This window comes from Schistocerca serialis, unplaced genomic scaffold (assembly GCF_023864345.2).
Source record: "Schistocerca serialis cubense isolate TAMUIC-IGC-003099 unplaced genomic scaffold, iqSchSeri2.2 HiC_scaffold_1370, whole genome shotgun sequence".
Taxonomy (NCBI): Eukaryota; Metazoa; Arthropoda; class Insecta; order Orthoptera; family Acrididae; genus Schistocerca; species Schistocerca serialis.
In genome coordinates, this window is record NW_026047592.1 from 14,139,741 (window position 1) to 14,211,829 (window position 72,089).

Below are 72,089 nucleotides of genomic sequence, written 5' to 3' on the forward strand. Positions count from 1 at the left end.
ACAATGTCGGCACTAGTACAGTGTATATCCACCTTTCGCAGCAATTCAGGCTGCTATTCTCAAATGGAGATGATCGTAGAGATGCTGGATGTAGTCCTGTGGAACGGCTTGCCATGCCATTTCCACCTGGCGCCTCAGTTGGACCAGCGTTCGTGCTGGACGTGCAGACCGCGTGAGACGACGCTTCATCCAGTCCCAAACATGCTCAATGGGGGACAGATCCGGAGATCCTGCTGGCCAGGGTAGTTGACTTACACCTTCTAGAGCACGTTGGGTGGCACCGGATACATGCGGACGTGCATTGTCCTGTTGGAACAGCAAGTTCCCTTGCCGGTCTAGGAATGGTAGAACGATGGGTTCGATGACGGTTTGGATGTACCGTGCACTATTCAGTGTCCCCTCGACGATCACCAGTGGTGTACGGCCAGTGTAGGAGATCGCTCCCCACACCATGATGCCGGGTGTTGGCCCTGTGTGCCTCGGTCGAATGCAGTCCTGATTATGGCGCTCACCTGCACGGCGCCAAACACGCATACGACCATCATTGGCACCGAGGCAGAAGCGACTCTCATCGCTGAAGACGACACTTCTCCATTCGTCCCTCCATTCACGCCTGTCGCGACACCACTGGAGGCGGGCTGCACGATGTTGGGGCGTGAGCGGACGACGGCCTAACGGTGTGCGGGACCGTAGCCCAGCTTCATGGAGACGGTTGCATGGTCCTCGCCGATACCCCAGGAGCCACAGTGTCCCTAATTTGCTGGGAAGTGGCGGTGCGGTCCCCTACGGCACTGCGTACGATCCTACGGTCTTGGCGTGCATCCGTGCGTCGCTGCGGTCCGGTCCCAGGTCGACGGGCACGTGCACCTTCCGCCGACCACTGGCGACAACATCGATGTACTGTGGAGACCTCACGCCCCACGTGTTGAGCAATCCGGCAGTACGTCCACCCGGCCTCCCGCATGCCCACTATACGCCCTCGCTCAAAGTCCGTCAACTGCACATACGGTTCACGTCCACGCTGTCGCGGCATGCTACCAGTGTTAAAGACTGCGATGGAGCTCCGTATGCCACGGCAAACTGGCTGACACTGACGGCGGCGGTGCACAAATGCTGCGCAGCTAGCGCCATTCGACGGCCAACACCGCGGTTCCTGGTGTGTCCGCTGTGCCGTGCGTGTGATCATTGCTTGTACAGCCCTCTCGCAGTGTCCGGAGCAAGTATGGTGGGTCTGACACACCGGTGTCAATGTGTTCTTTTTTCCATTTCCAGGAGTGTAGATTCCGATGCTTCACTTCAGGCTTACTGTATCCCCCTGACCGTCTTATTGACGATGAAACACAGAAATTGCATCCGAATTAAATAGAAAAGGCACAATGCCGACTTAAGTACTAGAAGACTGACTCTTCCTGCTGTCTATGTTTTGAACCATTCCTAAGACACTTGTTATAGATTCCATTGCTTCACTTCATTTTTACTGTATCCCTCTGACCTTCTTATTGACGATGAAACACAGAAATTGCATCGGAATTAAATACAAAAGGCACAATGCCGACTTAAGTACATGAAGACTGACTCTCTTACTGTCTATGCTTTTAACCATTCCTGTGACACTAGTTATAGACTCCGATGCTTCGCTCCAGATTTACTGTATCCCTTCGACCTTCTTATTGACGATGAAACACAGAAATTGCATCGGAATTAAATACAAAAGGCACAATGCCGACTTAAGTACATGAAGACTGACTCTTCTTACTGTCTATGCCTTGAACCATCCCTGTGACACTAGTTATAGATTCCGTTGCTTCACTTCAGGTATACTGTATCCCTCTGACCTTCTTATTGACGATGAAACACAGAAATTGCATCGGAATTAAATACAAAAGGCACAATGCCGAATTAAGTACAAGAAGACTGACTCTTCTTACTGTCTATGCTTTTAACCATTCCTGTGACACTAGTTATAGACTCCGATGCTTCAGTCCAGGTTTACTGTATCCCTTCGACCTTCTTATTGACGATGAAACACAGAAATTGCATCGGAATTAAATACAAAAGGCACAATGCCGACTTAAGTACAAGAAGACTGACTCTTCCTACTGTCTATGTTGTGACCCATTTCTGTGACACTAGTTATAGAGTTCGATGCTTCACTTCAGGTTTACTGTATCCCTTGGACCTTCTTATTGACGGTGAAACACAGAAATTGCATTGGAATTAAATACGAAAGGCACAATGCCAACTTAAGTACAAGAAGACTGACTCTTCTTACTGACTATGGTTTGAACCATTCCAGTGACACTAGTTATAGATTCCGATGCTTCACTTCAGGTTTACTGTATCTCGTAAACCTTCTTATTGACGATGAAACGCAGAAATTGCATCGGAATTAAATACAAAAGACACAATGCCGACTTAAGTACAAGAAGACTGACTCTTCCAACTGTCTATGTTTTGAACCATTCCTGTGACGCTAATTATAGATTCGGATGCTTCACTTCAGGTTTACTGTATCCCTCTGACCGTCTTAGTGACGATGAAACACAGAAATTGCATCCGAATTAAATAGAAAAGGCACAATGAAGACTTAAGTACTAGAAGACTGACTCTTCCTACTGTCTATGTTTTGAACCATTCCTAAGACACTTGTTATAGATTCCGATGCTTCACTTCAGGTTTACTGTATCCCTTGGACCTACTTATTGTCGATGAAACTCAGAAATTGCATCGGAATTCAATACAAAAGGCACAAGGCCGACTTAACTACAAGAAGACTGACTCCTCTTACTGACTGTGCTTTGAACCATTCCTGTGATTCTAGTTATAGATTCCGATGCTTAACTTCCGGATTACTGTATCCCTCTGACCCTCTTAGTGACGATGAAACACAGAAATTGCATCGGAATTAAATACAAAAGGCACAATGCCGACTTATGTACAAGAAGAGTGACTCTTCCTACTGTCTATGTTTTGACCGATATCTGTGACACTAGTTATAGAGTCCGATGCTTCACTTCAGGTTTACTGTATCCCTTGGACCTTCTTATTGACGGTGAAACACAGAAATTGCATCGGAATTAAATACGAAAGGCACAATGCCAACTTAAGTACAAGAAGACTGACTCTTCTTACTGACTATGTTTTGAACCATTCCTGTGACACTATTTATAGATTCCGATGCTTCACTTCAGGTTTACTGTATCCCTCTGAACTTCTTATTGACAATGAAACACAGAAATTGCATCGGAATTAAATAGAAAAGGCACAATGCCGACTTAAGTACAAGAAGACTGACTCTTCCTACTGTCTATATTTTGAACCATTCCTGTGACACTAGTTATAGATTCCGATGCTTCAATTTAGGTTTAGTGTATCCCTCTGACCTTATTGCCGATGAAACACAGAAACTGCATCGGAATTAAATACAAAAGGCACAATGCCGACTTAAGGACAAGAAGACTGACCATTCTTACTATCTATGTTTTGAACCAGTCCTGTGACACTAGTTAAAGATTCCGATGCTTCACTTCAGGTTTACTGTTTCCCTTGTACCTTCTTAATGACGATGAAACACAGAAATTGCTTCGGAAGTAAATACAAAAGGCACAATGCCGACTTATGTACAAGAAGACTAACTCTTCCTACTGTCTATGTTTTGAACCATTTCTGTGACACTAGTTATAGAGTCCGTTGCTTCACTTCAGGTTTACTGTATCCCTTAGGCCTTCTTATTGACGGTGAAACACAGAAATTGCATCGGAATTAAATACGAAAGGCACAATTCCAACTTAAGTTCAACAAGACTCACTCTTCTTACTGACTATGTATTGCACCGTTCCTGTGACACTAGTTATAGATTCCGATGCTTCACTTCAGGTTTACTGTATCCTTCTGACCTTCTTATTGACGATGAAACACAGAAAATGCATCGGTATTAAATAGAAAAGGCAGTATGCCAACTTAAGTACAGGAAGACTGACTCTTCTTACTGTCTATGCTTTGAACCATTCCTGTGACACTAGTTATAGATTCCGATGCTTCACTTCAGGTTTACTGTTTCTCTTGGACCTTCTTATTGACGATGAAACACAGAAATTGCATCGGAATTAAATACAAAAGGCATATTGCCGACTTATGTACAAGAAGACTGACTCTTCCTTCTGTCTATGTTTTGAACCATTTCTGTGACACTAGTTATAGAGTCCGATGCTTCACTTTGGGTTTACTGTATCCCTTGGACCTTGTTATTTACGATGAATCACAGAAATTGCATCGGAATTAAATACAAAAGGCACAATGCCGACTTAAGTACAAGAAGACCGACTCTTCTTACTGTCTATAATTTGAACCATTCCAGTGACACTAGTTATAGATTCCGATGCTTCACTTCAGGATTACTGTATCCCTCTGACCTTCTTATTGACGATGAAACACAGAAATTGCATCGGAATTAAATACAAAAAGCACAATGCCGACTTAAGTACAAGAATACTGACTCATCTTAATGTCTCTGAATTGCACAATTCCTGTGACACTAGTTATAGATTCCGATGCTTCACGACAGGTTTAATGTATCCCTTAAACCTTCTTATTGACGATGAAACGCAGAAATTGCATCGGAATTAAATACGAAAGGCACAATTCCAACTTAAGTTCAACAAGACTCACTCTTCTTACTGACTATGTATTGCACCGTTCCTGTGACACTAGTTATAGATTCCGATGCTTCACTTCAGGTTTACTGTATCCTTCTGACCTTCTTATTGACGATGAAACACAGAAAATGCATCGGTATTAAATAGAAAAGGCAGTATGCCAACTTAAGTACAAGAAGACTGACTCTTCTTACTGTCTATGCTTTGAACCATTCCTGTGACACTAGTTATAGATTCCGATGCTTCACTTCAGGTTTACTGTTTCTCTTGGACCTTCTTATTGACGATGAAACACAGAAATTGCATCGGAATTAAATACAAAAGGCATAATGCCGACTTATGTACAAGAAGACTGACTCTTCCTTCTGTCTATGTTTTGAACCATTTCTGTGACACTAGTTATAGAGTCCGTTGCTTCACTTCAGGTTTACTGTATCCCTTGGACCTTCTTATTGACGGTGAAACACAGAAATTGCATTGGAATTAAATACGAAAGGCACAATGCCAACTTAAGTACAAGAAGACTGACTCTTCTTACTGACTATGTTTTGAACCATTCCAGTGACACTAGTTATAGATTCCGATGCTTCACTTCAGGTTTACTGTATCCCTTAAACCTTCTTATTAACGATGAAACGCAGAAATTGCATCGGAATTAAATACAAAAGACACAATGCCGACTTAAGTACAAGAAGACTGACTCTTCCAACTGTCTATGTTTTGAACCATTCCTGTGACGCTAGTTATAGATTCCGATGCTTCACTTCAGGATTACTGTATCCCTCTGACCTTCTTAGTGACGATGAAACACAGAAATTGCATCGGAATTAAATACAAAAAGCACAATGCCGAGTTAAGTACAAGAATACTGACTCATCTTATTGTCTATGAATTGCACAATTACTGTGACACTAGTTATAGATTCCGATGCTTCACGTCAGGTTTAATGTATCCCTTGGACCGTGTTATTTACGATGAATCACAGAAATAGCATTGGAGATAAATACAAAAGGCACAATGCCGACTTAAGTACAAGAAGACTGACTCTTCTTACTGTCTATAATTTGAACCATTCCAGTGACACTAGTTATAGATTCCGATGCTTCACTTCATGTTTCCTGTATCCCTCGGACCCTCTTATTGACGATGAAACACAGAAATTGCATCGGAATTACATACAAAATGCACAATGCCGACTTAAGTACAAGAAGACTGACTCTTCCTACTGTCTATGTTTTGAACCATTACTGTGACACTAGTCATAGATTCCGATGCTTCACTCCAGGTTTACTGTATCCCTTGGACCTTCTTATTGACGGAGAAACACAGAAATTGCATCGGAATTAAATACGAAAGGCACATTGCCAACTTAAGTACAAGAATACTGACTCCTCTTCCTGACTATGTTTTCAACCATTCCTGTGACACTAGTTGTAGATTCCGATGCTTCACTTCAGGTTCACTGTATCCCATGGACCTTCATATTGACGATGAAACACAGAAATAGCATCGGAATTAAATACAAAAGACACAATGCCGACTTAAGTACAAGAAGACTGACTCTTCCAACTGTCTATGTTTGAACCATTCCTGTGACGCTAGTTATAGATTCCGATGCTTCACTTCAGGTTTACTGTATCCCTCTGACCGTCTTTGTGACGATGAAACACAGAAATTGCATCCGAATTAATACAAAAGGCACAATGCCGACTTAAGTACAAGAAGACTGACTCTTCTTACCATCTATGTTTTGAACCGTCCCTGTGACCCTAGTTATAGATTCCGATGTTTCACTCCAGGTTGACTGTATCCCTTGGACCTTCTTATTGACGATGAAACACAGAAATTGCATCGGAATTAAATACAAAATGCACAATGCCGACTTAAGTACAAGAAGACTGACTCTTCTTACTGACTATGTTTTGAACCATTCCTGTGACATTAGTTATAGATTCCGTTGCTTCACTTCAGGTATACTGTATCCCTCTGACCTTCTTATTGACGATGAAACACAGAAATTGCATCGGAATTAAATACAAAAATCACAATGCCGAATTAAGTACAAGAGGACTGACTCTTCTTACTGTCTATGCTTTTAACCATTCCTGTGACACTAGTTATAGACTCCGATGCTTCAGTCCAGGTTTACTGTATCCCTTCGACCTTCTTATTGACGATGAAACACAGAAATTGCATCGGAATTAAATACAAAAGGTACAATGCCGACTTCAGTACATGAAGACGGACTCTTCTTACTGTCTATGCTTTGAACCATCCCTGTGACACTAGTTATAGATTCCGATGCTTCACTGCAGGTTTACTGTGTCCCTTAGACCTTCTTATTGACGATGAAACACAGAAATTACATCGGAATTAAATACAATAGGCACAATGCCGACTTAAGTACAAGAAGACTGACTCTTCTTACTGTCTATAATTTGAACCATTCCAGTGACACTAGTTATAGATTCCGATGCTTTACTTCGTGTTTACTGTATCCCTCGGACCTTCTTATTGACGATGAAACACAGAAATTGCATCGGAATTACATACAAAAGGCACAATGCCGACTTAAGTACAAGAAGACTGACTCTTCCTACTGTCTATGTTTTGAACCATTACTGTGACACTAGTTATAGATTCCGATGCTTCACTCCAGGTTTACTGTATCCCTTGGACCTTCTTATTGACGGAGAAACACAGAAATTGCATCGGAATTAAATACGAAAGGCACATTGCCAACTTAAGTACAAGAAGACTGACTCTTCTTCCTGACTATGTTTTCAACCATTCCTGTGACACTAGTTGTAGATTCCGATGCTTCACTTCAGGTTCACTGTATTCCATGGACCTTCATATTGACGATGAAACACAGAAATAGCATCGGAATTAAATACAAAAGACACAATGCCGACTTAAGTACAAGAAGACTGACTCTTCCAACTGTCTGTGTTTTGAACCATTCCTGAGACACTAGTTATACACTCCTGGAAATTGAAATAAGAACACCGTGAATTCATTGTCCCAGGAAGGGGAAACTTTATTGACACATTGCTGGGGTCAGATACATCACATGATCACACTGACAGAACCACAGGCACATAGACACAGGCAACAGAGCATGCACAATGTCGGCACTAGTACAGTGTATATCCACCTTTCGCAGCAATTCAGGCTGCTATTCTCAAATGGAGATGATCGTAGAGATGCTGGATGTAGTCCTGTGGAACGGCTTGCCATGCCATTTCCACCTGGCGCCTCAGTTGGACCAGCGTTCGTGCTGGACGTGCAGACCGCGTGAGACGACGCTTCATCCAGTCCCAAACATGCTCAATGGGGGACAGATCCGGAGATCCTGCTGGCCAGGGTAGTTGACTTACACCTTCTAGAGCACGTTGGGTGGCACCGGATACATGCGGACGTGCATTGTCCTGTTGGAACAGCAAGTTCCCTTGCCGGTCTAGGAATGGTAGAACGATGGGTTCGATGACGGTTTGGATGTACCGTGCACTATTCAGTGTCCCCTCGACGATCACCAGTGGTGTACGGCCAGTGTAGGAGATCGCTCCCCACACCATGATGCCGGGTGTTGGCCCTGTGTGCCTCGGTCGAATGCAGTCCTGATTATGGCGCTCACCTGCACGGCGCCAAACACGCATACGACCATCATTGGCACCGAGGCAGAAGCGACTCTCATCGCTGAAGACGACACTTCTCCATTCGTCCCTCCATTCACGCCTGTCGCGACACCACTGGAGGCGGGCTGCACGATGTTGGGGCGTGAGCGGACGACGGCCTAACGGTGTGCGGGACCGTAGCCCAGCTTCATGGAGACGGTTGCATGGTCCTCGCCGATACCCCAGGAGCCACAGTGTCCCTAATTTGCTGGGAAGTGGCGGTGCGGTCCCCTACGGCACTGCGTACGATCCTACGGTCTTGGCGTGCATCCGTGCGTCGCTGCGGTCCGGTCCCAGGTCGACGGGCACGTGCACCTTCCGCCGACCACTGGCGACAACATCGATGTACTGTGGAGACCTCACGCCCCACGTGTTGAGCAATCCGGCAGTACGTCCACCCGGCCTCCCGCATGCCCACTATACGCCCTCGCTCAAAGTCCGTCAACTGCACATACGGTTCACGTCCACGCTGTCGCGGCATGCTACCAGTGTTAAAGACTGCGATGGAGCTCCGTATGCCACGGCAAACTGGCTGACACTGACGGCGGCGGTGCACAAATGCTGCGCAGCTAGCGCCATTCGACGGCCAACACCGCGGTTCCTGGTGTGTCCGCTGTGCCGTGCGTGTGATCATTGCTTGTACAGCCCTCTCGCAGTGTCCGGAGCAAGTATGGTGGGTCTGACACACCGGTGTCAATGTGTTCTTTTTTCCATTTCCAGGAGTGTAGATTCCGATGCTTCACTTCAGGCTTACTGTATCCCCCTGACCGTCTTATTGACGATGAAACACAGAAATTGCATCCGAATTAAATAGAAAAGGCACAATGCCGACTTAAGTACTAGAAGACTGACTCTTCCTGCTGTCTATGTTTTGAACCATTCCTAAGACACTTGTTATAGATTCCATTGCTTCACTTCATTTTTACTGTATCCCTCTGACCTTCTTATTGACGATGAAACACAGAAATTGCATCGGAATTAAATACAAAAGGCACAATGCCGACTTAAGTACATGAAGACTGACTCTTCTTACTGTCTATGCTTTTAACCATTCCTGTGACACTAGTTATAGACTCCGATGCTTCGCTCCAGATTTACTGTATCCCTTCGACCTTCTTATTGACGATGAAACACAGAAATTGCATCGGAATTAAATACAAAAGGCACAATGCCGACTTAAGTACATGAAGACTGACTCTTCTTACTGTCTATGCCTTGAACCATCCCTGTGACACTAGTTATAGATTCCGTTGCTTCACTTCAGGTATACTGTATCCCTCTGACCTTCTTATTGACGATGAAACACAGAAATTGCATCGGAATTAAATACAAAAGGCACAATGCCGAATTAAGTACAAGAAGACTGACTCTTCTTACTGTCTATGCTTTTAACCATTCCTGTGACACTAGTTATAGACTCCGATGCTTCAGTCCAGGTTTACTGTATCCCTTCGACCTTCTTATTGACGATGAAACACAGAAATTGCATCGGAATTAAATACAAAAGGCACAATGCCGACTTAAGTACAAGAAGACTGACTCTTCCTACTGTCTATGTTGTGACCCATTTCTGTGACACTAGTTATAGAGTTCGATGCTTCACTTCAGGTTTACTGTATCCCTTGGACCTTCTTATTGACGGTGAAACACAGAAATTGCATTGGAATTAAATACGAAAGGCACAATGCCAACTTAAGTACAAGAAGACTGACTCTTCTTACTGACTATGGTTTGAACCATTCCAGTGACACTAGTTATAGATTCCGATGCTTTACTTCAGGTTTACTGTATCTCGTAAACCTTCTTATTGACGATGAAACGCAGAAATTGCATCGGAATTAAATACAAAAGACACAATGCCGACTTAAGTACAAGAAGACTGACTCTTCCAACTGTCTATGTTTTGAACCATTCCTGTGACGCTAATTATAGATTCGGATGCTTCACTTCAGGTTTACTGTATCCCTCTGACCGTCTTAGTGACGATGAAACACAGAAATTGCATCCGAATTAAATAGAAAAGGCACAATGAAGACTTAAGTACTAGAAGACTGACTCTTCCTACTGTCTATGTTTTGAACCATTCCTAAGACACTTGTTATAGATTCCGATGCTTCACTTCAGGTTTACTGTATCCCTTGGACCTACTTATTGTCGATGAAACTCAGAAATTGCATCGGAATTCAATACAAAAGGCACAAGGCCGACTTAACTACAAGAAGACTGACTCCTCTTACTGACTGTGCTTTGAACCATTCCTGTGATTCTAGTTATAGATTCCGATGCTTAACTTCCGGATTACTGTATCCCTCTGACCTTCTTAGTGACGATGAAACACAGAAATTGCATCGGAATTAAATACAAAAGGCACAATGCCGACTTATGTACAAGAAGAGTGACTCTTCCTACTGTCTATGTTTTGACCGATTTCTGTGACACTAGTTATAGAGTCCGATGCTTCACTTCAGGTTTACTGTATCCCTTGGACCTTCTTATTGACGGTGAAACACAGAAATTGCATCGGAATTAAATACGAAAGGCACAATGCCAACTTAAGTACAAGAAGACTGACTCTTCTTACTGACTATGTTTTGAACCATTCCTGTGACACTATTTATAGATTCCGATGCTTCACTTCAGGTTTACTGTATCCCTCTGACCTTCTTATTGACAATGAAACACAGAAATTGCATCGGAATTAAATAGAAAAGGCACAATGCCGACTTAAGTACAAGAAGACTGACTCTTCCTACTGTCTATATTTTGAACCATTCCTGTGACACTAGTTATAGATTCCGATGCTTCAATTTAGGTTTAGTGTATCCCTCTGACCTTATTGCCGATGAAACACAGAAACTGCATCGGAATTAAATACAAAAGGCACAATGCCGACTTAAGGACAAGAAGACTGACCATTCTTACTATCTATGTTTTGAACCAGTCCTGTGACACTAGTTAAAGATTCCGATGCTTCACTTCAGGTTTACTGTTTCCCTTGTACCTTCTTAATGACGATGAAACACAGAAATTGCTTCGGAAGTAAATACAAAAGGCACAATGCCGACTTATGTACAAGAAGACTAACTCTTCCTACTGTCTATGTTTTGAACCATTTCTGTGACACTAGTTATAGAGTCCGTTGCTTCACTTCAGGTTTACTGTATCCCTTAGGCCTTCTTATTGACGGTGAAACACAGAAATTGCATCGGAATTAAATACGAAAGGCACAATTCCAACTTAAGTTCAACAAGACTCACTCTTCTTACTGACTATGTATTGCACCGTTCCTGTGACATTAGTTATAGATTCCGATGCTTCACTTCAGGTTTACTGTATCCTTCTGACCTTCTTATTGACGATGAAACACAGAAAATGCATCGGTATTAAATAGAAAAGGCAGTATGCCAACTTAAGTACAAGAAGACTGACTCTTCTTACTGTCTATGCTTTGAACCATTCCTGTGACACTAGTTATAGATTCCGATGCTTCACTTCAGGTTTACTGTTTCTCTTGGACCTTCTTATTGACGATGAAACACAGAAATTGCATCGGAATTAAATACAAAAGTCATATAGCCGACTTATGTACAAGAAGACTGACTCTTCCTTCTGTCTATGTTTTGAACCATTTCTGTGACACTAGTTATAGAGTCCGATGCTTCACTTTGGGTTTACTGTATCCCTTGGACCTTGTTATTTACGATGAATCACAGAAATTGCATCGGAATTAAATACAAAAGGCACAATGCCGACTTAAGTACAAGAAGACCGACTCTTCTTACTGTCTATAATTTGAACCATTCCAGTGACACTAGTTATAGATTCCGATGCTTCACTTCAGGATTACTGTATCCCTCTGACCTTCTTATTGACGATGAAACACAGAAATTGCATCGGAATTAAATACAAAAAGCACAATGCCGACTTAAGTACAAGAATACTGACTCATCTTAATGTCTCTGAATTGCACAATTCCTGTGACACTAGTTATAGATTCCGATGCTTCACGACAGGTTTAATGTATCCCTTAAACCTTCTTATTGACGATGAAACGCAGAAATTGCATCGGAATTAAATACGAAAGGCACAATTCCAACTTAAGTTCAACAAGACTCACTCTTCTTACTGACTATATATTGCACCGTTCCTGTGACACTAGTTATAGATTCCGATGCTTCACTTCAGGTTTACTGTATCCTTCTGACCTTCTTATTGACGATGAAACACAGAAAATGCATCGGTATTAAATAGAAAAGGCAGTATGCCAACTTAAGTACAAGAAGACTGACTCTTCTTACTGTCTATGCTTTGAACCATTCCTGTGACACTAGTTATAGATTCCGATGCTTCACTTCAGGTTTACTGTTTCTCTTGGACCTTCTTATTGACGATGAAACACAGAAATTGCATCGGAATTAAATACAAAAGGCATAATGCCGACTTATGTACAAGAAGACTGACTCTTCCTTCTGTCTATGTTTTGAACCATTTCTGTGACACTAGTTATAGAGTCCGATGCTTCACTTCAGGTTTACTGTATCCCTTGGACCTTCTTATTGACGGTGAAACACAGAAATCGCATTGGAATTAAATACGAAAGGCACAATGCCAACTTAAGTACAAGAAGACTGACTCTTCTTACTGACTATGTTTTGAACCATTCCAGTGACACTAGTTATAGATTCCGATGCTTCACTTCAGGTTTACTGTATCCCTTAAACCTTCTTATTAACGATGAAACGCAGAAATTGCATCGGAATTAAATACAAAAGACACAATGCCGACTTAAGTACAAGAAGACTGACTCTTCCAACTGTCTATGTTTTGAACCATTCCTGTGACGCTAGTTATAGATTCCGATGCTTCACTTCAGGATTACTGTATCCCTCTGACCTTCTTAGTGACGATGAAACACAGAAATTGCATCGGAATTAAATACAAAAAGCACAATGCCGAGTTAAGTACAAGAATACTGACTCATCTTATTGTCTATGAATTGCACAATTACTGTGACACTAGTTATAGATTCCGATGCTTCACGTCAGGTTTAATGTATCCCTTGGACCGTGTTATTTACGATGAATCACAGAAATAGCATTGGAGATAAATACAAAAGGCACAATGCCGACTTAAGTACAAGAAGACTGACTCTTCTTACTGTCTATAATTTGAACCATTCCAGTGACACTAGTTATAGATTCCGATGCTTCACTTCATGTTTCCTGTATCCCTCGGACCCTCTTATTGACGATGAAACACAGAAATTGCATCGGAATTACATACAAAATGCACAATGCCGACTTAAGTACAAGAAGACTGACTCTTCCTACTGTCTATGTTTTGAACCATTACTGTGACACTAGTCATAGATTCCGATGCTTCACTCCAGGTTTACTGTATCCCTTGGACCTTCTTATTGACGGAGAAACACAGAAATTGCATCGGAATTAAATACGAAAGGCACATTGCCAACTTAAGTACAAGAATACTGACTCCTCTTCCTGACTATGTTTTCAACCATTCCTGTGACACTAGTTGTAGATTCCGATGCTTCACTTCAGGTTCACTGTATCCCATGGACCTTCATATTGACGATGAAACACAGAAATAGCATCGGAATTAAATACAAAAGACACAATGCCGACTTAAGTACAAGAAGACTGACTCTTCCAACTGTCTATGTTTGAACCATTCCTGTGACGCTAGTTATAGATTCCGATGCTTCACTTCAGGTTTACTGTATCCCTCTGACCGTCTTTGTGACGATGAAACACAGAAATTGCATCCGAATTAATACAAAAGGCACAATGCCGACTTAAGTACAAGAAGACTGACTCTTCTTACCATCTATGTTTTGAACCGTCCCTGTGACCCTAGTTATAGATTCCGATGTTTCACTCCAGGTTGACTGTATCCCTTGGACCTTCTTATTGACGATGAAACACAGAAATTGCATCGGAATTAAATACAAAATGCACAATGCCGACTTAAGTACAAGAAGACTGACTCTTCTTACTGACTATGTTTTGAACCATTCCTGTGACATTAGTTATAGATTCCGTTGCTTCACTTCAGGTATACTGTATCCCTCTGACCTTCTTATTGACGATGAAACACAGAAATTGCATCGGAATTAAATACAAAAATCACAATGCCGAATTAAGTACAAGAGGACTGACTCTTCTTACTGTCTATTCTTTTAACCATTCCTGTGACACTAGTTATAGACTCCGATGCTTCAGTCCAGGTTTACTGTATCCCTTCGACCTTCTTATTGACGATGAAACACAGAAATTGCATCGGAATTAAATACAAAAGGTACAATGCCGACTTAAGTACATGAAGACGGACTCTTCTTACTGTCTATGCTTTGAACCATCCCTGTGACACTAGTTATAGATTCCGATGCTTCACTGCAGGTTTACTGTGTCCCTTAGACCTTCTTATTGACGATGAAACACAGAAATTACATCGGAATTAAATACAATAGGCACAATGCCGACTTAAGTACAAGAAGACTGACTCTTCTTACTCTATAGTTTGAACCATTCCAGTGACACTAGTTATAGATTCCGATGCTTCACTTCATGTTTACTGTATCCCTTGGACCTTCTTATTGACGATGAAACACAGAAATTGCATCGGAATTAAATACAACAGGCACAATGCCGACTTAAGTACAAGAAGACTGCTTCCTACAGTCTATGTTGTGACCCATTTCTGTCACACTAGTTATAGAGTTCGATGCTTCACTTCAGGTTTACTGTATCCCTAGGACCCTCTTATTGACGGTGAAACACAGAAATTGCATTGGAATTAAATACGAAAGGCACAATTCCAACTTAAGTTCAACAAGACTCACTCTTCTTACTGACTATATATTGAACCGTTCCTGTGACACTAGTTATAGATTCCGATGCTTCACTTCAGGTTTACTGTATCCTTCTGACCTTCTTATTGACGATGAAACACAGAAATTGCATCGGAATTAAATAGAAAAGGCAGTATGCCAACTTAAGTACAAGAATACTGACTCTTCTTACTGTATATGCTTTGAACCATTCCTGTGACACTAGTTATAGATTCCGATGCTTCACTTCAGGTTTACTGTATCCCTTGGACCTTGTTATTTACGATGAATCACAGAAATTGCATCGGAATTAAATACAAAAGGCACAATGCCGACTTAAGTACAAGAAGACCGACTCTTCTTACTGTCTATAATTTGAACCATTCCAGTGACACTAGTTATAGATTCTGATGCTTCACTTCAGGATTACTGTATCCCTCTGACCTTCTTAGTGACGATGAAACACAGAAATTGCATAGGAATTAAATACAAAAAGCACAATGCCGACTTAAGTACAAGAATACTGACTCATCTTATTGTCTATGAATTGCACAATTACTGTGACACTAGTTATAGATTCCGATGCTTCACGTCAGGTTTAATGTATCTCTTGGACCGTGTTATTTACGATGAATCACAGAAATTGCATTGGAGATAAATACAAAAGGCACAATGCCGACTTAAGTACAAGAAGACTGACTCTTCTTACTGTCTATAATTTGAACCATTCCAGTGACACTAGTTATAGATTCCGATGCTTTACTTCATGTTTACTGTATCCCTCGGACCTTCTTATTGACGATGAAACACAGAAATTGCATCGGAATTACATACAAAAGGCACAATGCCGACTTAAGTACAAGAAGACTGACTCTTCCTACTGACTATGTTTTGAACCATTACTGTGACACTAGTTATAGATTCCGATGCTTCACTCCAGGTTTACTGTATCCCTTGGACCTTCTTATTGACGGAGAAACACAGAAATTGCATCGGAATTAAATACGAAAGGCACATTGCCAACTTAAGTACAAGAAGACTGACTCTTCTTCCTGACTATGTTTTCAACCATTCCTGTGACACTAGTTGTAGATTCCGATGCTTCACTTCAGGTTCACTGTATTCCATGGACCTTCATATTGACGATGAAACACAGAAATAGCATCGGAATTAAATACAAAAGACACAATGCCGACTTAAGTACAAGAAGACTGACTCTTCCAACTGTCTGTGTTTTGAACCATTCCTGAGACACTAGTTATACACTCCTGGAAATTGAAATAAGAACACCGTGAATTCATTGTCCCAGGAAGGGGAAACTTTATTGACACATTGCTGGGGTCAGATACATCACATGATCACACTGACAGAACCACAGGCACATAGACACAGGCAACAGAGCATGCACAATGTCGGCACTAGTACAGTGTATATCCACCTTTCGCAGCAATTCAGGCTGCTATTCTCAAATGGAGATGATCGTAGAGATGCTGGATGTAGTCCTGTGGAACGGCTTGCCATGCCATTTCCACCTGGCGCCTCAGTTGGACCAGCGTTCGTGCTGGACGTGCAGACCGCGTGAGACGACGCTTCATCCAGTCCCAAACATGCTCAATGGGGGACAGATCCGGAGATCCTGCTGGCCAGGGTAGTTGACTTACACCTTCTAGAGCACGTTGGGTGGCACCGGATACATGCGGACGTGCATTGTCCTGTTGGAACAGCAAGTTCCCTTGCCGGTCTAGGAATGGTAGAACGATGGGTTCGATGACGGTTTGGATGTACCGTGCACTATTCAGTGTCCCCTCGACGATCACCAGTGGTGTACGGCCAGTGTAGGAGATCGCTCCCCACACCATGATGCCGGGTGTTGGCCCTGTGTGCCTCGGTCGAATGCAGTCCTGATTATGGCGCTCACCTGCACGGCGCCAAACACGCATACGACCATCATTGGCACCGAGGCAGAAGCGACTCTCATCGCTGAAGACGACACTTCTCCATTCGTCCCTCCATTCACGCCTGTCGCGACACCACTGGAGGCGGGCTGCACGATGTTGGGGCGTGAGCGGACGACGGCCTAACGGTGTGCGGGACCGTAGCCCAGCTTCATGGAGACGGTTGCATGGTCCTCGCCGATACCCCAGGAGCCACAGTGTCCCTAATTTGCTGGGAAGTGGCGGTGCGGTCCCCTACGGCACTGCGTACGATCCTACGGTCTTGGCGTGCATCCGTGCGTCGCTGCGGTCCGGTCCCAGGTCGACGGGCACGTGCACCTTCCGCCGACCACTGGCGACAACATCGATGTACTGTGGAGACCTCACGCCCCACGTGTTGAGCAATCCGGCAGTACGTCCACCCGGCCTCCCGCATGCCCACTATACGCCCTCGCTCAAAGTCCGTCAACTGCACATACGGTTCACGTCCACGCTGTCGCGGCATGCTACCAGTGTTAAAGACTGCGATGGAGCTCCGTATGCCACGGCAAACTGGCTGACACTGACGGCGGCGGTGCACAAATGCTGCGCAGCTAGCGCCATTCGACGGCCAACACCGCGGTTCCTGGTGTGTCCGCTGTGCCGTGCGTGTGATCATTGCTTGTACAGCCCTCTCGCTGTGTCCGGAGCAAGTATGGTGGGTCTGACACACCGGTGTCAATGTGTTCTTTTTTCCATTTCCAGGAGTGTAGATTCCGATGCTTCACTTCAGGCTTACTGTATCCCCCTGACCGTCTTATTGACGATGAAACACAGAAATTGCATCCGAATTAAATAGAAAAGGCACAATGCCGACTTAAGTACTAGAAGACTGACTCTTCCTGCTGTCTATGTTTTGAACCATTCCTAAGACACTTGTTATAGATTCCATTGCTTCACTTCATTTTTACTGTATCCCTCTGACCTTCTTATTGACGATGAAACACAGAAATTGCATCGGAATTAAATACAAAAGGCACAATGCCGACTTAAGTACATGAAGACTGACTCTTCTTACTGTCTATGCTTTTAACCATTCCTGTGACACTAGTTACAGACTCCGATGCTTCGCTCCAGATTTACTGTATCCCTTCGACCTTCTTATTGACGATGAAACACAGAAATTGCATCGGAATTAAATACAAAAGGCACAATGCCGACTTAAGTACATGAAGACTGACTCTTCTTACTGTCTATGCTTTGAACCATCCCTGTGACACTAGTTATAGATTCCGATGCTTCACTGCAGGTTTACTGTGTCCCTTAGACTTTCTTATTGACGATGAAACACAGAAATTACATCGGAATTAAATACAATAGGCACAATGCCGACTTAAGTACAAGAAGACTGACTCTTCTTACTGTCTATAGTTTGAACCATTCCAGTGCCACTAGTTATAGATTCCGATGCTTCACTTCATGTTTACTGTATCCCTTGGACCTTCTTATTGACGATGAAACAAAGAAATTGCACCGGAATTAAATACAAAATGCACAATGCCGACTTATGTACAAGAAGACTGACTCTTCCTACTGTCTATGTTTTGACCCATTTCTGTGACACTAGTTATAGAGTCCGATGCTTCACTTCAGGTTTACTGTATCCCTTGGACCTTCTTATTGACGGTGAAACACAGAAATTGCATTGGAATTAAATACGAAAGGCACAATGCCAACTTAAGTACAAGAAGACTGACTCTTCTTACTGACTATGTTTTGAACCATTCCAGTGACACTAGTTATAGATTCCGATGCTTCACTTCAGGTTTACTGTATCCCTTAAACCTTCTTATTAACGATGAAACGCAGAAATTGCATCGGAATTAAATACAAAAGACACAATGCCGACTTAAGTACAAGAAGACTGACTCTTCCAACTGTCTATGTTTTGAACCATTCCTGTGACGCTACTTATAGATTCCGATGCTTCACTTCAGGATTACTGTATCCCTCTGACCTTCTTAGTGACGATGAAACACAGAAATTGCATCGGAATTAAATACAAAAAGCACAATGCCGAGTTAAGTACAAGAATACTGACTCATCTTATTGTCTATGAATTGCACAATTACTGTGACACTAGTTATAGATTCCGATGCTTCACGTCAGGTTTAATGTATCCCTTGGACCGTGTTATTTACGATGAATCACAGAAATTGCATTGGAGATAAATACAAAAGGCACAATGCCGACTTAAGTACAAGAAGACTGACTCTTCTAACTGTCTATAATTTGAACCATTCCAGTGACACTAGTTATAGATTCCGATGCTTCACTTCATGTTTCCTGTATCCCTCGGACCCTCTTATTGACGATGAAACACAGAAATTGCATCGGAATTACATACAAAATGCACAATGCCGACTTAAGTACAAGAAGACTGACTCTTCCTACTGTCTATGTTTTGAACCATTACTGTGACACTAGTCATAGATTCCGATGCTTCACTCCAGGTTTACTGTATCCCTTGGACCTTCTTATTGACGGAGAAACACAGAAATTGCATCGGAATTAAATACGAAAGGCACATTGCCAACTTAAGTACAAGAATACTGACTCCTCTTCCTGACTATGTTTTCAACCATTCCTGTGACACTAGTTGTAGATTCCGATGCTTCACTTCAGGTTCACTGTATCCCATGGACCTTCATATTGACGATGAAACACAGAAATAGCATCGGAATTAAATACAAAAGACACAAAGCCGACTTAAGTACAAGAAGACTGACTCTTCCAACTGTCTATGTTTGAACCATTCCTGTGACGCTAGTTATAGATTCCGATGCTTCACTTCAGGTTTACTGTATCCCTCTGACCGTCTTTGTGACGATGAAACACAGAAATTGCATCCGAATTAATACAAAAGGCACAATGCCGACTTAAGTACAAGAAGACTGACTCTTCTTACCATCTATGTTTTGAACCGTCCCTGTGACCCTAGTTATAGATTCCGATGTTTCACTCCAGGTTGACTGTATCCCTTGGACCTTCTTATTGACGATGAAACACAGAAATTGCATCGGAATTAAATACAAAATGCACAATGCCGACTTAAGTACAAGAAGACTGACTCTTCTTACTGACTATGTTTTGAACCATTCCTGTGACATTAGTTATAGATTCCGTTGCTTCACTTCAGGTATACTGTATCCCTCTGACCTTCTTATTGACGATGAAACACAGAAATTGCATCGGAATTAAATACAAAAATCACAATGCCGAATTAAGGACAAGAAGACTGACTCTTCTTACTGTCTATGCTTTTAACCATTCCTGTGACACTAGTTATAGACTCCGATGCTTCAGTCCAGGTTTACTGTATCCCTTTGTCCTTCTTATTGACGATGAAACACAGAAATTGCATCGGAATTAAATACAAAAGGTACAATGCCGACTTAAGTACATGAAGACGGACTCTTCTTACTGTCTATGCTTTGAACCATCCCTGTGACACTAGTTATAGATTTCGATGCTTCACTGCAGGTTTACTGTGTCCCTTAGACCTTCTTATTGACGATGAAACACAGAAATTACATCGGAATTAAATACAATAGGCACAATGCCGACTTAAGTACAAGAAGACTGACTCTTCTTACTCTATAGTTTGAACCATTCCAGTGACACTAGTTATAGATTCCGATGCTTCACTTCATGTTTACTGTATCCCTTGGACCTTCTTATTGACGATGAAACACAGAAATTGCATCGGAATTAAATACAACTGGCACAATGCCGACTTAAGTACAAGAAGACTGCTTCCTACAGTCTATGTTGTGACCCATTTCTGTCACACTAGTTATAGAGTTCGATGCTTCACTTCAGGTTTACTGTATCCCTAGGACCCTCTTATTGACGGTGAAACACAGAAATTGCATTGGAATTAAATACGAAAGGCACAATTCCAACTTAAGTTCAACAAGACTCACTCTTCTTACTGACTATATATTGAACCGTTCCTGTGACACTAGTTATAGATTCCGATGCTTCACTTCAGGTTTACTGTATCCTTCTGACCTTCTTATTGACGATGAAACACAGAAATTGCATCGGAATTAAATAGAAAAGGCAGTATGCCAACTTAAGTACAAGAATACTGACTCTTCTTACTGTATATGCTTTGAACCATTCCTGTGACACTAGTTATAGATTCCGATGCTTCACTTCAGGTTTACTGTTTCTCTTGGACCTTCTTATTGACGATGAAACACAGAAATTGCATCGGAATTAAATACAAAAGGCACAATGCCGACTTATGTACAAGAAGACTGACTCTTCCTTCTGTCTATGTTTTGAATCATTTCTGTGACACTAGTTATAGAGTCCGATGCTTCACTTCGGGTTTACTGTATCCCTTGGACCTTGTTATTTACGATGAATCACAGAAATTGCATCGGAATTAAATACAAAAGGCACAATGCCGACTTAAGTACAAGAAGACCGACTCTTCTTACTGTCTATAATTTGAACCATTCCAGTGACACTAGTTATAGATTCCGATGCTTCACTTCAGGATTACTGTATCCCTCTGACCTTCTTAGTGACGATGAAACACAGAAATTGCATAGGAATTAAATACAAAAAGCACAATGCCGACTTAAGTACAAGAATACTGACTCATCTTATTGTCTATGAATTGCACAATTACTGTGACACTAGTTATAGATTCCGATGCTTCACGTCAGGTTTAATGTATCTCTTGGACCGTGTTATTTACGATGAATCACAGAAATTGCATTGGAGATAAATACAAAAGGCACAATGCCGACTTAAGTACAAGAAGACTGACTCTTCTTACTGTCTATAATTTGAACCATTCCAGTGACACTAGTTATAGATTCCGATGCTTTACTTCATGTTTACTGTATCCCTCGGACCTTCTTATTGACGATGAAACACAGAAATTGCATCGGAATTACATACAAAAGGCACAATGCCGACTTAAGTACAAGAAGACTGACTCTTCCTACTGTCTATGTTTTGAACCATTACTGTGACACTAGTTATAGATTCCGATGCTTCACTCCAGGTTTACTGTATCCCTTGGACCTTCTTATTGACGGAGAAACACAGAAATTGCATCGGAATTAAATACGAAAGGCACATTGCCAACTTAAGTACAAGAAGACTGACTCTTCTTCCTGACTATGTTTTCAACCATTCCTGTGACACTAGATGTAGATTCGGATGCTTCACTTCAGGTTCACTGTATTCCATGGACCTTCATATTGACGATGAAACACAGAAATAGCATCGGAATTAAATACAAAAGACACAATGCCGACTTAAGTACAAGAAGACTGACTCTTCCAACTGTCTGTGTTTTGAACCATTCCTGAGACACTAGTTATACACTCCTGGAAATTGAAATAAGAACACCGTGAATTCATTGTCCCAGGAAGGGGAAACTTTATTGACACATTGCTGGGGTCAGATACATCACATGATCACACTGACAGAACCACAGGCACATAGACACAGGCAACAGAGCATGCACAATGTCGGCACTAGTACAGTGTATATCCACCTTTCGCAGCAATTCAGGCTGCTATTCTCAAATGGAGATGATCGTAGAGATGCTGGATGTAGTCCTGTGGAACGGCTTGCCATGCCATTTCCACCTGGCGCCTCAGTTGGACCAGCGTTCGTGCTGGACGTGCAGACCGCGTGAGACGACGCTTCATCCAGTCCCAAACATGCTCAATGGGGGACAGATCCGGAGATCCTGCTGGCCAGGGTAGTTGACTTACACCTTCTAGAGCACGTTGGGTGGCACCGGATACATGCGGACGTGCATTGTCCTGTTGGAACAGCAAGTTCCCTTGCCGGTCTAGGAATGGTAGAACGATGGGTTCGATGACGGTTTGGATGTACCGTGCACTATTCAGTGTCCCCTCGACGATCACCAGTGGTGTACGGCCAGTGTAGGAGATCGCTCCCCACACCATGATGCCGGGTGTTGGCCCTGTGTGCCTCGGTCGAATGCAGTCCTGATTATGGCGCTCACCTGCACGGCGCCAAACACGCATACGACCATCATTGGCACCGAGGCAGAAGCGACTCTCATCGCTGAAGACGACACTTCTCCATTCGTCCCTCCATTCACGCCTGTCGCGACACCACTGGAGGCGGGCTGCACGATGTTGGGGCGTGAGCGGACGACGGCCTAACGGTGTGCGGGACCGTAGCCCAGCTTCATGGAGACGGTTGCATGGTCCTCGCCGATACCCCAGGAGCCACAGTGTCCCTAATTTGCTGGGAAGTGGCGGTGCGGTCCCCTACGGCACTGCGTACGATCCTACGGTCTTGGCGTGCATCCGTGCGTCGCTGCGGTCCGGTCCCAGGTCGACGGGCACGTGCACCTTCCGCCGACCACTGGCGACAACATCGATGTACTGTGGAGACCTCACGCCCCACGTGTTGAGCAATCCGGCAGTACGTCCACCCGGCCTCCCGCATGCCCACTATACGCCCTCGCTCAAAGTCCGTCAACTGCACATACGGTTCACGTCCACGCTGTCGCGGCATGCTACCAGTGTTAAAGACTGCGATGGAGCTCCGTATGCCACGGCAAACTGGCTGACACTGACGGCGGCGGTGCACAAATGCTGCGCAGCTAGCGCCATTCGACGGCCAACACCGCGGTTCCTGGTGTGTCCGCTGTGCCGTGCGTGTGATCATTGCTTGTACAGCCCTCTCGCAGTGTCCGGAGCAAGTATGGTGGGTCTGACACACCGGTGTCAATGTGTTCTTTTTTCCATTTCCAGGAGTGTAGATTCCGATGCTTCACTTCAGGCTTACTGTATCCCCCTGACCGTCTTATTGACGATGAAACACAGAAATTGCATCCGAATTAAATAGAAAAGGCACAATGCCGACTTAAGTACTAGAAGACTGACTCTTCCTGCTGTCTATGTTTTGAACCATTCCTAAGACACTTGTTATAGATTCCATTCCTTCACTTCATTTTTACTGTATCCCTCTGACCTTCATATTGACGATGAAACACAGAAATTGCATCGGAATTAAATACAAAAGGCACAATGCCGACTTAAGTACATGAAGACTGACTCTTCTTACTGTCTATGCTTTTAACCATTCCTGTGACACTAGTTATAGACTCCGATGCTTCGCTCCAGATTTACTGTATCCCTTCGACCTTCTTATTGACGATGAAACACAGAGATTGCATCGGAATTAAATACAAAAGGCACAATGCCGACTTAAGTACATGAAGACTGACTCTTCTTACTGTCTATGCTTTGAACCATCCCTGTGACACTAGTTATAGATTCCGATGCTTCACTGCAGGTTTACTGTGTCCCTTAGACTTTCTTATTGACGATGAAACACAGAAATTACATCGGAATTAAATACAATAGGCACAATGCCGACTTAAGTACAAGAAGACTGACTCTTCTTACTGTCTATAGTTTGAACCATTCCAGTGCCACTAGTTATAGATTCCGATGCTTCACTTCATGTTTACTGTATCCCTTGGACCTTTTTATTGACGATGAAACACAGAAATTGCACCGGAATTAAATACAAAATGCACAATGCCGACTTATGTACAAGAAGACTGACTCTTCCTACTGTCTATGTTTTGACCCATTTCTGTGACACTAGTTATAGAGTCCGATGCTTCACTTCAGGTTTACTGTATCCCTTGGACCTTCTTATTGACGGTGAAACACAGAAATTGCATTGGAATTAAATACGAAAGGCACAATGCCAACTTAAGTACAAGAAGACTGACTCTTCTTACTGACTATGTTTTGAACCATTCCAGTGACACTAGTTATAGATTCCGATGCTTCACTTCAGGTTTACTGTATCCCTTAAACCTTCTTATTGACGATGAAACGCAGAACTTGCATCGGAATTAAATACAAAAGACACAATGCCGACTTAAGTACAAGAAGACTGACTCTTCCAACTGTCTATGTTTTGAACCATTCCTGTGACGCTAGTTATAGATTCCGATGCTTCACTTCAGGTTTACTGTATCCCTCTGACCGTCTTAGTGACGATGAAACACAGAAATTGCATCCGAATTAATACAAAAGGCACAATGCCGACTTAAGTACAAGAAGACTGACTCTTCTTACCGTCTATGTTTTGAACCGTCCCTGTGACCCTAGTTATAGATTCCGATGTTTCACTCCAGGTTGACTGTATCCCTTGGACCTTCTTATTGACGATGAAACACAGAAATTGCATCGGAATTAAATACAAAATGCACAATGCCGACTTAAGTACAAAAAGACTGACTCTTCTTACTGACTATGTTTTGAACCATTCCTGTGACACTAGTTATAGATTCCGTTGCTTCACTTCAGGTATACTGTATCCCTCTGACCTTCTTATTGACGATGAAACACAGAAATTGCATCGGAATTAAATACAAAAGGCACAATGCCGAATTAAGTACAAGAAGACTGACTCTTCTTACTGTCTATGCTTTTAACCATTCCTGTGACACTAGTTATAGACTCCGATGCTTCAGTCCAGGTTTACTGTATCCCTTCGACCTTCTTATTGACGATGAAACACAGAAATTGCATCGGAATTAAATACAAAAGGCACAATGCCGACTTAAGTACAAGAAGACTGACTCTTCCTACTGTCTATGTTGTGACCCATTTCTGTGACACTAGTTATAGAGTTCGATGCTTCACTTCAGGTTTACTGTATCCCTTGGACCTTCTTATTGACGGTGAAACACAGAAATTGCATTGGAATTAAATACGAAAGGCACAATGCCAACTTAAGTACAAGAAGACTGACTCTTCTTACTGACTATGTTTTGAACCATTCCAGTGACACTAGTTATAGATTCCGATGCTTCACTTCAGGTTTACTGTATCTCGTAAACCTTCTTATTGACGATGAAACGCAGAAATTGCATCGGAATTAAATACAAAAGACACAATGCCGACTTAAGTACAAGAAGACTGACTCTTCCAACTGTCTATGTTTTGAACCATTCCTGTGACGCTAATTATAGATTTGGATGCTTCACTTCAGGTTTACTGTATCCCTCTGACCGTCTTAGTGACGATGAAACACAGAAATTGCATCCGAATTAAATAGAAAAGGCACAATGAAGACTTAAGTACTAGAAGACTGACTCTTCCTACTGTCTATGTTTTGAACCATTCCTAAGACACTTGTTATAGATTCCGATGCTTCACTTCAGGTTTACTGTATCCCTTGGACCTACTTATTGTCGATGAAACTCAGAAATTGCATCGGAATTCAATACAAAAGGCACAAGGCCGACTTAACTACAAGAAGACTGACTCCTCTTACTGACTGTGCTTTGAACCATTCCTGTGATTCTAGTTATAGATTCCGATGCTTAACTTCCGGATTACTGTATCCCTCTGACCTTCTTAGTGACGATGAAACACAGAAATTGCATCGGAATTAAATACAAAAGGCACAATGCCGACTTATGTACAAGAAGAGTGACTCTTCCTACTGTCTATGTTTTGACCGATTTCTGTGACACTAGTTATAGAGTCCGATGCTTCACTTCAGGTTTACTGTATCCCTTGGACCTTCGTATTGACGGTGAAACACAGAAATTGCATCGGAATTAAATACGAAAGGCACAATGCCAACTTAAGTACAAGAAGACTGACACTTCTTACTGACTATGTTTTGAACCATTCCTGTGACACTATTTATAGATTCCGATGCTTCACTTCAGGTTTACTGTATCCCTCTGACCTTCTTATTGACAATGAAACACAGAAATTGCATCGGAATTAAATAGAAAAGGCACAATGCCGACTTAAGTACAAGAAGACTGACTCTTCCTACTGTCTATATTTTGAACCATTCCTGTGACACTAGTTATAGATTCCGATGCTTCAATTTAGGTTTAGTGTATCCCTCTGACCTTATTGCCGATGAAACACAGAAACTGCATCGGAATTAAATACAAAAGGCACAATGCCGACTTAAGGACAAGAAGACTGACCATTCTTACTATCTATGTTTTGAACCAGTCCTGTGACACTAGTTAAAGATTCCGATGCTTCACTTCAGGTTTACTGTTTCCCTTGTACCTTCTTAATGACGATGAAACACAGAAATTGCTTCGGAAGTAAATACAAAAGGCACAATGCCGACTTATGTACAAGAAGACTAACTCTTCCTACTGTCTATGTTTTGAACCATTCCTGTGACACTAGTTGTAGATTCCGATGCTTCACTTCAGGTTTACTGTATCCCTTGGACCTTCTTATTGGCGATGAAACACAGAAATAGCATCGGAATTAAATACAAAAGACACAATGCCGACTTAAGTACAAGAAGACTGACTCGCCCAACTGTCTATGTTTTGAACCATTCCTGAGACACTAGTTATAGATTCCGATGCTTCACTTCAGGCTTACTGTATCCCCCTGACCGTCTTATTGACGATGAAACACAGAAATTGCATCCGAATTGAATAGAAAAGGCACAATGCCGACTTAAGTACTAGAAGACTGACTCTTCCTGCTGTCTATGTTTTGAACCATTCCTAAGACACTTGTTATAGATTCCGTTGCTTCACTTCATTTTTACTGTATCCCTCTGACCTTCTTATTGACGATGAAACACAGAAATTGCATCGGAATTAAATACAAAAGGCACAATGCCGAATTAAGTACAAGAAGACTGACTCTTCTTACTGTCTATGCTTTTAACCATTCCTGTGACACTAGTTATAGACTCCGATGCTTCGCTCCAGATTTACTGTATCCCTTCGACCTTCTTATTGACGATGAAACACAGAAATTGCATCGGAATTAAATACAAAAGGCACAATGCCGACTTAAGTACATGAAGACTGACTCTTCTTACTGTCTATGCTTTGAACCATCCCTGTGACACTAGTTATAGATTCCGATGCTTCACTGCAGGTTTACTGTGTCCCTTAGACTTTCTTATTGACGATGAAACACAGAAATTACATCGGAATTAAATACAATAGGCACAATGCCGACTTAAGTACAAGAAGACTGACTCTTCTTACTGTCTATAGTTTGAACCATTCCAGTGCCACTAGTTATAGATTCCGATCCTTCACTTCATGTTTACTGTATCCCTTGGACCTTCTTATTGACGATGAAACACAGAAATTACATCGGAATTAAATACAATAGGCACAATGCCGACTTAAGTACAAGAAGACTGACTCTTCTCACTGTCTATAGTTTGAACCATTCCAGTGCCACTAGTTATAGATTCCGATGCTTCACTTCATGTTTACTGTATCCCTTGGACCTTCTTATTGACGATGAAACACAGAAATTGCACCGGAATTAAATACAAAATGCACAATGCCGACTTATGTACAAGAAGACTGACTCTTCCTACTGTCTATGTTTTGACTCATTTCTGTGACACTAGTTATAGAGTCCGATGCTTCACTTCAGGTTTACTGTATCCCTTGGACCATCCTATTGACGGTGAAACACAGAAATTGCATTGGAATTAATTACGAAAGGCACAATGCCAACTTAAGTACAAGAAGACTGACTCTTCTTACTGACTATGTTTTGAACCATTCCAGTGACACTAGTTATAGATTCCGATGCTTCACTTCAGGTTTACTGTATCCCTTAAACCTTCTTATTGACGATGAAACGCAGAAATTGCATCGGAATTAAATACAAAAGACACAATGCCGACTTAAGTACAAGAAGACTGACTCTTCCAACTGTCTATGTTTTGAACCATTCCTGTGACGCTAGTTATAGATTCCGATGCTTCACTTCAGGTTTACTGTGTCCCTTAGACCTTCTTATTGACGATGAAACACAGAAATTACATCGGAATTGTGGTGTCACCGCCAGACACCACACTTGCTAGGTGGTAGCTTAAATCGGCCGCGGTCCATTTAGTACATGTCGGACCCGCGTGTCGCCACTGTGTAATCGCAGACCTAGCGCCACCACCAAGGCAGGTCTCGTGATACGAGAGAGCACTCGCCCCAGTTGTACGAGAACCTAGCTACCGACCAGATGTACGAAGCCTTTCTCTCTCATTAGCCGAGAGACAGGACATGTTCAAAGTGTTTGCCAGACAAAGCTCAGATCAGACAATCACAATCATTCCAGGCCCTTTGCTTCGCGCCGGAATCGAACCAAGGACACTCAGGCTCGTGGACCTTCGCCTATGGACATTCATGTCGTTAATTCCATTTCGTCCAGTGACACTTTCTCTAACAGTGACTGTGATCGTCCCACAAAAACTGTGCGTCGACGTCGCGGGAAATCACGTCAATTCCAATTGCACAAAACAGTCGCTCTTGTCGTCAGCAGAACAATAAACTTTTTGTGGACTTAGACTTTGCAGGCCAAGTGATACCATTCCAGCTCGATACCGGAGCTGCAGTTTCATTGCTCAATCACGACACGTACAAACACCTGGGCAAACCTCCGTTGCGTTCCGCAAATGTTAAGCTAACTACATATTCCGGACAGAAAATTCCTGTGTTAGGACAGTGCAGCCTTCTTGCAACATACAAGGGACAAACAAAACTTGTGTCGCTTTACGTTCTTCGTTCTTCTTCTGCAGTGAACTTGTTGGGTCTAGACTTGTTTCAGTTGTTTAACATGTCTATTGTAAATCAGGTCCTATCGGTGAATCAGACTGTGCCTACAGACAGTGTTTCTCGGCTGTGTGACGAATTTGCAGACATTTTTACACCGGGCTTAGGTTGCGCTAAAAACTATGAAGCACATTTGGAACTGGAAGGAAACGCGCAACCGAAATTTTTCAGAGCGCGCAATGTTCCCCACGCATTGCGTCAGGAGGTCGCAAGAACATTGAACAATGTAGAATCCCAAGGTGTGAGTGAATGTGCGCAATGCCTCTTCCATTTCAGCTCCGCTTCATCGCTTACGCCGTACAGGTGTTCCATTCGTCTGGACGACGGAATGCGAACGCGCCTTTCGCCAGTTGCAATCGGCGTTGCTTTCTAATACTTGCCTTACGCCATTCGATCCCCAGAAACCCCTTTTGTTGATGGTAGATGCATCGGATTTCGGGATCGGTGCTGTGCTTGCGCACAAAGTTGGCTCCCATGATCGCCCTATTGCCTTTGCGTCCAAATTGCTCTCGTCTGCGCAAAGAAATTATTCACAGATAGAGAAAGAAGCTTTGGCTCTCGTGTTTGGTGTTACTAAGTTCCATGATTTCTTGTATGGTCGTCACTTTACCATCATCACAGACCACAAACCTTTGACATCGCTTTTTCATCCGACCAAGCCTGTACCTCCACGTACAGCGCAGAAATTCATTCGCTGGTCTATTTTCCTCTCGCAGTACCGCTACGATATCTTGTATCGGTCCACTGCTAAGCACGGAAACGCCGATGCGTTGTCCCGTTTGCCTGTTGCTGAGGATAAAGCATTCGATTCTTCCGAACTTGCTTGCATGTTCATTGATTCGGAAACCGATGAAGTGGTCGAATCGTTTCCGATTGATTTTCGTCGTGTCGCTACAGCCACAGCTGCTGACCCTGTCCTTGCTTCTGTTTTACGTTTTGTTGCTACCGAATGGCCGGGTGCGGGTGGCACAGCCTCGCCTGTTGTTAGGCTCCCCACCTCATCGCATACGTCAACATGTGGTCCTCCCCACGGCGGGCGGAAACCTTATCACACGACCGTTCGCCGATTTGCGGGGGAGGAATGTGGTGTCACCGCCAGACACCACACTTGCTAGGTGGTAGCTTAAATCGGCCGCGGTCCATTTAGTACATGTCGGACCAGCGTGTCGCCACTGTGTAATCGCAGACCTAGCGCCACCACCAAGGCAGGTCTCGTGATACGAGAGAGCACTCGCCCCAGTTGTACGAGAACCTAGCTACCGACCAGATGTACGAAGCCTTTCTCTCTCATTAGCCGAGAGACAGAATAGCCATCAGCTAAGTTAATGGCTACGAACTAGCAAGGCGACATTTGTATCAGTGCCTATAGCTTACGAGTATTCAAGAGAGTTGTATTCCAAGGACTAATTAAAAGATAAGTAATAAGCATCTACATACTTTTCTTCTTATTCATTTATAAGTTCTCATGTTCCAGACTTCACGCCCGTCTGCGTTAGCCTTGCGTGCCCTATCGGCTACAGCGTTAGTCTAGCTTGCCTTTTCAGCCATCTCAACTTCACGGTGTCGGCCCAGATACCGACACAACAGGAATTAAATACAATAGGCACAATGCCGACTTAATTACAAGAAGACTGACTCTTCTTACTGTCTATAGTTTGAACCATTCCAGTGACACTAGTTATAGATTCCGATGCTTCACTTCATGTTTACTGTATCCCTTGGACCTTCTTATTGACGATGAAACACAGATATTGCATCGGAATTAAATACAAAGGGCACAATGCCGACTTAAGTACAAGAAGACTGACTCTTCCTACTGTCTATGTTGTGACCCATTTCTGTGACACTAGTTATAGAGTTCGATGCTTCACTTCAGGTTTACTGTATCCCTTGGACCTTCTTATTGACGGTGAAACACAGAAATTGCATTGGAATTAAATACGAAAGGCACAATGCCAACATAAGTACAAGAAGACTGACTCTTCTTACTGACTATGTTTTGAACCATTCCAGTGACACTAGTTATAGATTCCGATGCTTCACTTCAGGTTTACTGTATCCCGTAAACCTTCTTATTGACGATGAAACGCAGAAATTGCAACGGAATTAAATACAAAAGACACAATGCCGACTTAAGTACAAGAAGACTGACTCTTCTAACTGTCTATGTTTTGAACCATTCCTGTGACGCTAGTTATAGATTCCGATGCTTCACTTCAGGTTTACTGTATCCCTCTGACCGTCTTAGTGACGATGAAACAGAGAAATTGCATCCGAATTAAATAGTAAAGGCACAATGACGACTTAAGTACTAGAAGACTGACTCTTCCTACTGTCTATGTTTTGAACCATTTCTAAGACACTTGTTATAGATTCCGATGCTTCACTTCAGCTTTACTGTATCCCTTGGACCTACTTATTGTCGTGAAACACAGAAATTGCATCGGAATTCAATACAAAAGGCACAAGGCCGACTTAACTACAAGAAGACTGACTCCTCTTACTGACTGTGCTTTGAACCATTCCTGTGATTCTAGTTATAGATTCCGATGCTTAACTTCCGGATTACTGTATCCCTCTGACCTTCTTAGTGACGATGAAACACAGAAATTGCATCGGAATTAAATACAAAAGACACAATGCCGACTTATGTACAAGAAGAGTGACTCTTCTTACTGTCTATGCTTTGAACCATTCCTGTGACACTAGTTATAGATTCCGATGCTTCACTTCAGGTTTACTGTATCCCTTGCACCTTCTTATTGACGATGAAACACAGAAATTGGTTCGGAATTCAATACAAAAGGCACAATGCCGACTTAAGTACAAGAAGACTGACTCTTCTTATTGTCTACGCTTTGAACCATCCCTGTGACACTAGTTATAGATTCCGATGTTTCACTTTAGGTTTACTGTATCCCGTGGACCGTGTTATTGACGATGAAACACAGAAATTGCATCGGAAATAAATACAAAAAGCACAATACCGACTTAAGAACAAGAAGACTGACTATTCTTATTGACTATGCCTTGAACCATTCCTGTGACACTAGTCATAGATTCCGATGCTTAACTTCAGGATTACTGTATCCCTCTGACCTTCTTATGGACGATGAAACACAGAAATTCCATCCGTATTAAATACAAAAGGCACAATGCCGACTTAAGTACAAGAAGTCTGACTCTTCTTACTGTCTACGTTTTGAACCATCCCTGTGACACTAGTTATAGTTTCCGATGCTTCACTCCTGGTTTACTGTATCGCTTGGTCCTTCTTATTGACGAAGAAACACTGAAATTGCATCGGAATTAAATACAAAAGGCACAATGCCGACTTAAGTACAAGAAGACTGACTCTTATCAATGACTATGTTTTGGACCATTCCTGTGACACTAGTTATAAATTCCGATGCTTCACTTCGGGTTTACTGTATCCCTTGGACCATCTTATTGACGATGAAACACAGAAATTGCATCGGATATAAATAGAAAAGGCACAATGTCGACTTAAGTACAAGAAGACTGACGCTTCTCACTGACTATGCTTTGAACCATTTCTGTGACACTAGTTATAGATTCCGATGCTTCACTTCAGGTTTACTGTACACCTTGGACCTTCTTATTGACTATGACACACAGAAATCGCATCGTAATTAAATACAAAAGGCAAAATGCCGACTTAAGTACAAGAAGACTGACTCTTGCTACTGTCTATATTTTGAACCATTCCTGTGACACTAGTTGTAGATTCCGATGCTTCAATTTAAGTTTACTGTATCCCTCTGACCTTATTGCCGATGAAACACAGAAATTGCATCGGAATTAAATACAAAAGGCACAATGCCGACTTAAGGACAAGAAGACTGACCCTTCTTACCATCTATGTTTTGAACCAGTCCTGTGACACTAGTTATAGATTTCGTTGCTTCACTTCAGGTTTACTGTTTCCCTTGGACCTTCTTATTGACGATGAAACACAGAAATTGCATCGGAATTAAATACAAAAGGCACAATGCCGACTTATGTACAAGAAGACTAACTCTTGCTACTGTCTATGTTTTGAACCATTTCTGTGACACTAGTTATAGAGTCCGTTGCTTCAATTCATGTTTACTGTATCCCTTGGGCCGTCTTATTGACGGTGAAACACAGAAATTGCATCGGAATTAAATACGAAAGGCACAATGCCAACTTAAGTTCAACAAGACTGACTCTTCTTACTGACTATGTATTGAACCGTTCCTGTGACACTAGTTATAGATTCCGATGCTTCACTTCAGGTTTACTGTATCCTTCTGACCTTCTTATTGACGATGAAACACAGAAATTGCATCGGAATTAAATAGAAAAGGCAGTATGCCAACTTAAGTACAAGAAGACTGACTCTTCTTACTGTCTATGCTTTGAACCATTCCTGTGACACTAGTTATAGATTCCGATGCTTCACTTCAGGTTTACTGTATCCCTTGCACCTTCTTATTGACGATGAAACACAGAAATTGGTTCGGAATTAAATACAAAAGGCACAATGCCGACTTAACTACAAGAACACTGACTCTTCTTACTGACTATGCTTTGAACCATTCCAGTGACACTAGTTATAGATTCCGATGCCTAACTTCAGGATAACTGTATACCACTGACCTTGTTAGTGACGATGAGACACAGAAATTGCATCGGAATTAAATACAAAAAGCACAATGCCGACTTAAGTACAAGAATACTGACTCATCTTACTGTCTATGATTTGCACCATTCCTGTGACACTAGTTATAGATTCCGATGCTTCACTTCAGGTTTACTGTTTCTCTTGGACCTTCTTATTGACGATGAAACACAGAAATTGCATCGGAATTAAATACAAAAGGCACAATGCCGACTTATGTACAAGAAGACTGACTCTTCCTACTGTCTATGTTTTGAACCATTTCTGTGACACTAGTTATAGAGTCCGATGCTTCACTTCAGGTTTACTGTATCCCTTGGACCTTGTTATTTACGATGAATCACAGAAATTGCATCGGAATTAAATACAAAAGGCACAATGCCGACTTAAGTACAAGATGACCGACTCTTCTTACTGTCTATAATTTGAACCATTCCAGTGACACTAATTATAGATTCCGATGCTTCACTTCAGGTTTACTGTATGCCTTGGACGTTCTTATTGACGATGAAACACAGAAAGTGCATCGGAATTAAATACAAAATGCACAATGCCGACTTAACTACAAGAAGACTGACTCTTCTTACTGACTATGCTTTGAACCATTCCTGTGACTCTAGTTATAGATTCCGATGCTTCACTTCAGGATTACTGTATCCCTCTGACCTTCTTAGTGACGATGAAACACAGAAATTGCATCGGAAATAAATACAAAAAGCACAATGCCGACTTAAGTACAAGAATACTGACTCATCTTATTGTCTATGAATTGCACCATTCCTGTGACTCTAGTTATAGATTCCGATGCTTCACTTCAGGTTCAATGTATCCCTTGGACCTTGTTATTTACGATGAATCACAGAAATTGCATAGGAGATAAATACAAAAGGCACAATGCCGACTTAAGTACAAGAAGACTGACTCTTCTTACTGTCTATAATTTGAACCATTCCAGTGACACTAGTTATAGATTCCGATGCTTCACTTCATGTTTACTGTATCCCTCGGACCTTCTTATTGACGATGAAACGCAGAAATTTCATCGGAATTAAATACAAAAGGCACAATGCCGACTTAAGTACAAGAAGACTGACTCTTCCTACTGTCTATGTTTTGAACCATTACTGTGACACTAGTTATAGATTCCGATGCTTCACTCCAGGTTTACTGTATCCCTTGGACCTTCTTTTTGACGGTTAAACACAGAAATTGCATCGGAATTAAATACGAAAGGCACATTGCCAACTTAAGTACAAGAAGACTGACTCTTCTTCCTGACTACGTTTTCAACCATTCCTGTGACACTAGTTGTAGATTCCGATGCTTCACATCAGGTTTACTGTATCCCTTGGACCTTCTTATAGACGATGAAACACAGAAATAGCATCGGAATTAAATACAAAAGACACAATGCCGACTTAAGTACAAGAAGACTGACTCTTCCAATGTTTTGAACCATTCCTGAGACACTAGTTATAGATTCCGGTGCTTCACTTCAGGCTTACTGTATCCCCCTGACCGTCTTATTGACGATGAAACACAGAAATTGCATCCGAATTAAATAGAAAAGGCACAATGCCGACTTAAGTACTAGAAGACTGACTCTTCCTACTGTCTATGTTTTGAACCATTCCTAAGACACTTGTAATAGATTCCGTTGCTTCACTTCAGGTTTACTGTATCCCTCTGACCTTCTTATTGGCGATGAAACACAGAAATTGCATCGGAATTAAATACAAAAGGCACAATGCCGAATTAAGTACAAGAAGACTGACTCTTCTTACTGTCTATGCTTTTAACCATTCCTGTGACACTAGTTATTGACTTCGATGCTTCACTCCAGGTTTACTGTATCCCTTCGACCTTCTTATTGACGATGATTCACAGAAATTGCATCGGAATTAAATACAAAAGGCACAATGCCAACTTAAGTACATGATGACTAACTCTTCTTACTGTCTATGCTTTGAACCATCCCTGTGACTCTATTTATAGATTCCGATGGTTCACTGCAGGTTTACGGTGTCCCTTAGACCTTATTATTGACGATGAAACACAGAAATTACATCGGAACTAAATACAATAGGCACAATGCCGACTTAAGTACAAGAAGACTGACTCTTCTTACTGTCTATAGTTTGAACCATTCCAGTGACACTAGTTATAGATTCCGATGCTTCACTTCATGTTTACTGTATCCCTTGGATCTTCTTATTGACGATGAAACACAGAAATTGCATCGGAATTAAATACAAAAGGCACAATGCCGACTTAAGTACAAGAAGACTGACTCTTCCAAGTAACTATGTTTTGACCCATTTATGTGACACTAGTTATAGAGTCCGATGCTTCACTTCAGGTTTACTGTATCCCTTGGACCTTCTTATTGACGGTGAAACACAGAAATTGCATTGGAATTAAATACGAAAGGCACAATGCCAACTTAAGTACAAGAAGACTGACTCTTCTTACTGACTATGTTTTGAACCATTCCAGTGACACTAGTTATAGATTCCGATGCTTCACATCAGGTTTACTGTATCCCGTAAACCTTCTTATTGACGATGAAACGCAGAAATTGCATCGGAATTAAATACAAAAGACACAATGCCGACTTATGTACAAGAAGAGTGACTCTTTCTACTGTCTATGTTTTGACCCATTTCTGTGACACTAGTTATAGAGTCCGATGCTTCACTTCAGGTTTACTGTATCCCTTGGACCTTCTTATTGACGGTGAAACACAGAAATTGCATCGGAATTAAATACGAAAGGCACAATGCCAACTTAAGTACAAGAAGACTGACTCTTCTTACTGACTATGTTTTGAACCATTCCTGTGACACTAGTTATAGATTCCGATGCTTCACTTCAGGTTTACTGTATCCCTCTGACCTTCTTATTGACGATGAAACACAGAAATTGCATCGGAATTAAATAGAAAAGGCACAGTGCAGACTTAAGTACAAGAAGACTGACTCTTCTTACTGTCTATGCTTCGAACCATTCCTGTGACACTAGTTATACATTCCGATGCTTCACTTCAGGTTTACTGTATCCCTTGCACCTTCTTATTGACGGTGAAACACAGAAATTGGTTCGGAAATCAATACAAAAGGCACGATGCCGACTTAACTACAAGAAGACTGACTCTTCTTACTGACTATGCTTTGAACCATTCCAGTGACACTAGTTATAGATTCGGATGCTTAACTTCAGGATTACTGTATCCCACCGACGTTGTTAGTGCCGATGAAACACAGAAATTGCATCGGAATTAAAAACAAAAAGCACAATGCCGACTTAAGTACAAGAATACTGACTCATCTTACAGTCTATGATTTGCACCATTCCTGTGACACTAGTTATAGATTCCGATGCTTCACTTCAGGTTTACTGTTTCCCTTGGACCTTCTTATTGACGATGAAACACAGAAATTGCATTGGAATTAAATACAAAAGGCACAATGCCGTCTTATGTACAAGAAGACTGACTCTTCCTACTGTCTATGTTTTGAACCATTTCTGTGACACTAGTTATAGAGTCCGATGCTTCACTTCAGGTTTACTGTATACCTTGGACCTTGTTATTTACGATGAATCACAAAATTGCATCGGAATTAAATACAAAAGGCACAATGCCGACTTAAGTACAAGAAGACTGACTCCTCCAACTGTCTGTTTTGAACCATTCCTGTGACACTAGTTATACATTCCGATGCTTCACTTCAGGTTTACTGTATCCCCCTGACCGTCTTATTGACGATGAAACACAGAAATTGCATCCGAATTAAATAGAAAAGCCACAATGCCGACTTAAGTACAAGAAGACTGACTCTTCATACCGTCTATAATTTGAACCATTCCAGTGACACTAGTTATAGATTCCGATGCTTCACTTCATGTTTACTGCATCCCTTGGACCTTCTTATTGACGATGAAACACAGAAATTGCATCGGAATTAAATACAAAAGGCACAATGCCGACTTAAGTACAAGAAGACTGACTCTTCCTACTGTCTATGTTTTGAACCATTAATGTGACACTAGTTATAGATTCCGATGCTTCACCCCAGGTGTACTGTATCCCTTGGACCTTCTTATTGACGATGAAACACAGAAATTGCATCGGAATTAAATACAAAAGGCACAATGCCGACTTAAGTACAAGAAGACTGACTCTTCTTACAGACTATGTTTTGAACCATTCCTGTGACACTAGTTATAGATTCCGATGCTTCACTTCAGGTTTACTGTATCCCTCTGACCTTCTTATTGACGGTGAAACACAGAAATTTCATCGGAATTAAATACGAAAGGCACAATGCCAACTTAAGTACAAGAAGACTGACTCTTCTTCCTGATTATGTTTTGAACCATTCCTGTGACACTAGTTGTAGATTCCGATGCTTCACTTCAGGTTTACTGTATCCCTTGGACCTTCTTATTGACGATGAAACGCAGAAATTGCATCGGAATTAAATACAAAAGACACAATGCCGACTTCAGTACAATAATACTGACTCATCTTACAGTCTATGATTAGCACCATTCCTGTGACACTAGTTATAGATACCGATGCTTCACTTCAGGTTTACTGTTTCCCTTGGACCTTCCTATTGACGATGAAATACAGAAATTGCATCGGAATTAAATACAAAAGGCACAATGCCGACTTATGTACAAGAAGACTGACTCTTCCTACTGTCTATGTTTTGAACCATTTCTGTGACACTAGTTATAGATTCCGATGCTTCACTTCATGTTTACTGTATCCCTTGGACCTTCTTATTGACGATGAAACACAGAAATTGTATCGGAATTAAATACAAAAGGCACAATGCCGACTTAAGTACAAGAAGACTGACTCTTCCTACTGTCTATGTTTTGAACCATTAATGTGACACTAGTTATAGATTCCGATGCTTCACCCCAGGTGTACTGTATCCCTTGGACCTTCTTATTGACGATGAAACACAGAAATTGAATCGGAATTAAATACAAAAGGCACAATGCCGACTTATGTACAAGAAGACTGACTCTTCCTACTGTCTATGTTTTGAACCATTTCTGTGACACTAGTTATAGATTCCGATGCTTCACTTCATGTTTACTGTATCCCTTGGACCTTCTTATTGACGATGAAACACAGAAATTGTATCGGAATTAAATACAAAAGGCACAATGCCGACTTAAGTACAAGAAGACTGACTCTTCCAACTGTCTATGTTTTGAACCATTCCTGTGACACTAGTTATACATTCCGATGCTTCACTTCAGGGTTACTGTATCCCCCTGACCGTCTTATTGACGATGAAACACAGAAATTGCATCCGAATTAAATAGAAAAGGCACAATGCCGACTTAAGTACTGGAAGACTGACTCTTCCTACTGTCTATGTATTGAACCATTCCTTTGACACAAGTTATAGATTCCGTTGCTTCACTTTAGGTTTACTGTTTCCCTCTGACCTTCTTATTGACGATGAAACACAGAAATTGCATCGGAATTAAATACAAAAAGCACAATACCGACTTAAGAACAAGAAGACTGACTCTTCTTATGGACTATGCTTTGAACCATTCCTGTGACACTAGTCATAGATTCCGATGCTTAACTTCAGGATTACTGTATCCTTCTGACCTTCTTATTGACGATGAAACACAGAAATTGCATCCAAATTAAATACAAAAGGCACAATGCCGACTTAAGTACAAGAAGACTGACTCTTCTTACAGACTATGTTTTGAACCATTCCTGTGACACAATTTATAGATTCCGATGCTTCACTTCAGGTTTACTGTATCCCTCTGACCTTCTTATTGACGATGAAACACAGAAATTGCATCGGAATTAAATACAAAAGGCACAATGCCAAGTTAAGTACGAGAAGACTGACTCTTCTTACTGTCTATGTTTGAACCATTCCTGTGACACTAGTTATAGATTCCGATGCTTCACTTCAGGTTTACTGTATCCCTCTGACCTTCTTATTGACGGTGAAACACAGAAATTTCATCGGAATTAAATACGAAAGGCACAATTCCAACTTAAGTACAAGAAGACTGACTCTTCTTCCTGATTATGTTTTGAACCATTCCTGTGACACTAGTTGTAGATTCCGATGCTTCACTTCAGGTTTACTGTATCCCTTGGACCTTCTTATTGACGATGAAACGCAGAAATTTCATCGGAATTAAATACAAAAGACACAATCCCGACTTAAGTACAAGAAGACTGACTCTTCCAACTGTCCATGTTTTGAACCATTCCTGTGACGCTAGTTATAGAATCCGATGCTTCACTTCAGGTTTACTGTATCCCTCTGACCGTCTTATTGACGATGAAACACAGAAATTGCATCCGAATCAAATAGAAAAGGCACAATGCCGACTTAAGTACTAGAAGCCTGACTCTTCCTACTGTCTATGTTATGAACCATTCCTAAGACACTTGTTATAGATTCCGATGCTTCACTTCAGGTTTACTGTATCCCTTGGACCCTCTTATTGTCGATGAAACACAGAAATTGCATCGGAATTCAATACAAAAGGCACAACGCCAACTTCACTACAAGAAGACTGACTCCTTTTACTGACTATGCTTTGAACCATTCCTGTGACCCTAGTTATAGATTCCGATGTTTCACTCCAGGTTCACTGTATCCCTTGGACCGTCTTATTGACGATGAAACACAAAAACTGCATCGGAATTAAGTACAAAATGCACAATGCCGACTTAAGTACAAGAAGACTGACTCTTCTTACTGACTATGTTTTGAACCATTGCTGTGACACTAGTTATAGATTCCGTTGCTTCACTTCAGGTTTACTGTATCCCTCTGACCTTCTTATTGACGATGAAACACAGAAATTGCATCGGAATTAAATACAAAAGGCACAATACCGACTTAAGTACAAGAAGACAGACTGTTATTACTGACTATGCTTTGAACCATTCCTGTGACACTAGTCATAGATTCCGATGCTTAACTTCAGGATTACTGTATCCCTCTGACCTTCTTATTGACGATGAAACACAGAAATTGCATCGGAATTAAATACAAAAGGCACAATGCCGACTTAAGTACAAGAAGACTGACTCTTCCAACTGTCTATGTTTTGAACCATTCCTGTGACACTAGTTATAGAATCCGTTGCTTCACTTCAGGTTTACTGTATCCCTCTGACCTTCTTATTGACGATGAAACACAGAAATTGCATCGGAATTAAATACAAAAGGCACAATGCCGCATTACTGTCTATGCTTTGAACCATTCCTGTGACACTAGTTATAGATTCCGATGCTTCACTCCAGGCTTACTGTAACCCTTGGACCTTCTTATTGACGATGAAACACAGAAATTGCATTGGAATAAAATAGGAAAGGCACAATGCCGACTTAAGTACAAGAAGACTGACTCTTCCTACTGTCTATGCTTTGAAACATTCCTGTGACACTGGTTTTGGATTCCGATGCTTCACCTCAGGTTTACTGTATCTCTCTGACCTTCTTATTGACAATGAAACACAGAAATTGCATCGGAATTAAATACAAAAGGCACAATGCCGACTTAAGTACAAGAAGACTGACTCTTCCTACTGTCTATGTTTTGAACCATTCCTGTGACACTAGTTATAGATTCCGATGCTTCACTTCAGCTTTACTGTATCCCTCTGACCTTATTGCCGATGAAACACAGAAATTGCATCGGAATTAAATACAAAAGGCACAATGCCGACTTAAGGACAAGAAGACTGACTCTTCTTAGTGATTATAACTTGAACCATTGCTGTGACACTAGTTTTAGATTCCGATGCTTTACTACACGTTTACTGTATACCTTGGACATTCTTATTGACGATGAAACACAGAAATTGCATCGGAATTAAATAGAAAAGGCACAATGTCGACTTAAGTACAAGAAGACTGACTCTTCTGACTGTCTATGTTTGAACCATTCCTGTGACACTAGTTATAGATTCCGATGCTTCACTCCCGGTTTACTGTAACCCATGGACCTTCTTATTGACGATGAAACACAGAAATTGCATCGGAATTAAATACAAAAGGCACAATGCCGACTTAAGTACAAGAAGACTGACTCTTCTTACTGACTATGTTTTGAACCATTCCTGTGACACTAGTTATAGATTCCGATGCTTCACTTCAGGTTTACTGTATACCTTGTACATTCTTATTGACGATGAAACACAGAAATTGTATCGGAATTAAATACAAAAGCCACAATGCCGACTTAAGGACAAGAAGACTGACTCTTCTTACTGACTATGTTTTGAAACATTCCTGTGACTCTAGTTATAGATTCCGATGCTTCACTTCAGGTTCACTGTATCCCTTGGACCTTCTTATTGACGATGAATCACAGGAATTGCATCGGAATTAAACACAAAAGGCACAATGCTGACTTAAGTACAAGAAGACTGACTCTTCTTACTGTCTATATTTTGAACCATTCCAGTGACACTAGTTATAGATTCCGATGCTTCACTTCAGGTTTACTGTATTCCTTGGACCTTCTTATTGACGATGAAACACAGAAATTGCATCGAAATTAAATGCAAAAGGCACAATGCCGACTTAAGTACAAGAAGACTGACTCTTCTTACTGTCTATGTTTTGAACCATTACTGTGACACTAGGTATAGATTCCGATGCTTCACTCCAGGTTTACTGTATCCCTTGAACCTTCTTGTTGGCGATGAAACACAGATATTGCATCGGAATTAAATACAAAAGGCACAATGCCGACTTAAGGACAAGAAGACTGACTCTTCTTACTGTCTATGTTTTGAACCATTCCTGTGACACTAGTTATAGATTCCGATGCTTCACTTCAGGTTTTCTGTATCCCTCTGACCTTCTTATTGACAATGAAACACAGAAATTGCATCGGAATTAAAAACAAAAGGCACAATGCCGACTTAAGTACAAGAAGGCTGACTCCTTCTACTGTCTATGCTTTGAACCATTCCTGTGACACTAGTTATAGAATCCGATGCTTCACTCCAGGTTTACTGTATCCCTTGGACCTTCTTATTGATGATGAAACACAGAAATTGCATCGGAATTAAATAGAAAACTCACAATGCCGACTTAAAAACAAGAAGACTGACTCTTCTTACTGTCTATGTTTTGAACCATTCCTGTGACACTAGTTATAGTTTTCGATGCTTCAATCCAGGTTTACTGTATCCCTTGGACCTTCTTATTGACGATGAAACACAGAAATTGCATCGGAATTAAATACAAAAAGGCACAATGACGACTTAAGTACAAGAAGACTGTATCTTCTTACTGTCTATGTTTTGAAACATTCCTGTGACACTAGTTATAGATTCCGATGCTTCACTCCAGGTTTACTGTATCCCTTGGACCTTCTTATTGATGATGAAACACAGAAAATGCATCGGAATTAAATACAAAAGTCCCAAGGCCGACTTAAGTACAAGAAGACTGACTCTTCTTACTGACTATGTTTTGAACCATTCCTGTGACACTAGTTATAGATTCCGATTCTCTCTTCAGGTTTACTGTATCCCTCTGACTTTCGTATTGACGATGAAACACAGAAATTGCACCGGAATTAAATACAAAAGGCACAATGCCGACTTAAGGACAAGAAGACTGACTCTTCTTACTGACTATGTTTTGAACCATTCCTGTGACACTAGTTATAGATTCCGATGCTTCACTCCAGGTTTACTGTATCCCTTTTACATTCTTATTGACGATGAAACACTGAAATTGCATCGAAATTAAATACAAAAGTCAAAATGCCGGCTTAAGTACAAGAACACTGACTCTTCCTACTGTCTATGTTTTGAACCATTCCTGTGACACTAGTTATAGATTCCGATGCTTCACTTCAGGTATACAGTATCCCTCTGACCTTATTCACGATGAAACACAGAAATTGCATCGGAATGAAATACAAAAGGCACAATACCGACTTAAGTACAAGAAGACTGACTCTTCTTACTGTCTATGCTTTGAACCATTCCTGTGACACTAGTTATTGATTCCGATGCTTCACTTCAGGTTTACTGTATCATTTTGAACTTCTTATTGACGATGAAACTCAGAAATTACATCGGAATCAAATACAAAAAGCATAATGCCGACTTAAGTACAAAAAGACTGACTCTTCTTACTGACTATGTTTTGAACCATTCCTGTGCCACTAGTTATAGATTTCGATGCTTCACTTCTTGTTTACTGTATCCCTCTGACCTTATTCACGATGAAACACAGAAATTGCATCGGAATTAAATACAAAAGGCACAATACGGACTGAGCATTCTTACTGTCTATGTTTTGAACAATTCCTGTGACACTAGTTATAGATTCCGATGCTTCACTTCAAGTTTACTGTATGCCTCTGACCTTCTTATTGACGATGAAACATTGAATTTGCAAAGGAATTAAATACAGAAGGCACAATGCCGACGTAAGTACAAGAAAACTGACTCTTCTTACTGTCTATGTTTTGAACCATTCCTGTGACACAAGTTATAGATTCCGATGCTTCACTTAAGGTTTGCTGTATCCCTCTGACATTCTTATTGACGATGAAACATAGAAATTGCATCGGAATTAAATACAAAAGGCACAATGCTGACTTATGTACAAGAAAACAGACTCTTCTTACTGTCTATGTTTGAACCATTAATGTGACACTAGTTATAGATTCCGATGCTTCACTTGAGGTTTACATTATCCCTCTGAACTTCTTGTTGACGATGAAACACAGACATTGCATCGGAATTAAATAGAAAAGGCACAATGCCGAATTAAGTACAAGAAGACTGACTCTTCTTACTGTCTATGTTTTGAACCATTCCTGTGACACTATTTATACATTCCGATGCTTGACTTCAGGTTTGCTGTATCCTTGGACCTTCTTATTGACGATGAAATACAGAAATTGCATCGGAATGTAATACAAAAGGCACAATACCGACTCAAGTACAAGAAGACTGACTCTTCTTACTGTCTATGTTTTGAAACATTCCTGTGACACTAGTTATAGATTCCGATGCTTCACTTCAGGTTTACTGTATCCCTCTGACTTTCTTATTGACTATGAAACACAGAAGTTGCACCGGAATTAAGTACAAAAGGCACAATGCTGACTTAAGGACAAGAAGACTGACTCTTCTTACTGACTATGTTTTGAACCATTCCTGTGACACTAGTTATAGATTCCGTTGCTTCACTTCAGGTTTACTGTATCCCTCTGACCATCTTATTGACGATGAAATACAGAAATTGCATCGCAATTAAATACAAAAGGCACAATGCCGAATTAAGTACAAATAGACTGACTCTTCCTACTGTCTATGTTTTGAACCATTTCTGTGACACTAGTTATATATTCCGATGCTTCACTTCAGGTTACCTGCATCCCTTGGACCTTCTTATTGACGATGAAACACAGAAATAGCATCGGAGTTAAATACAAAAGGCACAATGCCGAATTAAGTACAAGAAGACTGACTCTTCCTACTGTCTATGTATTGAACCATTCCATTGACACTAGTTATAGATTCCGATGCTTGACTTCAGGTTTACTGAATCCCTTGGACCTTATTATTGACGATAAAACACAGAAACTGCATCGGAATTTAATACAAAAGGCACAATGCCGACTCAAGTACAAGAAGACTGACTCTTCTTACTGTCTATGTTTTGAATTATGCCTGTGACACTAGTTATACATTCCAATGCTTCACTTCAGGTTTACAGTATTCCTCTGACCTTCTTATTGACGATGAAACACAGAAATTGCATCGGAATTAAATAGAAAAGGCACAATGCCGAATTAAGTACAAGAAGACTGACTCTTCCTACTGTCTATTTTTTGAACCATTTCTGTGACACTAGTTATATATTCCGATGCTTCACTCAGGGTTTACTGTATCCCTTGGACCTTCTTATTGACGAAGAAACATAGAAATTGCATCGGAATTAAATACAAAAGGCACAATGCCGACTTAAGGACAAGAAGACCGACTCTTCTTATTGACTATGTTTTGAAGCATTCCTGTGACACTAGTTATAGATTTCGATTCTTCACTTCAGGTTTAATGTATCCCTCTGACCTTCTTATTGACGAAGACACACAGAAATTGCCTCGGAATTAATTAGAAAAGGCACAATGCCGACTTAAGTACAAGAAGACTGACTCTTCTTAATGTCTATGTTTTGAACCATTCCTGTGACACTAGTTATAGATTCCGATGCTTCACTCTAGGTTTACTGTAACCCTTGGACCTTCTTATTGAGGATGAAACACAGAAATTGCATCGGAATTAAATACAAAAGGCACAATGCCGACTTAGGGACAAGAAGACTGACTCTTCCTACTGACAATGTTTTGAACCATTCCTGTGACACTAGTTATAGATTCCGATGCTTCACTTCAAGGTTTACTGTATCCCTCTGACCTTATTCACGATGAAACACAGAAATTGCATCGGAATTAAATACAAAAGGCACAATACCGACTGACCCTTCTTACTGTCAATGTTTTGAACAATTCCTGTGACACTAGTTATAGATTCCGATGCTTCACTTCAGGTTTACTGTATCCCTCTGACCTTATTCACGATGAAACACAGAAATTCCATCGGAATTAAATACAAAAGGCACAATGCCGAATTAAGTACAAGAAGACTGACTCTTCCTACTGTCTATGTAATGAACCGTTCCATTGACACTAGTTATAGATTCCGATGCTTGACTTCAGGTTTACTGAATCCCTTGGACCTTCTTATTGACGATAAAACACAGAAATTGCATCGGAATTTAATACAAAAGGCACAATGCCGACTCAAGTACAAGAAGACTGACTCTTCTTACTGTCTATGCTTTGAACCATTCCTGTGACACTAGTTATAAATTCCAATGCTTCACTTCAGGTTTAATGTATCCCTCTGACCTTCTTATTGACGATGAAACACAGAAATTGCATCGGAATTAAATAGAAAAGGCACAATGCTGAATTAAGTACAAGAAGACCGACTTTTCCTACTGTCTATGTTTTGAACCATTTCTGTGACACTAGTCATATATTCCGATGCTTCACTTCAGGTTTAATGTATCCCTTGGACCTTCTTATTGACGATGAAACACAGAAATTGCATCGGAATTAAATACAAAAGGCACAATGCCGACTTAAGTACAAGAAGACTGTATCTTTATACTGTCTATGTTTTGAAACATTCCTGTGACACTAGTTATAGATTCCGATGCTCACTTCAGGTTTACTGTATCCCTCTGACTTTCTTATTGACGATGAAACACAGAATTTGCACCGGAATTAAATACAAAAGGCACAATGCCGGCTGAAGGACACGAAGACTGACTCTTCTTACTGACTATGTTTTGAACCATTCCTGTGACACTAGTTATAGATTCCGATGCTTCACTTTAGGTTTACTGTATCTCTCTGACCTTCTTATTGACGAAGACACACAGAAATTGCCTCGGAATTAAATAGAATAGGCACAATGCCGACTTAAGTACATGAAGACTGACTCTTCTTACTGTATATGTTTTGAAACATTCCTGTGACACTGGTTATAGATTCCGATGCTTCACTTCAGGTTTACTGTATCCCTCTGACTTTCTTATTGACGATGAAACACAGAAGTTAAACCGGAATTAAATAAAAAAGGCACAATGCTGACTTAAGGACAAGAAGACTGACCCTTCTTACTGACTATGTTTTGAACCAATCCTGTGACACTAGTTATAGATTCCGATGTTTCACTTCAGGTTTACTGTATCCCTCTGACCTTCTTATTGACGATGAAACTCAGAAATTGCATCGGAATTAAATACAAAAGGCACAATGCCGAATTAAGTACAAGAAGACTGACTCTTCCTACTGTCTATGTTTTGAACCATTTCTGTGACACTAGTTATATATTCCGATGCTTCACTTCAGGTTTACTGTATCCCTTGGACCTTATGATTGACGATGAAACACAGACATAGCATCGGAATTAAATACAAAAGGCACAATGCTGAATTAAGTACAAGGAGACTGACTCTTCCTACTGTCTATGTTTTGAACCATTCCATTGACACTAGTTATAGATTCCGATGCTTGACTTCAGGTTTACTGAATCCCTTGGACCTTCTTATTCACGATAAAACACCGAAATTGCATCGGAATTTAATACAAAAGGCACAATGCCGACTCAACTACAAGAAGACTGACTCTTCTTACTGTCTATGTTTTGAACCATTCCTGTGACACTAGTTATAGATTCCAATGCTTCACTTCAGGTTTACTGTATCCCTCTGACCTTCTTATTGACGATGAAACACTGAAATTGCATCGGAATTAAATACAAAAGGCACAATGCCGACTCAAGTACAAGAAGACTGACTCTTCCTACTGTCTATGTTTTGAACCATTCCATTGGCACTAGTTACAGATTCCGATGCATCACTCCAGGTTTAAAGTATCCCTTTTACATTCTTATTGACGATGAAACACTGAAATTGCATCGGAATTAAGTACAAAAGGCACAATGCCGACTCAAGTACTAGAAGAATGACTCTTCCTACTGTCTATGTTTTGAACCATTCCTGTGACACTAGTTATAGATTCCAATGCTTCACTTCAGGTTTACTGTATCACTCTGACCTTCTTATTGACGATGAAACACAGAAATTGCCTCGGAAATAAATAGAAAAGGCACAATGCCGACTTAAGTACAAGAAGACGGACTCTTCTTAATGTCTATGTTTTGAACCATTCCTGTGACACTAGTTATAGATTCCGATGCTTCACCTTAGGTTTAGAGTATCCCTTGGACCTTCTTATTGACGATGAACACAGTAATTGCATCGCAATTAAATTGAAAAGGCACAATGCCAACTTAAGTAGAAGAAGACTGACTCTTCTTACTGTCTATGTTTTGAACCATCCCATTGACACCAGTTATAGATTCCGATGCTTCACTCCAGGTTTACTGTATCCCTTTTACATTCTAATTGACGATGAAACACTGAAATTGCATCGGAATTAAATACAAAAGCCAAAATGCCGGCTTAAGTACAAGAAGACTGACTCTAACTACTGTCTATGTTTTGAACCTTTCCTGTGACACTTGTTATAGATTCCGATGCTTCACTTCAGGTTTACTGTATCCCTCTGACCTTATTCACGATGAAACACAGAAATTGCATCGGAATTAAATACAAAAGGCACAATACCGACTGACCCTTCTTACTGTCTATGTATTGAACAATTCCTGTGACACTAGTTATAGATTCCGATGCTTCACTTCAGGTTTACTGTATGCCTCTGACCTTCTTATTGACGATGAAACATTGTTATTTACGATGAATCACAGAAATTGCATCGGGATTAAATACAAAAGGCACAATGCCGACTTAAGTACAAGAAGACTGACTCTTCCTACTGTCTATGCTTTGAACCATTACTGTGACACTAGTTATAGATTCCGATGCTTCACTCCAGGTTTACTGTATCCCTTGGACCTTCTTTTTGACGGTGAAACACAGAAATTGCATCTGAATTAAATACAAAAGGCACAATGCCGAATTAAGTACAAGAAGACTGACTCTTCCTACTGTCTATGTTTTGAACCATTCCATTGGCACTAGTTACAGATTCCGATGCATCACTTCAGGTTTACAGTATCCCTTTTACATTCTTATTGACGATGAAACACTGAAATTGCATCGGAATTAAATACAAATGGCACAATGCCGACTCAAGTACAAGAAGACTGGCTCTTCTTACTGGCTATGTTTTGAACCATTCCTGTGACACTAGTTATAGATTCCAATGCTTCACTTCAGGTTTACTGTCTCCCTCTGAACTTCTTATTGACGATGAAACACAGAAATTGCATCGGAATTAAATAGAAAAGGCACAATGCCGAATTAAGTACAAGAAGACTGACTCTTCCTACTGTCTATGTTTTGAACCATTCCATTGGCACTAGTTACAGATTCCGATGCATCACTCCAGGTTTAAAGTATCCCTTTTACATTCTTATTGACGATGAAACACTGAAATTGCATCGGAATTAAATACAAAAGGCACAATGCCGACTCAAGTACTAGAAGAATGACTCTTCCTACTGTCTATGTTTTGAACCATTCCTGTGACACTAGTTATAGATTCCAATGCTTCACTTCAGGTTTACTGTATCACTCTGACCTTCTTATTGACGATGAAACACAGAAATTGCCTCGGAAATAAATAGAAAAGGCACAATGCCGACTTAAGTACAAGAAGACGGACTCTTCTTAATGTCTATGTTTTGAACCATTCCTGTGACACTAGTTATAGATTCCGATGCTTCACCTTAGGTTTAGAGTATCCCTTGGACCTTCTTATTGACGATGAACACAGTAATTGCATCGCAATTAAATTGAAAAGGCACAATGCCAACTTAAGTAGAAGAAGACTGACTCTTCTTACTGTCTATGTTTTGAACCATTCCATTGACACCAGTTATAGATTCCGATGCTTCACTCCAGGTTTACTGTATCCCTTTTACATTCTAATTGACGATGAAACACTGAAATTGCATCGGAATTAAATACAAAAGCCAAAATGCCGGCTTAAGTACAAGAAGACTGACTCTAACTACTGTCTATGTTTTGAACCTTTCCTGTGACACTTGTTATAGATTCCGATGCTTCACTTCAGGTTTACTGTATCCCTCTGACCTTATTCACGATGAAACACAGAAATTGCATCGGAATTAAATACAAAAGGCACAATACCGACTGACCCTTCTTACTGTCTATGTATTGAACAATTCCTGTGACACTAGTTATAGATTCCGATGCTTCACTTCAGGTTTACGGTATGCCTCTGACCTTCTTATTGACGATGAAACATTGTTATTTACGATGAATCACAGAAATTGCATCGGGATTAAATACAAAAGGCACAATGCCGACTTAAGTACAAGAAGACTGACTCTTCCTACTGTCTATGCTTTGAACCATTACTGTGACACTAGTTATAGATTCCGATGCTTCACTCCAGGTTTACTGTATCCCTTGGACCTTCTTTTTGACGGTGAAACACAGAAATTGCATCTGAATTAAATACAAAAGGCACAATGCCGAATTAAGTACAAGAAGACTGACTCTTCCTACTGTCTATGTTTTGAACCATTCCATTGGCACTAGTTACAGATTCCGATGCATCACTTCAGGTTTACAGTATCCCTTTTACATTCTTATTGACGATGAAACACTGAAATTGCATCGGAATTAAATACAAATGGCACAATGCCGACTCAAGTACAAGAAGACTGGCTCTTCTTACTGTCTATGTTTTGAACCATTCCTGTGACACTAGTTATAGATTCCAATGCTTCACTTCAGGTTTACTGTCTCCCTCTGAACTTCTTATTGACGATGAAACACAGAAATTGCATCGGAATTAAATAGAAAAGGCACAATGCCGAATTAAGTACAAGAAGACTGACTCTTCCTACTGTCTATGTTTTGAACCATTCCTGTGACACTAGTTATATAATCCGATGCTTCACTCCAGGATTACTGTATCCCTTGGACCCTCTTATTGACGATGAAACACAGAAATTGCATCGGAATTAAATACAAAAGGCACAATGCCGACTTAAGGACAAGAAGACTGACTCTTCTTACTGACTATGTTTTGAAGCATTCCTGTGACACTAGTTATAGATTCCGATGCTTCACTTCAGGTTTACTGTATCCCTCTGACCTTCTTATTGACGAAGACACACAGAAATTGCCTGGGAATTAAATAGAAAAGGCACAATGCCGACTTAAGTACAAGAAGACTGACTCTTCTTACTGTCTATGTTTTGAACCATTCCTGTGACACTAGTTATAGATTCCAATGCTTCACTTCAGGTTTACTGTATCCCTCTGAACTTCTTATTGACGATGAAACACAGAAATTGCATCGGAATTAAATAGAAAAGGCACAATGCCGAATTAAGTACAAGAAGACTGACTCTTCTTACTGACTATGTTTTGAAGCATTCCTGTGACACTAGTTATAGATTCCGATGCTTCACTTCAGCTTTACTGTATCCCTCTGACTTTATTCACGATGAAACACAGAAATTGCATCGGAATTAAATACAAAAAGCACAATACCGACTTACTCTTCTTACTGTCCACGTTTTGAACAATTCCTGTGACACTAGTTATAGATTCCGATGCTTCACTTCAGGTTTACTGAATGCCTCTGACCTTCTTATTGACGATGAAACACAGAATTTGCATCGGAATTAAATACAAAAGGCACAATGCCGAATTAAGTACAAGAAGACTGACTCTTCCTATTGTCTATGTATTGAACGGTTCCATTGACACTAGTTATAGATTCCGATGCTTGACTTCAGGTTTACTGAATCCCTTGAACCTTCTTATTGACGATAAAACACAGAAATTGCATCGGAATTTAATACAAAAGGCACAATGCCGACTCAAGTACAAGAAAACTGACTCTTCTTACTGTCTATGATTTGAACCATTCCTGCGACACTAGTTATAGATTCCGATGCTTCACTCCAGGTTTACTGTATCCCTTGGACCTTCTTATTGACGATGAAACACAGAAATTGCACCGGAATGAAATACAAAAGGCCAAATACCGACTTAAGGACAAGAAGACTGACTCTTCTTACTGACTATGTTTTGAACCATTCCTGTGACACTAGTTATAGATTCCGATGCTTCACTTCAGGTTTACTGTATCCCTCTGACCGTCTTCTGACGATGAAATACAGATATTGCATCGCAATTAAATACAAAAGGCACAATGCCGAATTAAGTACAAATAGACTGACTCTTCCTACTGTCTATGTTTTGAACCATTTCTGTGACACTAGTTATATATTCCGATGCTTCACTTCAGGTTACCTGTATCCCTTGGACCTTCTTATTGACGACGAAACACAGAAATAGCATCGGAATTAAATACAAAAGGCACAATGCCGAATTAAGTACAAGAAGACTGACTCTTCCTACTGTCTATGTATTGAATCATTACATTGACACTAGTTTTAGATTCCGATGCTTGACTTCAGGTTTACTGTATCCCTTGGACCTTCTTATTGACGATGAAACACAGAAATTGCATCGGAATTAAATACAAAAGGCACAATGCCGACTTAAGGACAAGAAGACTGACTCTTCTTACTGACTATGTTTTGAACCATTCCTGTGACACTAGTTATAGATTCCGATGCTTCACTTCAGCTTTACTGTATCCCTCTGACTTTATTCACGATGAAACACAGAAATTGCATCGGAATTAAATACAAAAAGCACAATACCGACTTACTCTTCTTACTGTCCACGTTTTGAACAATTCCTGTGACACTAGTTATAGATTCCGATGCTTCACTTCAGGTTTACTGAATGCCTCTGACCTTCTTATTGACGATGAAACACAGAATTTGCATCGGAATTAAATACAAAAGGCACAATGCCGAATTAAGTACAAGAAGACTGACTCTTCCTATTGTCTATGTATTGAACGGTTCCATTGACACTAGTTATAGATTCCGATGCTTGACTTCAGGTTTACTGAATCCCTTGAACCTTCTTATTGACGATAAAACACAGAAATTGCATCGGAATTTAATACAAAAGGCACAATGCCGACTCAAGTACAAGAAAACTGACTCTTCTTACTGTCTATGATTTGAACCATTCCTGCGACACTAGTTATAGATTCCGATGCTTCACTCCAGGTTTACTGTATCCCTTGGACCTTCTTATTGACGATGAAACACAGAAATTGCACCGGAATTAAATACAAAAGGCACAATACCGACTTAAGGACAAGAAGACTGACTCTTCTTACTGACTATGTTTTGAACCATTCCTGTGACACTAGTTATAGATTCCGATGCTTCACTTCAGGTTTACTGTATCCCTCTGACCGTCTTCTGACGATGAAATACAGATATTGCATCGCAATTAAATACAAAAGGCACAATGCCGAATTAAGTACAAATAGACTGACTCTTCCTACTGTCTATGTTTTGGACCATTTCTGTGACACTAGTTATATATTCCGATGCTTCACTTCAGGTTACCTGTATCCCTTGGACCTTCTTATTGACGACGAAACACAGAAATAGCATCGGAATTAAATACAAAAGGCACAATGCCGAATTAAGTACAAGAAGACTGACTCTTCCTACTGTCTATGTATTGAATCATTACATTGACACTAGTTTTAGATTCCGATGCTTGACTTCAGGTTTACTGAATCCCTTGGACCTTCTTATTGACGATGAAACACAGAAATTGCATCGGAATTAAATACAAAAGGCACAATGCCGACTTAAGTACAAGGAGACTGACTCTTCCCACTGTCTATGTTTTGAACCATTACTGTGACACTAGTTATAGATTCCGATGCTTCACTCCAGGTTTACTGTATCCCTTGGACCTTCTTTTTGACGGTGAAACACAGAAATTGCATCGGAATTAAATACAAAAGGCACAATGCCGAATTAAGTACAAGAAGACTGACTCTTCCTACTGTCTATGTTTTGAACCATTCCATTGGCACTAGTTACAGATTCCGATGCATCACTCCAGGTTTAAAGTATCCCTTTTACATTCTTATTGACGATGAAACACTGAAATTGCATCGGAATTAAATACAAAAGGCACAATGCCGACTCAAGTACTAGAAGAATGACTCTTCCTACTGTCTATGTTTTGAACCATTCCTGTGACACTAGTTATAGATTCCAATGCTTCACTTCAGGTTTACTGTATCACTCTGACCTTCTTATTGACGATGAAACACAGAAATTGCCTCGGAAATAAATAGAAAAGGCACAATGCCGACTTAAGTACAAGAAGACGGACTCTTCTTAATGTCTATGTTTTGAACCATTCCTGTGACACTAGTTATAGATTCCGATGCTTCACCTTAGGTTTAGAGTATCCCTTGGACCTTCTTATTGACGATGAACACAGTAATTGCATCGCAATTAAATTGAAAAGGCACAATGCCAACTTAAGTAGAAGAAGACTGACTCTTCTTACTGTCTATGTTTTGAACCATTCCATTGACACCAGTTATAGATTCCGATGCTTCACTCCAGGTTTACTGTATCCCTTTTACATTCTAATTGACGATGAAACACTGAAATTGCATCGGAATTAAATACAAAAGCCAAAATGCCGGCTTAAGTACAAGAAGACTGACTCTAACTACTGTCTATGTTTTGAACCTTTCCTGTGACACTTGTTATAGATTCCGATGCTTCACTTCAGGTTTACTGTATCCCTCTGACCTTATTCACGATGAAACACAGAAATTGCATCGGAATTAAATACAAAAGGCACAATACCGACTGACCCTTCTTACTGTCTATGTATTGAACAATTCCTGTGACACTAGTTATAGATTCCGATGCTTCACTTCAGGTTTACTGTATGCCTCTGACCTTCTTATTGACGATGAAACATTGTTATTTACGATGAATCACAGAAATTGCATCGGGATTAAATACAAAAGGCACAATGCCGACTTAAGTACAAGAAGACTGACTCTTCCTACTGTCTATGCTTTGAACCATTACTGTGACACTAGTTATAGATTCCGATGCTTCACTCCAGGTTTACTGTATCCCTTGGACCTTCTTTTTGACGGTGAAACACAGAAATTGCATCTGAATTAAATACAAAAGGCACAATGCCGAATTATGTACAAGAAGACTGACTCTTCCTACTGTCTATGTTTTGAACCATTCCATTGGCACTAGTTACAGATTCCGATGCATCACTTCAGGTTTACAGTATCCCTTTTACATTCTTATTGACGATGAAACACTGAAATTGCATCGGAATTAAATACAAATGGCACAATGCCGACTCAAGTACAAGAAGACTGGCTCTTCTTACTGTCTATGTTTTGAACCATTCCTGTGACACTAGTTATAGATTCCAATGCTTCACTTCAGGTTTACTGTCTCCCTCTGAACTTCTTATTGACGATGAAACACAGAAATTGCATCGGAATTAAATAGAAAAGGCACAATGCCGAATTAAGTACAAGAAGACTGACTCTTCCTACTGTCTATGTTTTGAACCATTCCTGTGACACTAGTTATATAATCCGATGCTTCACTCCAGGATTACTGTATCCCTTGGACCCTCTTATTGACGATGAAACACAGAAATTGCATCGGAATTAAATACAAAAGGCACAATGCCGACTTAAGGACAAGAAGACTGACTCTTCTTACTGACTATGTTTTGAAGCATTCCTGTGACACTAGTTATAGATTCCGATGCTTCACTTCAGGTTTACTGTATCCCTCTGACCTTCTTATTGACGAAGACACACAGAAATTGCCTGGGAATTAAATAGAAAAGGCACAATGCCGACTTAAGTACAAGAAGACTGACTCTTCTTACTGTCTATGTTTTGAACCATTCCTGTGACACTAGTTATAGATTCCAATGCTTCACTTCAGGTTTACTGTATCCCTCTGAACTTCTTATTGACGATGAAACACAGAAATTGCATCGGAATTAAATAGAAAAGGCACAATGCCGAATTAAGTACAAGAAGACTGACTCTTCCTACTGTCTATGTTTTGAACCATTCCTGTGACACTAGTTATATAATCCGATGCTTCACTCCAGGTTTACTGTATCCCTTGGACCTTCTTATTGACGATGAAACACAGAAATTGCATCGGAATTAAATACAAAAGGCACAATGCCGACTTAAGGACAAGAAGACTGACTCTTCTTACTGACTATGTTTTGAACCATTCCTGTGACACTAGTTATAGATTCCGATGCTTCACTTCAGCTTTACTGTATCCCTCTGACTTTATTCACGATGAAACACAGAAATTGCATCGGAATTAAATACAAAAAGCACAATACCGACTTACTCTTCTTACTGTCCACGTTTTGAACAATTCCTGTGACACTAGTTATAGATTCCGATGCTTCACTTCAGGTTTACTGAATGCCTCTGACCTTCTTATTGACGATGAAACACAGAATTTGCATCGGAATTAAATACAAAAGGCACAATGCCGAATTAAGTACAAGAAGACTGACTCTTCCTATTGTCTATGTATTGAACGGTTCCATTGACACTAGTTATAGATTCCGATGCTTGACTTCAGGTTTACTGAATCCCTTGAACCTTCTTATTGACGATAAAACACAGAAATTGCATCGGAATTTAATACAAAAGGCACAATGCCGACTCAAGTACAAGAAAACTGACTCTTCTTACTGTCTATGATTTGAACCATTCCTGCGACACTAGTTATAGATTCCGATGCTTCACTCCAGGTTTACTGTATCCCTTGGAACTTCTTATTGACGATGAAACACAGAAATTGCACCGGAATTAAATACAAAAGGCACAATACCGACTTAAGGACAAGAAGACTGACTCTTCTTACTGACTATGTTTTGAACCATTCCTGTGACACTAGTTATAGATTCCGATGCTTCACTTCAGGTTTACTGTATCACTCTGACCGTCTTCTGACGATGAAATACAGATATTGCATCGCAATTAAATACAAAAGGCACAATGCCGAATTAAGTACAAATAGACTGACTCTTCCTACTGTCTATGTTTTGAACCATTTCTGTGACACTAGTTATATATTCCGATGCTTCACTTCAGGTTACCTGTATCCCTTGGACCTTCTTATTGACGACGAAACACAGAAATAGCATCGGAATTAAATACAAAAGGCACAATGCCGAATTAAGTACAAGAAGACTGACTCTTCCTACTGTCTATGTATTGAATCATTACATTGACACTAGTTTTAGATTCCGATGCTTGACTTCAGGTTTACTGAATCCCTTGGACCTTCTTATTGACGATGAAACACAGAAATTGCATCGGAATTAAATACAAAAGGCACAATGCCGACTTAAGGACAAGAAGACTGACTCTTCTTACTGACTATGTTTTGAACCATTCCTGTGACACTAGTTATAGATTCCGATGCTTCACTTCAGCTTTACTGTATCCCTCTGACTTTATTCACGATGAAACACAGAAATTGCATCGGAATTAAATACAAAAAGCACAATACCGACTTACTCTTCTTACTGTCCACGTTTTGAACAATTCCTGTGACACTAGTTATAGATTCCGATGCTTCACTTCAGGTTTACTGAATGCCTCTGACCTTCTTATTGACGATGAAACACAGAATTTGCATCGGAATTAAATACAAAAGGCACAATGCCGAATTAAGTACAAGAAGACTGACTCTTCCTATTGTCTATGTATTGAACGGTTCCATTGACACTAGTTATAGATTCCGATGCTTGACTTCAGGTTTACTGAATCCCTTGAACCTTCTTATTGACGATAAAACACAGAAATTGCATCGGAATTTAATACAAAAGGCACAATAACGACTCAAGTACAAGAAAACTGACTCTTCTTACTGTCTATGATTTGAACCATTCCTGCGACACTAGTTATAGATTCCGATGCTTCACTCCAGGTTTACTGTATCCCTTGGACCTTCTTATTGACGATGAAACACAGAAATTGCACCGGAATTAAATACAAAAGGCACAATACCGACTTAAGGACAAGAAGACTGACTCTTCTTACTGACTATGTTTTGAACCATTCCTGTGACACTAGTTATAGATTCCGATGCTTCACTTCAGGTTTACTGTATCCCTCTGACCGTCTTCTGACGATGAAATACAGATATTGCATCGCAATTAAATACAAAAGGCACAATGCCGAATTAAGTACAAATAGACTGACTCTTCCTACTGTCTATGTTTTGAACCATTTCTGTGACACTAGTTATATATTCCGATGCTTCACTTCAGGTTACCTGTATCCCTTGGACCTTCTTATTGACGACGAAACACAGAAATAGCATCGGAATTAAATACAAAAGGCACAATGCCGAATTAAGTACAAGAAGACTGACTCTTCCTACTGTCTATGTATTGAATCATTACATTGACACTAGTTTTAGATTCCGATGCTTGACTTCAGGTTTACTGAATCCCTTGGACCTTCTTATTGACGATAAAACACAGAAATTGCATCGGAATTTAATACAAAAGGCACAATGCCGACTCAAGTACAAGAAGACTGACTCTTCTTACTGTCTATGTTTTGAAACATTCCTTTGACACTAGTTATACATTCCAATGCTTCACTTCAGGTTTACAGTATCCCTCTGACCTTCGTATTGACGATGAAACACAGAAATTGCATCGGAATTAAATAGAAAATGCACAATGCCGAATTAAGTACACGAAGACTGACTCTTCCTACTGTATATGTTTTGAACCATTCCTGTGACACTAGTTATAGATTCCAATGCTTCACTTCAGGTTTACTGTATCCCTCTGACCTTCTTATTGACGATGAAACACAGAAATTGCCTCGGAAATAAATAGAAAAGGCACAATGCCGACTTAAGTACAAGAAGACGGACTCTTCTTAATGTCTATGTTTTGAACCATTCCTGTGACACTAGTTATAGATTCCGATGCTTCACTTTAGGTTTAGAGTATCCCTTAGACCTTCTTATTGACGATGAACACAGTAATTGCATCGCAATTAAATAGAAAAGGCACAATGCCAATTTAAGTAGAAGAAGACTGACTCTTCTTACTGTCTATGTTTTGAACCATTCCATTGACACTAGTTATAGATTCCGATGCTTCACTCCAGGTTTACTGTAGCCCTTTTACATTCTTATTGACGATGAAACACTGAAATTGCATCGGAATTAAATACAAAAGCCAAAATGCCGGCTTAAGTACAAGAAGACTGACTCTTCCTACTGTCTATGTTTTGAACCATTCCTGTGACACTAGTTATAGATTCCGATGCTTCACTTCAGGTTTACTGTATCCCTCTGACCTTATTCACGATGAAACACAGAAATTGCATCGGAATTAAATACAAAAGGCACAATACCGACTGACCCTTCTTACTGTCTTTGTATTGAACAATTCCTGTGACACTAGTTATAGATTCCGATGCTTCACTTCAGGTTTACTGTATGCCTCTGACCTTCTTATTGACGATGAAGCATTGTTATTTACGATGAATCACAGAAATTGCATCGGAATTAAATACAAAAGGCACAATGCCGACTTAAGTACAAGAAGACTGACTCTTCCTACTGTCTATGTTTTGAACCATTACTGTAACACTAGTTGTAGATTCCGATGCTTCACTCCAGGTTTACTGTATCCCTTGGACCTTCTTTTGACGGTGAAACACAGAAATTGCATCGGAATTAAATACAAAAGGCACAATGCCAAAATAAGTACAAGAAGACTGACTCTTCCTACTGTCTATGTTTTGAACCATTCCATTGGCACTAGTTACAGATTCCGATGCATCACTTCAGGTTTACAGTATCCCTTTTACATTCTTATTGACGTTGAAACACTGAAATTGCATCGGAATTAAATACAAATGGCACAATGCCGACTCAAGTACAAGAAGACTGACTCTTCTTACTGTCTATGTTTTGAACCATTCCTGTGACACTAGTTATAGATTCCAATGCTTCACTTCAGCTTTACTGTATCCCTCTGACCTTATTCACGATGAAACACAGAAATTGCATCGGAATTAAATACAAAAAGCACAATACCAACTTACTCTTCTTACTGTCCACGTTTTGAACAATTCCTGTGACACTAGTTATAGATTCCGATGCTTCACTTCAGGTTTACTGAATGCCTCTGACCTTCTTATTGACGATGAAACACAGAATTTGCATCGGAATTAAATACAAAAGGCACAATGCCGAATTAAGTACAAGAAGACTGACTCTTCCTACTGTCTATGTATTGAACCGTTCCATTGACACTAGTTATAGATTCCGATGCTTGACTTCAGGTTTACTGAATCCCTTGGACCTTCTTATTGACGATAAAACACAGAAATTGCATCGGAATTTAATACAAAAGGCACAATGCCGACTCAAGTACAAGAAAACTGACTCCTCTTACTGTCTATGTTTTGAACCATTCCTGCGACACTAGTTATAGATTCCAATGCTTCACCTCAGGTTTACTGTATCCCTCTGACCTTCTTATTGACGATGAAACACAGAAATTGCGTCGGAATTAAATAGAAAAGGCACAATGCCGAATTAAGTACAAGAAGACTGACTCTTCCTACTGTCTATGTTTTGAACCATTTCTGTGACACTAGTTATATATTCCGATGCTTCGCTTCAGGTTTAATGTATCCCTTGGACCTTCTTATTGACGATGAAACACAGAAATTGCATCGGAATTAAATACAAAAGGCACAATGCCGACTTAAGTACAAGAAGACTGTATCTTCATACAGACTATGTTTTGAAACATTCCTGTGACACTAGTTATAGATTCCGATGCTTCACTCCAGGTTTACTGTATCCCTTGGACCTTCTTATTGACGATGAAACACAGAAATTGCACCGGAATTAAATACAAAAGGCACAATACCGACTTAAGGGCAAGAAGACTGACTCTTCTTACTGACTATGTTTTGAACCATTCCTGTGACACTAGTTATAGATTCCGATGCTTCACTTCAGGTTTACTGTATCCCTCTGACCGTCTTATTGACGATGAAATACAGAAATTGCATCGCAATTAAATACAAAAGGCACAATGCCGAATTAAGTACAAATAGACTGACTCTTCCTACTGTCTATGTTTTGAACCATTTCTGTGACACTAGTTATATATTCCGATGCTTCACTTCAGGTTACCTGTATCCCTTGGACCTTCTTATTGACGACGAAACACAGAAATAGCATCGGAATGAAATACAAAAGGCACAATGCCGAATTAAGTACAAGAAGACTGACTCTTCCTACTGTCTATGTTTTGAACCATTTCTGTGACACTAGTTATATATTTCGATGCTTCACTTCAGGTTTACTGTATCCCCTGGACCTTCTTATTGACGATGAAACACAGTAATTGCATCGTAATAAAATACAAAAGGCACAATGCCGCCTTAAGTACAAGAAGACAGTATCTTCATACTGTCTATGTTTTGAAACATTCCTGTGACACTAGTTATAGATTCCGATGCTTCACTCCAGGTTTACTGTATCCCTTAGACCTTCTTATTGACCATGAAACACAGAAATTGCATCCGAATTAAATACAAAAGGCACAATGCCGACTTAAGGACAAGAAGACTGACTCCTGTTATTGACTATGTTTTGAAACATTCCTGTGACACTAGTTATAGATTCCGATGCTTCACTTCAGGTTTACTATATCCCTCTGACTTTCTTATTGACGATGAAACACAGAAAATAAACCGGAATTAAATACAAAAGGCACAATGCTGACTTCAGGACAAGAAGACTGAACCTTCTTACTGACTATGTTTTGAACCATTCCTGTGACACTAGTTATTGATTCCGATGCTTCACTTCAGGTTTACTGTATCCCTCTGACCTTCTTATTAACGATGAAACTCAGAAATTGCATCGGAATTAAATACAAAAGGCACAATGCCGAATTAAGTACAAGAAGATTGACTCTTCCTACTGTCTATGTTTTGAACCATTTCTGTGACACTAGTTATATATTCCGATGCTTCACGTCAGGTTTACTGTATCCCTTGGACCGTATTATTGACGATGAAACACAGAAATAGCATCGCAATTAAATACAAAAGCACAATGCCGAGTTAAGTACAAGAAGACTGACTCTTACTACTGTCTACGTTTTGAACCATTTCTGTGACACTAGTAATATATTCCGATGCTTCACTTCAGGTTAACTGTATCCCTTGGACCTTCTTATTGACGATGAAACACAGAAATAGCATCGGAATTAAATACAAAAGGCACAATGCCGAATTAAGTAGAAGAAGACTGACTCTTCCTACTGTCTATGTATTGAACCATTCCATTGACACTAGTTATAGATTCCGATGCTTGACTTCAGGTTTACTGAATCCCTTGGACCTTCTTATTGACGATAAAACACAGAAATTGCATCGGAATTAAATACAAAACGCACAATGCCGACTCAAGTACAAGAAGACTGACTCTTCTTACTGTCTATGTTTTGAACCATTCCTGTGACACTAGTTATACATTCCAATGCTTCACTTGAGGTTTACTGTATCCCTCTGACCTTCTTATAGACGATGAAACACAGAAATTTTATCGGAATTAAATAGAAAATGCACAATGCCGAATTAAGTACAAGAAGACTGACTCTTCCTACTGTCTATGGTTTGAACCATTTCTGTGACACTAGTTATATATTCCGATTCTTCACTTCAGGTTTACTGTATACCTCTGACCTTCTTATTGACGAAGACACACAGAAATTGCCTGGGAATTAAATAGAAAAGGCACAATGCCGACTTAAGTACAAGAAGACTGACTCTTCTTAATGTCTATGTTTTGAACCATTCCTGTGACACTAGTTATAGATTCCGATGCTTCACTCTAGGTTTACTGTATCCCATGGACCTGCTTATTGACGATGAAACACAGAAATTGCATCGGAATTAAATACAAAAGGCACAATGCCGACTTATGGACAAGAAGACTGACTCTTCTTACTGACTATGTTTTGAACCATTCCTGTGACACTAGTTATAGATTCCGATGCTTCACTTCAGCTTTACTGTATCCCTCTGACCTTATTCACGATGAAACACAGAAATTGTATCGGAATTAAATACAAAAAGCACAATACCGACTGACTCTTCTTACTGTCTACGTTTTGAACAATTCCTTTGACACTAGTTATAGATTCCGATGCTTCACTTCAGGTTTACTGTATCCCTCTGACCTTCTTATTGACGATGAAACACAGAAATTGCATCGGAATTAAATAGAAAAGGCACAATGCCGAATTAAGTACAAGAAGACTGACTCTTCCTACTGTCTATGTTTTGAACCATTTCTGTGACACTAGTTATATATTCCGATGCTTCACTTCAGGTTTACTGTATCCCTTGGACCTTCTTATTGACGATGAAACACAGAAATTGCATCGGAATTAAATACAAAAGGCACAATGCCGAATTAAGTACAAGAAGACTGACTCTTCCTACTGTCTATGTATTGAACCGTTCCATTGACACTACTTATAGATTCCGATGCTTGACTTCAGATTTACTGAATCCCTTGGACCTTCTTATTGACGATAAAACACAGAAATTGCATCGGAATTTAATACAAAAGGCACAATGCCGACTTAAGTACAAGAAGACTGTATCTTCATACAGTCTATGTTTTGAACAATTCCTGTGACACTAGTTATAGATTCCGATGCTTCACTTCAGGTTTACTGTATCCCTCTGACTTTCTTATTGACGATGAAACAAAGAAAATAAACCGGAATTAAATACAAAAGGCACAATGCTGACTTAAGGACAAGAAGACTGATCCTTCTTACTGACTATGATGAAACACAGAAATTGCATCGGAATTAAATACAAAAGGCACAATGCCGACTTAAGGACAAGAAGACTGACTCTTCTTACTGACTATGTTTTGAACCATTCCTGTGACACTAGTTATAGATTCCGATGCTTCACTTCAGGTTTACTGTATCCCTGGTATCAGGTTTACTGTATCCCTGTATCCCTTGGACCTTCTTATTGACGATGAAACACAGACGATGAAACACAGAAATTGCATCGGAATTAAATACAAAAGGCACAACGCCGACACTAAATATTGATTCCGATGCTTCACTTCAGGTTTACTGTATCCCTCTGACCTTCTTATTAACGATGAAACTCAGAAATTGCATCGGAATTAAATACAAATGGCACAATGCCGAATTAAGTACAAGAAGAGTGACTCTTCCTAGTGTCTATGTTTTGAACCATTTCTGTGACACTAGTTATATATTCCGATGCTTCACTTCAGGTTTACAGTATCCCTTGGACCTTATTATTGACGATGAAACACAGAAATAGCATCGGAATTAAATACAAAAGGCACAATGCCGAATTAACTACAAGAAGACTGAATCTTCCTACTGTCTATGTTTTGAACCATTCCATTGACACTAGTTATAGATTCCGATGCTTGACTTCAGGTTTACTGAATCCCTTGGACCTTCTTATTGACGATAAAACACAGAAATTGCATCGGAATTTAATACAAAAGGCACAATGCCGACTCAAGTACAAGAAGACTGACTCTTCTTACTGTCTATGTTTTGAATCATTCCTGTGACACTAGTTATAGATTCCAATGCTTCACTCCAGGTTTACTGTATCCCTTGGACCTTCTTATGGACGATGAAACACAGAAATTGCATCGGAATTCAATACAAAAGGCACAATGCCGACTTAAGGACAAGAAGACTGACTCTTCTTACTGACTATGTTTTGAAGCATTCCTGTGACACTAGTTATAGATTCCGATGCTTCACTTCAGGTTTACTGTATCCCTCTGACCTTCTTATTGACGAAGACACACAGAAATTGCCTCGGAATTAAATAGAAAAGGCACAATGCCGACTTAAGTACAAGAAGACTGACTGTTCTTAATGTCTATGTTTTGAACCATTCCTGTGACACTAGTTATAGATTCCGATGCTTCACTCTAGGTTTACTGTAACCCTTGGACCTTCTTATTGACGATGAAACACAGAAATTGCATCGGAAGTAAATACAAAAGGCACAATGGCGACTTAGGGACAAGAAGACTGACTCTTCCTTCTGACAATGTTTTGAACCATTTCTGTGACACTAGTTATAGATTCCGATGCTTCACATCAAGGTTTACTGTATCCCTCTGACCTTATTCACGATGAAAAACAGAAATTCCATCGGAATTAAATACAAAAGGCACAATGCCGAATTAAGTACAAGAAGACTGACTCTTCCTACTGTCTATGTAATGAACCGTTCCATTGACACTAGTTATAGATTCCGATGCTTGACTTCAGGTTTACTGAATCCCTTGGACCTTCTTATTGACGATAAAACACAGAAATTGCATCGGAATTTAATACAAAAGGCACAATGCCGACTCAAGTACAAGAAGACTGACTCTTCCCACTGTCTATGTTTTGAACCATTTCTGTGACACTAGTTATATATTCCGATGCTTCACTTCAGGTTTACTGTATCCCTTGGATCTTCTTATTTACGATGAAACACAGAAATTGCATCGGAATTAAATACAAAAGGCACAATGCCGACTTAAGTAAAAGAAGACTGTATCTTTATACTGTCTATGTTTTGAAACATTCCTGTGACACTAGTTATAGATTCCGAAGCTCACTTCAGGTTTACTGTATCCCTCTGACTTTCTTATTGACGATGAAACATAGAAATTGCACCGGAATTAAATACAAAAGGCACAATGCCGGCTGAAGGACACGAAGACTGACTCTTCTTACCGACTATGTTTTGAACCATTCCTGTGACACTAGTTATAGATTCCGATGCTTCACTTTAGGTTTACTGTATCCCTCTGATCTTCTTGTTGACGAAGTCACACAGAAATTGCTTCGGAATTAAATAGAAAAGGCACAATGCCGACTTAAGTACAAGAAGACTGACTCTTCTTACTGTATATGTTTTGAAACATTCCTGTGACACTAGTTATAGATTCCGATGCTTCACTTCAGGTGTACTGTATCCCTCTGACTTTCTTATTGACGATGAAACACAGAAGTTAAACCGGAATTTAATACAAAAGGCACAATGCTGACTTAAGGACAAGAAGACTGACCCTTCTTACTGACTATGTTTTGAACCATTCCTGTGACACTAGTTATAGATTCCGATGCTTCACTTCAGGTTTACTGTATCCCTCTGACCTTCTTATTGACGATGAAACTCAGAAATTGCATCGGAACTAAATACAAAAGGCACAATGCCGAATTAAGTACAAGAAGACTGACTCTTCCTACTGTCTATGTTTTGATCCATTTCTGTGACACTAGTTATATATTCCGATGCTTCACTTCAGGTTTACTGTATCCCTTGGACCTTATGATTGACGATGAAACACAGACATAGCATCGGAATTAAATACAAAAGGCACAATGCCGAATTAAGTACAAGGAGACTGACTCTCCCTACTGTCAATGCTTTGAACCATTCCATTGACACTAGTTATAGATTCCGATGCTTGACTTCAGATTTACTGAATCCCTTGGACCTTCTTATTGACGATAAAACACCGAAATTGCATCGGAATTTAATACAAAAGGCACAATGCCGACTCAAGTACAAGAAGACTGACTCTTCTTACTGTCTATGTTTTGAACCATTCCTGTGACACTAGTTATAGATTCCAATGCTTCACTTCAGGTTTACTGTATCCCTCTGACCTTCTTATTGACGATGAAACACTGAAATTGCATCGGAATTAAATACAAAAGGCACAATGCCGACTCAAGTACAAGAAGACTGACTCTTCTTACTGTCTATGTTTTGAACCATTCCTGTGACACTAGTTATAGATTCCAATGCTTCACTTCAGGTTTACTGTATCCCTCTGACCTTCTTATTGACGATGAAACACAGAAATGGCCTCGGAAATAAATAGAAAAGGCACAATGCCGACTTAAGTACAAGAAGACGGACTCTTCTTAATGTCTATGTTTTGAACCATTCCTGTGACACTAGTTATAGATTCCGATGCTTCACTTTAGGTTTAGAGTATCCCTTGGACCTTCTTATTGACGATGAACACAGTAATTGCATCGGAATTAAATAGAAAAAGCACAATGCCAACTTAAGTAGAAGAAGACTGACTCTTCTTACTGTCTATGTTTTGAACCATTCCATTGACACTAGTTATAGATTCCGATGCTTCACTCCAGGTTTACTGTATCCCTTTTACATTCTTATTGACGATGAACACTGAAATTGCATCGGAATAAAATACAAAAGCCAAAATGCCGGCTTAAGTACAAGAAGACTAACTCTTCCTACTGTCTATGTTTTGAACCATTCCTGTGACACTAGTTATAGATTCCGATGCTTCACTTCAGGTTTACTGTATCCCTCTGACCTTATTCACGATGAAACACAGAAATTGCATCGGAATTAAATACAAAAGGCACAATACCGACTGACCCTGCTTACTGTCTATGTTTTGAACAATTCCTGTGACACTAGTTATAGATTCCGGAGCTTCACTTCAGGTTTACTGTATGCCTCTGACCTTCTTGTTGACGATGAATCACAGAAGTTAAACCGGAATTAAATACAAAAGGCACAATGCCGACTTAAGTACAAGAAAACTGACTCTTCTTACTGTCTATGTTTTGAACCATTTATGTGACACAAGTTATAGATTCCGATGCTTCACTTCAGGTTTGCTGTATCCCTCTGACATTCTTATTGACGATGAAACATAGAAATTGCATCGGAATTAAATACAAAAGGCACAATGCTGACTTAAGTACAAGAAAACTGACTCTTCTTACTGTCTATGTTTGAACCATTCATGCGACACTAGTTATAGATTCGGATGCTTCACTCTAGGTTTACTGTAACCCTTGGACCTTCTTATTGACGATGAAACACAGAAATTGCATCGGAATTAAATACAAAAGGCACATTGGAGACTTAGGGACAAGAAGATTGACTCTTCATACTGACAATGTTTTGAACAATTCCTGTGACACTAGTTATAGATTCCGATGCTTCACTTCAAGGTTTACTGTATCCCTCTGACCTTATTCACGATGAAACACAGAAATTGCATCGGAATTAAATACAAAAGGCACAATACCGACTGACTCTTCTTACTGTCTATGTTTTGAACAATTCCTGTGACACTAGTTATAGATTCCGATGCTTCACTTCAGGTTTACTGTATCCCTCTGACCTTATTCACGATGAAACACAGAAATTCCATCGGAATTAAATACAAAAGGCACAATGCCGAATTAAGTACAAGAAGACTGACTCTTCCTACTGTCTATGTAATGAACCGTTCCATTGACACTAGTTATAGATTCCGATGCTTGACTTCAGGTTTACTGAATCCCTTGGACCTTCTTATTGACGATAAAACACAGAAATTGCATCGGAATTTAATACAAAAGGCACAATGCCGACTCAAGTACAAGAGGACTGACTCTTCTTACTGTCTATGTTTTGAACCATTCCTGTGACACTAGTTATACATTCCAATGCTTCACTTCAGGTTTACTGTGTCCCTCTGACCTTCTTATTGACGATGAAACACAGAAATTGCATCGGAATTAAATACAAAAGTCACAATGCCGACTTAAGTACAAGAAGACTGTATCTTTATACTGTCTATGTTTTGAAACATTCCTGTGACACTAGGTATAGATTCCGATGCTCACTTCAGGTTTACTGTATCCCTCTGTCTTTCTTATTGACGATGAAACACAGAAATTGCACCGGAATTAAATACAAAAGGCACAATGCCGGCTGAAGTACACGAAGACTGACTCTTCTTACTGACTATGTTTTGAACCATTCCTGTGACACTAGTTATAGATTCCGATGCTTCACTTTAGGTTTACTGTATCCCTCTGACCTTCTTATTGACGAAGACACACAGAAATTGCCTCGGAATTAAATAGAAAAGGCACAATGCCGACTTAAGTACAAGAAGACTGACTCTTCTTACTGTATATGTTTTGAAACATTCCTGTGACACTAGTTATAGATTCCGATGCTTGACTTCATGTTTACTGTATCCTTGGACCTTCTTATAGACGATGAAATACAGAAATTGCATCGGAATTTAATACAAAAGGCACAATGCCAACTCAAGTACAAGAAGACTGACTCTTCTTACTGTCTATGTTTTGAAACATTCCTGTGACACAAGTTATAGATTCCGATGCTTCACTTCAGGTTTACTGTATCCCTCTGACTTTCTTATTGACGATGAAACACAGAAGTTGCAACGGAAATAAATACAAAAGGCACAATGCTGACTTAAGGACAAGAAGACTGACTCTCCTTACTGACTATGTTTTGAACCATTCCTGTGACACTTGTTACAGATTCCGATGCTTCACTTCAGGTTTACTGTATCCCTCTGACCTTCTTGTTGACGATGAAACACAGAAGTTAAACCGGAATTAAATACAAAAGGCACAATGCCGACTTAAGTACAAGAAAACTGACTCTTCTTACTGTCTATGTTTTGAACCATTTATGTGACACAAGTTATAGATTCCGATGCTTCACTTCAGGTTTGCTGTATCCCTCTGACATTCTTATTGACGATGAAACATAGAAATTGCATCGGAATTAAATACAAAAGGCACAATGCTGACTTAAGTACAAGAAAACTGACTCTTCTTACTGTCTATGTTTGAACCATTCATGTGACACTAGTTATGGATTCCGATGCTTCACTTGAGGTTTACATTATCCCTCGGAACTTCTTATTGACGATCAAACACAGACATTGCATCGGAATTAAATAGAAGAGGCGCAATGCCGACTTCAGTACAAGAAGACTGACTGTTCTTAATGTATATGTTTTGAACCATTCCTGTGACACTAGTAATAGATTCCGATGCTTCACTCTAGGTTAACTGTAACCCTTGGACCTTCTTATTGACGATGAAACACAGAAACTGCATCGGAATTAAATACAAAAGGCACAATGGCGACATAGGGACAAGAAGACTGACTCTTCCTACTGACAATTTTTTGAACCATTCCTGTGACACTAGTTATAGATTCCGATGCTTCACTTTAGGTTTAGAGTATCCCTTGGACCTTCTTATTGACGATGAACACAGTAATTGCATCGGAATTAAATAGAAAAGGCACAATGCCAACTTAAGTAGAAGAAGACTGACTCTTCTTACTGTCTATGTTTTGAACCATTCCATTGACACTAGTTATATATTCCGATGCTTCACTCCCGGTTTACTGTATCCCTTTTACATTCTTATTGACGATGAACACTGAAATTTCATCGGAATTAAATACAAAAGCCAAAATGCCGGCTTAAGTACAAGAAGACTGACTCTTCCTACTGTCTATGTTTTGAACCATTCCTGTGACACTAGTTATAGATTCCGATGCTTCACTTCAGGTTTACTGTATCCCTCTGACCTTCTTGTTGACGATGAAATACCGAAATTGCATCGCAATTAAATACAAAAGGCACAATGCCGAGTTAAGTACAAGAAGACTGACTCTTCCTACTGTCTACGTTTTGAACCATTTCTGTGACACTAGTAATATATTCCGATGCTTCACTTCAGGTTAACTGTATCCCTTGGACCTTCTTATTGACGATGAAACACAGAAATTGCATCGGAATTAAATACAAAAGGCACAATGCCGACTCAAGTACAAGAAGACTGACTCTTCTTACTGTCTATGTTTTGAACCATTCCTGTGACACTGGTTATACATTCCAATGTTTCACTTGAGGTTTACTGTATCCCTCTGCCCTTCTTATTGACGATGAAGCACAGAAATTTTATCGGAATTAAATAGAAAATGCACAATGCCGAATTAAGTACAAGAAGACTGACTCTTCCTACTGTCTATGTTTTGAACCATTCCATTGGCACTAGTTATAGATTCCGATGCATCACTCCAGGTTTACAGTATCCCTTTTACATTCTTATTGACGATGAAACA